Source organism: Oryza glaberrima, chromosome 4 (genome assembly GCF_000147395.1).
Source record: "Oryza glaberrima chromosome 4, OglaRS2, whole genome shotgun sequence".
NCBI lineage: Eukaryota > Viridiplantae > Streptophyta > Magnoliopsida > Poales > Poaceae > Oryza > Oryza glaberrima.
In genome coordinates this window covers 22,845,991-22,906,938 of record NC_068329.1, presented here as the reverse complement: position 1 = coordinate 22,906,938, position 60,948 = coordinate 22,845,991, and the positions used below count along the sequence as shown (strand labels likewise).

The 60,948-nt window shown below is 41.1% G+C and overlaps 4 protein-coding genes across 5 annotated transcripts; 2 read left to right on the top strand and 2 right to left on the bottom strand.

Moving 5' to 3' along the window:
• Positions 1-4,428: 4,428 nt before the first annotated feature.
• Positions 4,429-9,112, top strand: LOC127772245 (exosome complex component RRP4 homolog). The gene is made up of 7 exons (XM_052298255.1): positions 4,429-4,750; positions 4,889-4,990; positions 5,680-5,725; positions 6,054-6,143; positions 6,890-6,955; positions 7,729-7,797; positions 8,290-9,112. The coding sequence occupies exons 1-7, from the start codon at positions 4,608-4,610 to the stop codon at positions 8,719-8,721; spliced, it is 948 nt and encodes a 315-aa protein (XP_052154215.1). The 5' UTR covers positions 4,429-4,607; the 3' UTR covers positions 8,722-9,112.
• A 1,217-nt stretch (positions 9,113-10,329) lies between these two features.
• Positions 10,330-21,857, top strand: LOC127770478 (uncharacterized). 2 transcript variants are annotated; one of them, XM_052296212.1, is made up of 15 exons: positions 10,330-10,614; positions 11,317-11,513; positions 12,041-12,380; positions 13,698-13,936; positions 14,639-14,795; positions 15,788-15,865; positions 16,194-16,265; positions 16,698-16,817; positions 18,021-18,185; positions 18,371-18,896; positions 18,975-19,131; positions 19,297-19,406; positions 19,611-19,723; positions 20,482-20,845; positions 21,230-21,857. In XM_052296212.1, exons 2-15 carry the CDS (start codon positions 11,455-11,457, stop codon positions 21,547-21,549), a joined length of 2,820 nt encoding a protein of 939 aa, XP_052152172.1. In that variant the 5' UTR covers positions 10,330-10,614; positions 11,317-11,454; the 3' UTR covers positions 21,550-21,857. The 2 variants fall into 2 exon arrangements, with proteins under 2 accessions (XP_052152172.1, XP_052152173.1); XM_052296213.1 differs by lacking the exon at positions 11,317-11,513 and having other exon boundaries at positions 10,331-10,614.
• Positions 21,858-29,852: 7,995 nt separating this feature from the next.
• On the bottom strand, positions 29,853-32,530 carry LOC127772191 (auxin response factor 10). Its single transcript, XM_052298195.1, has 3 exons — positions 31,385-32,530; positions 30,358-31,298; positions 29,853-30,252 (listed from the first exon to the last, which is right to left on the bottom strand). Exons 1-3 carry the CDS (start codon positions 32,474-32,476, stop codon positions 30,183-30,185), a joined length of 2,103 nt encoding a protein of 700 aa, XP_052154155.1. The 5' UTR covers positions 32,477-32,530; the 3' UTR covers positions 29,853-30,182.
• A 15,922-nt stretch (positions 32,531-48,452) lies between these two features.
• Positions 48,453-53,054, bottom strand: LOC127769473 (probable cytokinin riboside 5'-monophosphate phosphoribohydrolase LOGL6). The gene is given in 8 exon segments (XM_052295059.1): positions 48,453-48,785; positions 48,917-49,060; positions 49,201-49,271; positions 50,061-50,160; positions 50,940-50,970; positions 51,163-51,260; positions 52,229-52,281; positions 52,284-53,054. Coding segments are annotated over 8 exon segments (750 nt in total). The 5' UTR covers positions 52,393-53,054; the 3' UTR covers positions 48,453-48,641.
• Between the last annotated feature and the right edge of the window lie 7,894 nt (positions 53,055-60,948).

The window sequence follows — 60,948 nt, the reverse complement described above, 5'->3', positions numbered from 1 at the left end:
CAACTTCTACAAGTTGGAACAAAAATAACAAAATTGACTGTGAATATACGTATACTAGTTAGAGTTTAATTTGTTGTTTTTGTTACAACTTGTAGAAGTCGAATTTGAAATTACATGTTTGTAAAATGATATATTACATTGAAGTATCTTATAATTTTTTTAAAATTTTTTCATAATCATTTAGGTGGCATGCAAGAAACTGGTGGACGTCCAACATAGCACCAGTACTGAACCTAGCAGCTCGCTCGCCACGCTGTAGCAAAAACGCATGGGGGAACGTTGCGCTGCATCAGCAAGTGTACAGGGCATAAGCGGTGGTCATGCAGCGGTGGCAATACATTGCTTCTGGCCAGTGCTAGTGTGCTACTGGTCGCGTATTGCCTAGCAGCCCTAGACAGGAGCGGTACACTGGGAGAGTGGAAGTAACTGACATGCATCAAGTATCCAAGTGGTTTGTCAAGGTGAGAATCCAGGCCAGTGGCCAGTGGCCAGACGTGGCGGTTGCGACTCGCGGGTGGCGAGTGGCGACAGGCTACTCGTCCTAGTACGTGCGTGCGTGTCCGCTCAGCCGCGCGAGGCGACGCCGCATGGCGCGCTCCGCTCCACGGCGCGTGCTCGCGCGGTGGTTTGGCTTTCCGCGCGCGCACTGTGGGCGTCTTGGCGAACCCGGCCGCCGCTGGTTTTTTAGGTGGTTTGCTCCGCGAGAGGAGGTTTTGCGGCTGGCTCGCTGCTGGCCCGGGCACCGCAGACCGACCGACGACGCGCGGGGATGACGATATTTTTTCTAGAGACTTCTTGGATGTCGTAAACTGGCAGGGCGTCGGTTGCCGAGTCCCCAGAGCGGCAACAATTTCCTGACGTTGACACGGTGGGAAACCAACGCCGGTGTTCGGATTCGCTTAGGACGGACTCAACAAACAACGTACTTACGGTATGCACAGGATGTACTGTAAAAATGTGTTTAGTTTAGTGGTCTCCGGAGCCACTTGACAGTGCAAACAAAATTGTCACTGCAACCGTGGCCAAAATGATTGACCCGGTTGCAGTAGTATGAGGTGCATGCAGAACGACAGCTTTGCAACGATCCAATAATGCGGCTGTTATATAATGTCCCTTCTGTGTTAACCCAAGCAGTTCTTCTTCTTCTTCTTTTCTGAAAGATAGTTAACCACAACAGGGATGAAATATTAATAACCTCTCTTTCTGACTATCGAGATTTTTTTTCCGCTGCTTTTATGCAACCTCTGTCAAAATCAGGAATCCTACTCTGCCCCCCAAGCCGTTTCAATCATCAAATTGGTAATATATCTACTTCCTCTGTTTTATATTATAAGACTTTTTAGCATTATCCACATTCATATATATGTTAATAAATAAATAAATATATATATATATATATATATATATATATGTATGTCTAGATTCATTAACATCTATACGAATATATGCAATGTTAAAAAGTCTTATAACTTGAAACAGTAGAAGTACTTAGGCATGTACAATGGTTGTCAATAGTGGTCTCTTAGCGTTGCTAATTAGGAATACTTGTTGATATGAAAGAAATAGAAAGAGGGAGAGACAAACATCGTTGTTATGCATAACAGTGTCTAACAACGACTCTTAATCACTATAATATAAAAATATGGTTGCATGAGGATAAAAAAATAGAAAGAATATTAACAAAAGGAATATTTCTTGGGTTAATGATTAGAGCCTTTTTCGTTTCTACTATTGTAAAAACACGATCTCTAAATAATCTTATATTGTTTAAGAGACCATACTCGTCTCTATCATTGAACATAACATATTCTTATGTAGTTGCGGTTGTTTAGTTTGAACCCGCAAGGTGTTCCCTTGACGTGGAGTGCTTTGCTACAAAGGACATTGCAATCATCGATTGATCATACTACTCCCTCCATCTACGTTTGATAGTCATATTTTTATCTTGATACACAGACCAAGGATAAGTGATTCTACTTATCATCTATTTAAACATACTACTATTAATTCCTCGTAAACAAGCGATTCATTAATTTTTACATTTTTCGATGTCCATGCAACCAATCTTCTTGTGTGGAAGAATGGAGAGTCATGTATTAAATCCAAGAAAGTCATTAAGATGATAGGTTGTTGGATTGAAATATGCCTATCAAAAATAGATTTTTCAGATTTGAAAATATGACTGTCAAAAGTAGATGGAGGGAGTACATTGTACAGTCCTTTGTTTTCTTAACATTTTCACTTTTTTTTTACGGAAATGTCAATAGAAAACGGTCGCTACTCCCTACAGGCTGCAAAGTGCTTACTACATTTTCCTTCAAGTTGCGCGCCCAAATGCAGAAAATGTCATCTTGATGCCATCACATTTCACGGTCACTCTCGATCTTCTCCAAAGGCAAACATCCATCAATCTTTCGTCTGGTGACGAAGCACCAGCGAGGCAGCGACCGGTTAAAGTTTAACCACGGGATGAGGTGAGGTCTATCCTTTTGACGAAAGATGCATGATGCATCAAGACAGCAAATCGATTCGTTGATTCTTCAGAGTTAAGGGCAAATGACGAGTGGTTACTGCCCATGTAGAGATGATTTGCTTTATGACTTCCGTATCAAGCCTCCGAGTCCATGTCTTATGTCTAGTCCTTCGCTATCTAAGTACTTTCCAGTCACCCCATTAGGCAAGCAATCAAGCATCTTCCAGAACACAAACCATATCTACTGACATTACTTTTTTTCTTTTACTCGAGTAGCATAATTGCACTAGCATATACTGGGACATGTACCATTTGCTCCGAGGAGGCACAGGCAGCTGGTACTGCTGCTGCATCGGGTACTGATTCCTCACTGATTACCGGCATTACCGGCCGACAGTTCTTTTCAGATCTGACGACCATAAGAAAAATAAGAAGAAAAAAAAAAAGCACGCTTGATCGATCGGTCGTACACATCCAATGTGATACTCCTACTAGCTCAGAATTAGCGCAAAAGACGTCTACAAGACCACCCAAATTTGCACAAATCAGTTCGCAACAGGTCGACTAATATTGGTCCCAGCTCCCAACCGACAGCAACACTGTCCTTCAGAACAAAGCCAGCTTTGAATCCTGTTGTTTTGGAGGTAAACAGGTGTCTTCGTCTCTCGGTGCTGGGGCCTTGCGTTTATGGACAAACGGGGTCACTCATGCTGTCCAGGTCCCGGGTTGGCACGAAAAGAAGATTGATGCAACCGTGCACACAGTTCTACCCACTGATTGGAACGGTGAGCCTTCTAATGATGTACCAGTACAATATTTCACCACATCTTTTGTCTGATTCATTCAAGAGCTGAGAGCCACGACGAACACGGCACAGGGGATTCATCCAATCACTACTACTGATCCCTGTGGACGACTTATTGAGTATCACATTCAGAGGTCGCGAAGTGATGCAATGTATACAGGGGATCTAGCAGAAGCGGCCACAGTTCACTAAAGTTAAAGCAGGTTAAGTGGTATTTGGATCCAGGGACAATTTAGTCCCTATCATATCGGATCAATTTGGAGTATTAATCATATACTACTTATAAAACTAATTACATAAATGAGAAATAATTCGCGTGACAAATTTTTTAAGACTAATTAATCCATAATTAGCACATGTTTACTGTAGCATCACATATGCTAATCATAGATTAATTAGGCTTAATAGATTTGTCTCGTAAATTAGTCTAGAGTTATAAAATGGATTTTATTAATAGTCTACGTTTAATATTTATAATTAGTATCCAAACATCCGATATAATAGGCACTAAAAGTTTTAAGTTTTAAGTCCTATCTAAATAAGGTCTTAACTTTGACAGGTTGAGGTACGTATACTGTTTTGGAAAAGGTCACCTTGCCAGCTACAAGACACAAACCATGCTCGTCCACAAATAAGCTCTTCCTAAGGAATTTTCGGATGAACTTATGGACGGGAATGCTTCGCCTGTTACTCTCGGAGAAAAGAGACGTCCATTTCATTTCCATATGAAACGGAGACAACTTGATAAGGGTTGAAAAACACAGCCCAAGCAGAGCATACAAATTCTCTTAGCTATATCTGCAGCTAAAAAGAAAAAGAATAAAAACAGAACGAAAATATCTTGCGCATCCCATATTCCAAAGTAAAACATGCATACCGTGTTAAGAAATGGTTACTAACAGCGTGTGTAAGATATGATAATAATAATTTGGTTAATTTGTATACTTAAGTGTCTGTTAATGTGATTTCTCTTTTCTGAATCTGAATAGAAGTTCCGAGTTCGTTCATAAAACCATCCAGTGAGTGAAAAGGCCCATGATGTCAAGCACTGTTAAACATCGGCCCAAAAAGCCCATGTCAACCAACATCGCGAGCATCGCGATCCTTTTCTGGGCTTCCGGCCCATTGTAGGCTGTAGGCTTGCATTGCCGTGGCGGCGGCTGCGCTGCGCCTCCGTGTTCCTCGAGACCGGCCGAACCCGCGCCGGATTTGGGCAGGTTTTACTAGGGTTTTTGCCGATCCGCTTCCCTTCCGCCGCGCCACCCTCTACTCTACCCTACTCCTCCCGCTTCCTCCGCGCCTACCTGCGTGCTCGCGAGGCCGCCCGCCATGAGGGACCTCCAGCTCTCGCTGAACCAGACCCAGAGGGTGCGCCTCGAGGCCGCGCTCCACGAGCTCCAGACCGTCGCCCCCGCCGCCGCCGTCACCGTCGCGGACACCATCCCCGTCAACGACGAGGACAACATTCTCAAGTGAGAGCTAGGCACTTCCCCCCTTGTCTCTCCCCCCCCCCCCCCCCTCCCAATCTCGTATTAGCTTTCGAGTGTGGCGGCAGTACGGCTGGACTGATGGGGGGTTTCTCGTTTTCCTCTCTCTCTCTCTGCGCGCAGGGGGCATGGGACGTCGGATCAGGACGGGGAGGTGGTGGCGACGTTGTGCGGCGTGGTGGAGCGGGTCAACAAGCTGGTGTACGTGCGGACGCTTAGGGCGAGGTACTCAAGCTCTAACCTTCCTCGGATTCACTGACGTATCATAGAATCAATTTTCCAGCGGTTTTACCCGTTTCTTATGAACCTTGAAAAGCGGTTCATTTGCGTGCTCCTTTATTGGATAACTCTGGCAGAACAATGGTATTTTCCCTGGGCGTTTTGTTATAGGACTAGCTTCCGAGATGAGAGCGGGGTTTATGTTATTGTACCGAGTCCAGTAGTAGATTTTGTGGGGTGGATGTTGATGGACTGATGGAGTATATGTAGAATGGGGATTATGGATTCAATTTCGAAGCACTCAGGCAGTGGTAACAACTTGTGATATACTGTGCTGCAGCTGGATTTGTTCTGAGCCTGTAATTTGCACCAAATCAAACCATAGATTTGATATATTTTGGCTGTGGAAATGATTGGTACAGACCATTACAACTTCTTTATGAATTCATTAAAAGTTTGCTACCATGGAAGAGACATACTTTGAATTACTTTACAAGTTCGTAATGAGTTCTGCTACCAAAATACAATGTCCTAGCTACTTTTATTTAAAACTATTTGGTTTCTGGTTTTGAATGTCTGGACAATCTGAATGTAAGAATTGCTCGTGTGATTTCTGTTGGTGGAGAGGAAGCGAGGGGAGCTTCATCTGAATGAGCGTGTCAATTCTTAGTCCATTTTCTCTCTGACCTTTTTAGGTATAAGCCGGAGGTTGGTGATATCATAGTTGGCCGTGTTATTGAGGTACTGACAATTATGCTTTATGGCACCCTTTGGACATTCTTCTTACTGATTTTGGTCCATGAATATCATTTTAGGGATAAAAACTTCATTTTGCTGGATATGATTATTTAGTTAAAAGTTGCTAGAATTTCTTAGTATTTTGACAGTCCTGATAATATATGCATAAATTGGAGTAAGGTAGTTTTGGTAAATCTGGTTTAATATTATAGTCACATCTGCACAAAATCAGCTACTGCTATCTTTATTATTATGTCAGTTCAACATCCATGTTATGCAAATCTATTAAAAAAAGATAAATAACCTACTGTCGTGATTTTTGTTTCTCAAGATTGCACCTAAACGCTGGAGGTTGGAGATAAATTTTAGCCAAGATGCTGTTTTGATGCTTTCTTCTATGAATTTACCCGATGGAATTCAGGTACAGTTTTCTCTTTTTTTTGTACCTTAAGGCTTATAATATCCAAAGTTTGTGGGATGTCAGATGGCTGAACACAGCTACATCTTCCTGTTATACCAGTCTGGAAAATAAATAATATGGAGTACTACAACAAAGGATATTTCAAGCATTCAGCATTCGTTGAAGCACCTTTTCTAGTCTCCTTAGTTATCTTAAAACACTGAATTCATTGAAAGCCATTCTGTTTCACTTAGAAGTTTAGCTTTTGCATTGTTGAAAGATGAAAGATGACTATTCCATTTAAAATTTTGAATTATACTTTAATGAAAACTATTCTATTTCACTTGGAGATATAAAGCATAGAAGCACTGCTCAAGATCAGCATTGTGTTTGAATAAAAACACCAACTGAACCAATTTTCATGTAAATGACCAAAGAAAATACAAGTTTGAAGAAACATGGTGGCATGTTACGTGCTAGTGCGTCAGGGTCAATGCTGTCTATCCACTAGCGTCACTCTAGCTGGGTGTCCATTGAATAGATGGCACCATATAAACACTATGGCCACATAGAAATGATTCATTTTACTGTTTTGGAAAATTATACACTATGATGACATCGTTGAAATGTTGCTTGACAGTTTACATATTTTGTCATGTTCAAAGAAACAAATGATGGACACTGTTATTTTATTACAAATTTCATTATTTATTTTCTCGTTTTTCTCTAGTATTCTAGTTAATGCATTTTCCCTGTCCCATTGTTAGAGAAGGAGAACTGCTGTCGATGAACTTAATATGCGGACAATTTTTGAAGAAAATGATGTTATCTGTGTAAGTATTGTACTTATCCTTTCTCTCTGAAGGTAGAAGGACTAACTTGTTTGGTGCTGGAATGGGTTTTAATTTTGATAGGGGTTTTGACTTAGGCCACGCAATAGATGTGCACTTGAGTATCTGCCATTCCGTAGAAGGTATGATAATATGCCTCTCAATAGACACACATAATGATGATCCGCGTTCTACCCCTTCTAGATCGGCCTGGAGGGAAGCATGCAAACCAAATGGTGATAGTGGCAAATCATCAAGTGTGCGTGTGCATTGACTATTGGGTAGCAGATTATCAGTTACTTTCTGTTGAGTGGTAAATCCACACCTATTGAGTGGCAAACAGTCTCAACCTGCTCATTTAATGCACTTAATTCATCATCTATCAAAACCATTTTTTACCAACTGTTTATGCTAGTCGCCTATGTATCTATATTTTGATTAGCACCAAACATCCATGAATAATGCAGCAGTTCAACTTGGCACATTTTTCTGAACATTTTTTTTTTCTGTGAATGCATTAGTTAGTTCTGGAGAAATTTCTTCCACTCTTAAGGCATTTTGCTTGCAGCATTTTGTATTTTGTTTACTATTTTTTGTTTGTGAGGTCAAATTTCAATGTCCCATACTTCTTTATCTATTATTCTAGCCTAGGGACTAGGTCATATTTGAAATCGAATTTCCCATTTATATTTCTACATTTTGTCATAGATACTAATTTCCATTTTGGAGCACCGTTTAAATGGTATGCTGCTTCTTTGCATGGAATTAATTACCAGGCTGAAGTTCGTGGTTTCCAACATGATGGATCTCTGCATCTACAAGCACGGAGTCAAAAGTATGGAAAGGTAGATTCCAGATCAACCACTCTGTCAGCTATCATTGCCCATACCATAATAATCAAGATTATGTTCTTATGTGACCTGTGTGGTTCGGTAATCCGCATGTTGTCTTAATTATGAATATGCTCTATTTAAATGTCCACAGTGTTGCTGTGTGTGCAAAAAAAAATGTTCCATATTTATCTTCCAGAGCAATAATGCAAAGGAGGTTTATAAATAGTTCAGGGACATGCAATGATGCAAAGGAGATTTATAACTAGTTCAAGGAGACAAGGACATTTAATAATGAATAATGCTAAGGTTCACAGCTAGTTCATGATGTGTGTTAAGTCTTGACACCTAGTTTTCCTTAATTTTGATAATGACGTTTGTTGTTCAGTATTTCGTATGTGACTGCTTTAGTTACACAGTTGTATTTTCAATTCAAAAGATGTTACATTTCTACCTAATTCAACATTAGATTGTTACTGTTTCTCGTCTGATGTTCTTATTTTGCAGCTTGAGAGGGGTCAACTGCTTGTAGTACCTGCATACTTGGTAAAACGACGGAAGCAGCATTTCCACCACCTCGAGCAATATGATGTTGACTTGATTCTTGGTTGCAATGGATTCATCTGGGTAGGTGAGCATGTTGTGGTAGGTGAAAACGCTAATATGATGGAAAATAAGCTGAATTTGAGTGCTGAAGTGGAGAATTTCACTCCACTAGTAACAAGGAAACATATTTGCCGGCTTGCCAATGCTGTACGTGTGCTTTCAGCTCTGGGTTTCACTTTGACAGTTGAACTGATAATTGAGACTGCTGAAGCAAGTGTATCATCAAATATCGAGATAAACAACATGCTTGGGGCTGAATTTTATGTCCAGACAGCAGAGAGAGAGGTAAAACGTCGAGCTGATCTGTTGCGAAAGAAAAGTGGAGCAAGATAAAATCTGCTGATCCTATGTAAAGATGCCTAAACGTGTACAAGAAGAAAGCATGATAAGTGCCATCGTACTCTGCCATAGAGATCCAACTGTTTTCAGATCTACGGTGCTTGCATTTGATGATAGTGCTAGAAATGGCAAAATGCTGGGCTTGCAGGGCTGGAGGGGCCTCATCTATGTTAAATCACATAACTATTGATGTACGTTTGACGCTTTTTTTTTTGAATTGTATTACTGCATACTCCCTTTCTTGAAAATTCTAGTAATCTATATCCTGAGATTTTGATGGTGTCAAAATGATGTTGCGGATTTTTATTTATCTTTTCAGCACCCTACCCTTCCAAGCTGGAGTATGAACTTGTAAAGTTCCTGCCTTTTCAAGATATGATGCGTGAGTGCTGACCTGTGTTCTCTCGCCACTCCAGAGTCCAGGACACATCTGGAGTTCTGGAGTGCCGCTGAGCAGTGAGCGCTAAAACTACTCTCGTGTAACAGATCTCAGTATGCAATCCTGAGCATTAATTTTGACAATTTGATTCTTTATAAAAACTAATTATACAAATGGACTGTCCCCAAAACTTATTTTAAAAATGACTCTTTTGTTCAGCGCCAAATCGTGTGGCGCTGAATTTAGACACCTCAGCGCCACGTCAACTGTTTATACCCAGAAATTAGAATCCTATATCAGTTCAGGAGGAGGAACTAATTTGATCTAAACAACCACCCTAAATTATCCTACAACTATAGAGAAATCGTGCTATTTCTTCTTTTTGTCTCATATAATCAAGGAGAAATCGTGCCATTTCTTCTTTTTGTCTCATATAATCAAGGAATGGTATATATATTTAAATCCAATCTAATTTCACCTATAAAAGAAAGATTATTATTCCTTGGTAATCTACTATAGGAAAGGATCATCTTTTTCGTTTTTAGTTTGGAATTTCCTATTAAAAATACAATCAATCTTGGACAATAATAATATTTGATCATATACGAATTCCACTAAGGAAGGAGGATTTTCAATGCGAGATATAAAAACATATATTTCTCTAGCACCCATTCTAGGTACTCTATGGTTTAAGGATTTAGCAAGTTTAATTCGGAATTTGGTTTAGGGATTTAGCAGGTTTAATTCGGAATTTCGCCTAAACAAAAGAAATACAAACGATTTTTGGCAGTATATATGATCATATACATATTCTAATAAGGGTTGGAGGATATAGAAAACATATCTCTACAAAGCACCAGTGCTAGTTACTCTATGGTTTAGGACTTTATTAGGTTTATTGATACTTTCTCTGTTTCAGCATTGTCTAAATTCATTAACATCTATATGAATATGGACAATGCTAGAAAATTTTATAACCGTTGTATCACAACATGAAACGGAGGTAGTATAAATTAATCGTCTATTTACTGATGCTTTGTCATTCTTTTTTTTTTTTTTTTTACATTCAGTTGCTGCAACAGCCGAAGCTAAAAATATGCAGATGAAACTGGAGTGGATCACGTGATGGCGTGTCGACTGTATACCGTAACAAACAAAACAGTACTCTACTCCCCACGGATCCCACCGCCTTGCACGGGCCACAGCCCGGCATCCCAATCAAGGATTCGGCGGCGCCCCATCCCGTCCCTCGTAAACTCTCTCACAGGCCAGTCTCCCGGTCTTCCCTCCAGGCCGCCTCGTCCGGGGACCAGAGCCGCGCCCCATACTCTCACTCCGTCCCACCGCCAGCACCCACCCACCACCACGTCGTCCAGCGGCACGGGCGGCACCACCCCTTCCTCCTCATATCCTCCATCTCCGCGCCTTGGGCAGCGGAGTCGTCGTCGTCGTCGTCGTCGCCTCCTCCCTTCCTCTGGGTCTCCGCCTCTCGAGCAGCGAAAACCCAAGTAAATTCTCTCTCCGATTCCTCCGCCTCGTCTCCGCTCTCCTCTCCCCCATCCGATCTCCGCGTGCTCTCCTCGTTGATCTCGGATGCCCCCCTGCTTCTTCCACTGGGTTTCGTGGGAATTTCGCGACGTTGACTTGTGTGCTCTGCTTGTGTGGGTGGGTGCGTTGATGCCGTGTTCTGCCTGCTTTTGTATAGTTTCGTGCGAGATAGTAGATACTAGCATTGCGTGCTTTGATGTGATACGCGGATGCGCTGGGACGCTGGGCAGATCTGAGTTTCTAGCTGCTGGGGTTTTTTTCGGGGAAATTAGATGGGTTTTGCTGGGGCAAAGCGAGTTTTTACTACTCCTAGATAAGATGGTATCGCTAGGTGGAGATGCCTGGCTGGCTGCGCTGTACGTATGTACTAAATGCATCCAAACTGAGATCATCAGATCAGCATTAGTTGCTTTAGTGTTTATTTGTTTGTTTTGTACACATGATGCTGAAATCAGATCACGGTAATTGCTGGTTACCTGGTACTTTTATTAAGCCCGTGCTGGGTGGATATACCTGCGCGGCCGCGCCGTACGTATGTACTTGATGGCTTCCCAGCTGTGAGCAGCGTTAGTTGCCTTAGTACGAATACTTATTTGTTTTATACGTATGGTGTTGAAACCAGATCACGGTAATTGCTGTGGCTAACTGGAACTTTTATTAAGCGTTTGCTGGCAGGGGCCACATCGTTTTCATGATGGCAAGTGCATGGAACTAAGTTGGGGCCCTTAGGCTTTGTGGTGAAAAGTTTCACCCAAAAATGCTAGTACTGGGGCTGCACATTCTGTGCAACAGCCTGACATATGAATGATTATATGCTCTGCCCTGACCCAAACTGGTTCCTTAAAAATCTGCAGACTGGGTATGCAGCAAGTGTGAGCTCAAACACACTCTCTCTCTTTCTCTTTTTTGCATTTCTGTATTCTTGAAAACCAGATGAAAACTCATATTGTTTTGCTGCTTGAACAGACAAGTTCTGAAATCCTAAACCTTGGAAAGGTTAGAACCTGCTAGAAATTTAACATGAGTTGTTATAATGCACAGAGGATTGTATCTGATTTGACTATGCATGTATTTCTTCTACTTGAAAGATGGAATTGAACCTTCGTTGGCAGCTGCAATGATTCAAAATACTGAATAAAACAATGAATACTGGTTCATGTTATGCTACCCTGGATTGAAGGGAAACTTTTAGTTGAAAAAAGTGGAACTCAAACAGTACCATGCTGCAAAGAAGCTTTCCACTCTAACGTGTCCTTTTTCCTTATAAAGATAGCACTAAGTTGTTTTGCCTGTTCTTCTAGAAAAATGTGAGAAGAGTGATTAGCAAATCATATTTTATTTTCTTTCATTAGTAGAACTAATTGTCAAAAGAGTTTTTTTTTTCAGGTGTTTTGTCCTTCACATCTATACATGCAGAATGCCTCGAGGGCGAGGCTCTTCTGTCACAACCCATGAGAAACCCAAAGTTGATGAAGCAGTCAGTACAAATGAAGATTATGGCAGGCGCAGGAGGACACCTTTTTTATTGCTGGGATTGTTGATGGTCTTCCTTCATGGATCCTGGTCTGTTTATCGTTTTCAGTTTGCAAATCTTCCTTTGCCCCTTGATGCTGAACAGGCTGGCAAGCGTGGGTTCTCAGAGGCATCTGCTCTGGAGCATGTTAAGTACCTTGCAGCCTTGGGTCCTCATCCAGTTGGTTCAGATTCCATCGATCTTGCTGTTCAGGTTGTCCTATACTCCTATAAGTTTCAAGCCACTTGCTTTTATATTATTAGCTATCAGACCTACAATTTCATTGTTTTTACTAAGTATTTCAGTATCCTTCATGGTTACCCATTGATGTATAGACACTTAACTTTCCTATGGAGCTGGAACCAGGTGTTGGCTATAGAGTTAATACTAGTTGTGTTATTATTTGCAAAAAAGTAGAAGAAATAAAATTGTGTTATACTGTTTGTTGGTAGAGGCATAGAGTTCTATAATAGGGGATAGGCTTCTTCAATCTGCAAATTTTCTCTTGTCGATACTATATTTAAGTTGCAATAATTCAATTATCTAGCTTGGTGAAATAATTTACCTTTTTACACTCTTTGGGATTATTTCATTATAGATTAGTAAATACATTGAAAGTGAGAAACCTTGTGTGCAATAAGTATTTTAAAGTTATTAGTTTTACTAGCAAATTATCAATCTAATTGTATCAAAGACTTCTCCTAAGATTAACTTTTTCTGAAGCTCCACGAAATGGACACTTCCATATATTTAACTAGATGAAACCTCACGCTCTGCTGTGGGAAAGTTATGATAATATGTAAACATTAAGTACAAAATAAAATTTGTATCTAGACAATTTGACTTCACATTGCTTTACACAATAACATCTAAATAGAACCTCCAATTGTAGAAATATAAATGATGTAGCTTCATAAGAGAAAATAGTTAATAGATCAATAATCCAAATGATAAAAATAAATTGAGGTGATCCTCCAATGTTAGAAATATAGATGATGTAGCTTCATAAGAGAAAATAGAAAATAGATCAGATCCAAATGCTAAAAATATTTTGAGGTGATTGTGGTAGAAAAAAAAGATAGAAACAAATTGACGTATGTGTATGTGCATGGCTTCATGAGAGAAGATGGGCAATTTGCACCATAGATAAATGATCCAAAAGCTAAAGACAATTAAGTTGCTGTTGCTTCATGGGAGAAGAGAGAATTAGCATTAACTACACTTAGTGAGGAGCAACTTTATAAGTATATAGGATACATGGTGCTGCCATACAACCGCGAATGCTATGCAGTAGTCCCAAGACATAATTATAAGAAATGATAATCAATTTGCAAGTTTCTGGTAAAACACCAAGTTAATAGTGAGGACCCATAAAACTGTTTTCTCCTCCTGTGATTTAATGTTTCATTTATTATTATTCTTCCTCTCATCAGTATGTTGTTATTCACTTATATACTATTGCTAGAATGTTAGCATTCTAGATCATTTTCTTTTAGATGTACCATCAATTCTGACATGTCCATGCTATAGTATGTATATGCAGTAGCAGATAAAATAAAGAAGACAGCTCATTGGGATGTTGATGTCCAACTGGAGCTGTTCCACACAGATATTGGTGCAAATCGTATGGCTGGTGGCCTTTTCAATGGAAAAACTATGCTGTATTCAAACCTTAAGCATGTGATACTGAGAGTTGTTCCCAAGTATTTACCAGAAGCCGAGGACAATTTGATTCTTGTTTCTTCTCATATCGATACAGTTTCCACGACGTAAGGCTCTGTCTCAGTTTTGCTTCTGCTTTGTGTGATACAATGAAATCACTGTACTGATGCAGTTTAAGTTTGTTGAGTAGGAGTTTTTACATGACTTTACACTTCTAGCCAAATTAGTGCATTAAATTCTTTATTACTGTGGACCATTGTACCCTTCTGCAACAATCCAACATGAGTGCCACATTAGTGATCAATTGGAAAGGGTCAGGCAGAGGGTTTGCTGGAAGAAATTCAATAAGGAAAACATGGGATTAGATGGGTATTTGACCTGAGAGTCCTCTTCTCTTTTAACATAGACAGGAGAGATGTGTAGATACAAAAGTTGCCATACATAACATGATTAGGAATTTTTAGCAAAACTTAGTTCAAGATGCATCATTGACTGAAGACAGGATAGGATATAGCACATAACTTTAGAAGCTTTAGCTAAAATGTAAGCTCTGGACATGTAGGAACCATACAAAGAGATTGCCTAATTGACAGGCCATGTTCCTTGTTCCTTGTTACTTTGTTCAGGTTGCTTTTCAAGGTAATTTTGACAGATATGATTGTTTATCTAATACTACTAATAACGGTATAATTTATTGGCACATTGAGGATTCTGTTGCAATTCACAGTGCTGTGGCAGATTTGTTGAAATAGCTTATGCATTTTTTTTTGTCCATGTCATTGTTGAGAAAACATACTTTGCTTTTTCAGCGAAGGTGCTGGAGATTGTAGTTCATGTGTGGGAGTCATGTTAGAGCTTGCACGAGGAGTGGCTCAGTGGGCTCATGGGTTTAAGAGTGGTGTCCTGTTTCTATTCAACACAGGGGAAGAAGAAGGTCTTGATGGTGCCCATAGTTTTATAACTCAGGTCACTATCTTTATCCCAGTATCTTCATACTTTAATTCCAATCTCAATGCAAAGATACACAAACTTTTGTATATTCCCTAAAAAACATTCATGCTTAATTCCAATCTTAATGCAAAGATATTCAAACTTTTGTGTATTTCCTAAAAAGTATCATCATACTCCCTCCGTTTCACAATGTAAGTCATTCTAGCATTTCTCACATTCATATTGATGTTAATGAATCTAGACATATATATCTATCTAGATTCATTAACATCAATATGAATGTGAGAAATGCTAGAATGACTTACATTGCGAAACGGAGGAAGTACTTAATAAAGAACCAGCACCTGAGCTTGCATTTTGCAATCACATCAACTAATTGGTTGCAGGTTCTGATAGTCTCATATCTGGTTAGATTTGTCGTGGACATGCATCATTTTCATTTTGTGTAGGAATGGGGGTGGGTGGTTTACATTAGTACCAGTTTTGAGTATCCTCTGTTGCACGGCAATGGGGGTTTAGTGGTTTTCACAGTTCAGCACAGGGTGTGGCATTAGTGCATTAGGAACATAATACTAGAAGTCAAGAAGTATTATATGCTAATTAAGGCACAAGGTTTGGGATTCCTTTTTAATTTATGTTATGGCTGTACATTTGGTCTGAACTGAGTGTTAAAATAGTGCAAAATTCCCCTGTAATCGTCTATTGCGTTGGAGTCTGCAACTCTGCATGACTCACATCACGTAGAAAGGAGTAGAGGTAGGTGATGATGAAACCTCATGTGTAAATGTAAAATAGTAAACTCTTATCTATTCTCTCACTTACCACTGAAGATGTTTTTTCCCTTCTGCAAAATGTTAAAATATCAAGTCTTGCACATCAAACTATGAGTTAAAATTTAACCTTGAGTTTGTTGTTTTTAAGCATTCCGTTATGAAGATTCCACTGATTCACAGGTTACCACTCACTCAATATAGACCATATAATGTGATTTAATATTTTTTGTGCAGCACCGCTGGAGAAATTCAGTACGTTTTGCAATCGATTTGGAAGCTATGGGTATCAGCGGGAAATCTACTCTCTTCCAGGTAAGGTTCTAGATTTTTGTTAGTCCATCTGGCAAAATAACTCTTGTTCAGCACTTTATTTTGCAAAATTATTATTTCCTTGTTTTGTAATTACTTTATTGCTGACACTAGTAAATAGGGTTTCTGACAATCAAGTAAATCGAGTTAAGGTCCACTTATTTGCATACGGCAGGAAAAAAGAACTCCTGGGAGATTAACAATTTGGCACCGAATTCCTTTTTGCAATTGCTTCAAATATTTTGGATTGCCATGTCGCTTTGTTCAATGTGTAATTGAAATATTTATTTTGAATACTAACTTAACTTGTTAAATTCCCCCCATGTAACAGGGTACAGATCATTGGGCTCTGGAAAGCTTTGCTTCTGTAGCCAAATATCCATCTGCTCAGATAGCTTCACAGGTAGCATATCATTTTTTTAGTGGACCGGTAGCATATCATCTCTTTTCAATTGTAGGGTTTTGTAGTCTCAAATATTCTTTTACCTAGAGAGGTTTATTTCCCTTGGTTTGTGCAGTAGATATTTATAAATAGCTCTGCTCCAGAAGTTTGAGTTATTTTCACATGCCAGGTTTTTGTTGGGCTAGCAGATGCTAAACAAAGTAATATCTTGTTTATCATCAGTTTTAGAAACACTTCAACTATTTTTGCCATTAAAAAACATGGATGTGACTTGCTTGGTGCTAAAATTGCATTTGAAAAATTCAGGTTTGGCTCTATCACTAGATTGATAGAAGAAGTTCCACTTTTACATGTAATTTTAGCATAGGCCAATCCCTGAGTTGTATTAATTATACATTGCAAATATGACATAGCTCGAATCTGTATTTGCAGGACGTTTTTCAGTCTGGAGCAATAAAATCTGCTACTGATTTTCAAATATATCAGGAAGTTGGTGGTCTTCCTGGTCTTGATTTTGCTTATACAGATAGGACATCAGTCTATCACACGAAGGTTTGCTTTGATGCTTTCTTAAATACATTTTTGTATCCCTGGTAGTCAGTAATGCCAAATTTAGCTCATGGTTTTTCCTTTGTCTGAACAAATTGGCATGGCTATTTATATCCGTAGACAAACTCCCAAACAAAAAGTTATAGAACCCAATCAATTAATAATTCTTTGTCTGTACTAGTTTGAGCAAGATAATTGATACAGCTAATGCCATAAATTTCATACTAAGTCAATGAGCCAACTGCTCTTGCTTACCTTGCTTGTTGGAAGAACTAAAGGTTATGGATCTTGAAATTAAGGCAATGCAACTCTTCATATTGGCCGTTTCCACCGAAAGAAAAACAGTAATACATCTAAAGGAGATGAAGTCCACGGGCGGTCTCTAAACTTGTGCGAGTGTGTCATTTAGGTCCCTTAACTTTCAAAATATATTTCCGGGTTCCCAAACTTGTCTTGGGTGTCATATAGGTCCAAACAGGCTCCAACTCGCTCCATGCGCTAACGTGGCATGCCACCGTGGCACCTACGTGTTAGTTGGACCCACATGTCAATCACGTAGAAAAAAATAAAATTAAAGAAAACATATTTTCTCCTCGCTACCTTAGATTTTTTTAAATATAATTTTATCTTCTTTCCTCTCTAACTAAGAGGAGAAAATTTGATTTTTCACTTTTATTTATATATAGGATTGACATGTAGGTCTCACTAACACGTAGGCGCCACCGTGGCAAACCACGTCAGCACATGGAGCGGGTTAGAATCCGTTTGGACATATATGACACTCAAGACAAGTTCGGGGATCCAAAAAATGCATTTTGGGAGTTCAGGGACCTAGATGACACACACGCACAAGTTTCTGGACTGCCCATGTATTTCATTCTTCTTGTGGATCTAACTGATTCATTCATATACATTAAAAGATGATATACGGCCATTTGATCCTGGATATTTGATTACTATGATGACGTGAGGTGATATATATGTGCCAACATTTGAAGCTCACCTTATATAGAAGTTAATGCCGAGTTAACGGCTCAGATCGCCTCTTACCCTGAAAGAAAACTAGGTCAAATGGCAATATAGATAATGTTAGGAAATGTATTTTAAGATTGAAATATTTGATGAAAACTTTAATACATTTTCTCCAAATCATAAATATTTTTATACTCATGGAGTCATGGTAGTCCTTTTGTTTTCTTTGTGCAGAATGACAAAATGAAGCATCTGAAACCAGGATCCCTTCAGCATATTGGAGAAAATATGCTTGCTTTCCTACTTCATGCTGCCGCATCACCAAAATTTATGAAAGATGCAATACAAGCAAAGCAAGAGGGTGCAGAGAAGACCAAAGCTGTTTTTTTCGACATTCTGGTATAACAATAAATTCTCTTCATTTGGTGTCATCATAGATTATTTTTAGGCCATGCAATGCCCTATATGTTTGCTCTCTGGAAAACATCACGCATAAATAATATACATTATCTATGTTGCCATCTGGTAAAAATATAACTGAATTTTCTTTTGCTTAAGCTCACATGTATTTTACAATTTTGCAGGGCAAGTACATGGTAGTATATCCACAGCGACTTGCAACCATGTTTCACAACTCAATAATATTTCAGTCCCTTCTTATCTGGGGAACTTCATTGCTTATGGGTGGACGGGCTGGCCTTGTGTCCTTTGGAATATCATGTTTGGGCATTGTTCTTATGTTAATTTCTTCTGTTACCTTATCAGTTGTGGTTGCAATTGCTCTGCCACATATTTGTTCCTTTCCTGTGACATTTGTTGCGCACCCATGGTTAGTAGTTGGGTTATTTGGTTCACCTGCACTACTTGGGGCATTCATCGGTCAACATATTGGATTCATTATTTTGAAAAGGCATCTTAAACATGTATATTCTATAACAAAGCCAGGACTAGCTCATAACATGCTGGAACACATTGTTAACCTGGAAGCTGAGAGGTGGATTTTTAAATCTGGTTTTGTACAATGGCTAATAGTTCTGATACTGGGAACATACTTGAAGGTTGGATCATCTTACATAGCACTCATCTGGCTTGTTTCGCCTGCTTTTGCATGTAAGTTACTGTTACTGTCTGATGAAGGTGATGGATTAATATTTACCTCGAGTATTCACAGCTGTTATTTCTTTGCAGACGGTCTTATGGAAGCAACACTATCTCCTGCTCGGTCACCTAAACAGCTCAAGGTTATTACATTGGTTCTGGCATTGGCTGCACCAGTTGTCTCATCTGCTGGTTTAGTTATTCGCATGGTTGATGTTATAATTGGGAGTATTGTACGCATTGATAGGTACATATATTGAGCTTGGAACCTCCAAGAGGGTTCTCTGTTTTAAGATATGCTGTTTTTGGATACGACTGTAAATACTTTGTAACTTAACTGCTAATAGATTTTATAAGGCACCATATCAGTTAATTTAAATCAACCAAACTAATGTGTACCTTAAATTTGCAGGAACCCTGGTGGCCTACCAGATTGGCTTGGCAATGTAGTAGTCTCTGTTGCCATTGCTATTGTCATATGTTTTACCTTTGTGTATCTTCTTTCTTACGTTCATATATCAGGTAAACCATGACATGCTAGATATATTGTCATGCTTTGCTTCCCTTTGCAGTTACATTGTTCTGTAATCATGTTTATTCAAAATCTCAAAAGTAGGTTTTGCATCAAACTGTTACACCTGTCCACATTGCTTAACTGCATATAGTCTTCCCTTTGTTCAAAACATCGCAAAGAGGTTGATATCCCCAAATATTGTTTTCCTTTAGGTGCTAAAAGGACTCTTGGTTTTCTGTTATGTATATTCTTTGGTCTTGCACTTGCACTGGTGTCAAGTGGCATTCTCCCTGCATTCACGGAGGATATTGCTCGGTCTGTAAATGTAAGCACTTCTAAATACCAATTACTGTACAATTCAGTTAAACCATTGGATTTATCTGAAAAATCTTGTCATCATTTTTTTGAGTAAATGAACCATAACTTTTTGGTTTTGCAGTGATATTTTCATATTATTTCTATTATTTTTCATTCTTTGTCCAATCCATAACCTGGTGATGACATTTTTGGTTCTTTTAATCATATATTCATATGTTTTAACAACCTTTTGTGGTCATCTTTGATGTGTATGACAAATGCAAGTCTGCTTTTAAACGAAATGGAAGTTTACATGTATCCTCTTTTTTCAAACTTCTAAGTTTCTTTTACTGTTACTATTTTCTGCATAAGAGTTGAGCATATGGAATGGCCTTCATGCCATTCATCATTGTCAAACAGGCTACTGTTTCTCTCTTAAATATATAGTTAATTCTTTGTCATATTCCCACCACCATCCGAATATTAATTTGCAATACTTGACAACGAAGATTGTTCGGCAAGGGGTAACAGCAAGAAAAGAGTAAATGTACCTTAAGTTGTACAATTACTTGTACATAGAGAAGAGTTCATATTGACAACAATACAATACTGATTTTGTGTGATATATAAATATTTCTGTCCTAAAATGCTTGGAAATCTGTTCTCTTGTTAGAATCCTGCTTGCATGTACTTTTTTTAATCATGTCCCTTTCACACTGCATCAACCAATACAAGATTAATTATCATACTTATTGGATAGCTATTTAACGATTTGTTTCTGCTCAGGTTGTGCATGTTGTTGACACTACAACGGTGAATAGTGGTAATACAGAACCATCATCATATGTTACTCTGTTCTCCAATACACCTGGAAAGTTGACAAAGGAATTAGTAGACCTTAGAGATGAAGAATTTTCTTGTGGGAGGAATAGGGCTATTGATTTTGTTACATTTACCATGAAATATGGCTGTTTGAGTTATGAAGGGACCAATACTGGATGGAGCAAATCAGAAGTGCCAGTGCTCAGTTTGAAAAGTGATTCTGTTACCAATGATGCTCGACAAACAATAATATCAGTAGATACTAAGTCATCTACTCGTTGGTCACTGGCAATCAATAAACAAGAAATTGATGACTTCACAGTTCATGGTAAGTTGAACTATCAAATAAACAGAGTGTTGAACGTTATAATCACCAGTAGAGAGTAAATTACTTTAGTTTGACAGCTGCTATGATAATGTATTATAGTCACCAGTAGAGAGTAAATTACTTTATTAGCCAAGTACCAATAGGCAGTGAGCGGAATGGTTACCATAACAAGGTGCCATTGCACTCTTATTTACTTAGATGATTAAAATCCACTCTATTATGTTTGTTGATTACAAGAAACCAAGACAAATAGTGACAAGTTCATGGTGATTTTTGCAATGCATTTTACATGAACCACTAACCTTTCCCAAACAAATACTTTTTTATAATTCTAGATAACTGTTGTTTTCATGTTATTTGACCTTTACATGCTATTTTATTCAGTGGATTCGGAGAACTTGGTTCCACTGGGTAATAAGAGCGAGATCGATGGGTGGCATACAATCCAGTTTGCTGGTGGTAAGGACTCACCAACAAAATTTCAGCTAACCCTTTTCTGGGCAAGTAATTCCAAGGATGCATTCCCAAAGCAAGTCGAATCAGAAGATCATTCTTTCTTACTAAAACTAAGAACGGATGTGAATAGAGTTACACCGAAGGTTGGCAGGGTTCTCGAGAAGCTTCCAGGATGGTGTGCACCCTTTGGCAAGTCTACTTCTCCTTATACATTGGCTTTCTTGACCGCTCTTCCTGTCAATATTTAGCCATACTTATTCTTTACCAGACTTAGGGTATTCGTAGTGTTTACTTTTTCTAATTTAGATATGCATAACCGATCACACCACCACATAGTTTACACTTATAGCCAACAAATGTACACGAAAATTGCCAGCAACTTCCGTTTAACAGAATCATGTGATAGGGGCCTCAAACATACAGGATAGCCACGGGTTCAAATATGTTTCTTACGAACGAGCAGTTTCATAGTTTCATGTGAAAATGCTGAGATGTAATAATGGCTGTAATAAAGACTGATGCTTTGATTCCTCAAAAAAGGATTGGTGGTTTTGTATGTACTCGTGGTCATGGAGAAATCGAAGGCATTACCAGATTTTAGACATTCTTCATTGTCAATTTCTGACTGGTACATTTATTCTATTTACATGCAAAAATGATTAATTTTGCAAGCCCCTGATCAACACGATGGTATTTCTCTGAAGCCTTGCCAATTTATGAGTTGATGCTGGAGCTTCTTGATCCTCACTTGTTGACCGGTGGTTAATCAGAATATCCATAACAGTCTATGTAAAAATGTCTTCAATCCTCAGCTTTATGATATGCCTGACCTTTGTTAGTCTAATCCTCAGAATCAAAGCATCAGTCTTTATGCATAGAGGGACATAAATTGCATTACGGTTTTATGAAAAAAAAAGGGGGCTGAAATATTGTGCTGTGAAGAGTCACCATCTTCTAGTTTATGCGGAGTAATAACATGGTCACATCTTGGAAATCAATAGTACGTCTTTGTTGCCCAGCATGGATTTGGTTTAGATCGTGTCTACTAGGAAAGAAATGCACGTCACATTAGTGGTTTAGTCACAACCTAAGAAAAACCCACTCCATTCCGTTCTTAAAGTTTCCCAGCACGCATTCACGTCTTAATCTATGCATAGAGGCCAGAGAGGGACATACAGTATATCACAATATAATATCACGCAGGACAGTCACAATATCATGGAGGACAGTAGTGCGCTCTTCCCCTGCCTCGCAAAATTTGTGGTGTAGCTGCGGGAGATTAGCAATTGTTTAAGTTTACTACCCATGTCTTGTGTCTTCAAATAACGAAGTTGATGAGAAGAGGCAATCAAATAACGAAGTTGATACGAAGAGGCAATCGCTCAACCGCTCAGAGAGAGCCCACATTGGAGAACTGAAGATGCTCTCTGCAGGGGCGGAGCTAGAGCGAAATGGAGAGTGGTGCCACTTACTTAATTTACTCTACTTTAGATCGAGTTTAAGCTGATGCGGGTGTCTAAGTTTGTATTGAGAGGGTGCATACATGGTGAAAATAGGTGAGGTATAGCTAAAAAATTTTCTTGACTAAGACATGGTGAAAATGGAATTAGTGGAGGGTGAGAATGACTAAAATGCCCTTAATTATTGAAAAAAGTAGTAAGAGTGATAGGTAGGTAAAGTGTATTGAACCTTTGTCCCAAAAAAAAATCCATTCATAACATCCCAAAGTGGAATTAGTGGAGGGTGAGAATGACTAAAATGCCCTTAATTATTGAAAAAAGTAGTAAGAGTGATAGGTAGGTAAAGTGTATTGAAGGGATAAAACTTTTCGTTTTACGTGCTGAGGGTAGGTAGGATGGTATTAGTTGTTTTTTTTTTTTTGACAAAATTCAAATTCTAAAAGTTGAGTTTTTTTGGGACGGATAGAGTACTGTACTACTAGTAAGAGCATCTCCAACAGCATCTCTAAATTAGACTCTCCGAACACCTATATAGCCAACTCTCCATCTCATTTGGCTAGTCAAACTAGATAATCATTCCAACAAACTCTATTACTCCTCTCCAAAATAATAGCGGCCTAATCTTCCCCCTCATCCTCTTCTCTTTCCTCACGCGCGCGTGTCCGAGCGGAGGGGAGCGAGGCGCGGCAAGGGGCTTGGGCGCGGGACGGCGGCCGGTGCAGCGGCGGCGAGGCTGGCGGGTGTGAGGAGGCCATGACCGGCATCGGCGCCTTGGCGGCGGCGCTCGTCCTTGCGCGCTGGCAGTGGAAAGTGGGGGAGGAGCGGCGACCCGGGAGGATGTCACCGCAGGGCCGGCGATGGACGGTGCGACGCGGGATGGCAACCAGCGCAGCGATGCGGGGAGGCGGAAGAAACCGAGTGACGGCGGCGGCAGTACCCGAGCAGCGTCGGCGGACGACGATGGCAGATCCGTGCATGCGCGAGACGGCCCCGTCCTCTTCGACAGGTGTGGGCAGGCAGCGGCCTCGACCTCGCGGCGGCGTCGTAGGCGCAGGCGGCGGCCTCGGCGGAGTCACCACCCTTTCTCCCGCCCCTGCCCCCGCCGCCATCGCCGCCGCTGACGACAAGAGAAGCCCTCCTCTCTCTCTCTCTCTCAATCTCTCTCTCTCTCACTCTTCCTCTCCCTTTGGCTCGTCTCGTCTCGTACGGCGCGATGGCGGATGGGGCGGCGCCAGCGGAGGGGTGGCGTGGAGGCGGCGCCGGCGGAGAGAAGGCATCGTCGCCTCGTCGGAGGGGCGGCGGGGGGGAGTGGGGAAACATGGGGCCCATGATTAGCTAGCCGATTTTGGCTCGCCAAATTTAGCCAGCACGCGGAGGAGTTTGGCTACTGGTTAGCCAGTCTGTTGGAGGGCAATTTTACTCCCAAATCTTCAAAATTTAACTTGGAGAGGGGAACAAGGAGGTTGTTGGAGATGCTCTAATAGCTGATAGGTGCTTGTAAATTATCTGATCACCGCATGCACACGGGCAGGGGTACCCGAGAACGCTAATACGCGATCAGTCGCGCGCGAGGAGGCGCGCGACTGGACACGTGTCGCGCGCGGAGAGGGGCGCGGGCGGCGGCGCGGTTTTCTTTTTTTTTTCGGTTTCCTTTTTTTCCGCACGTTCCTTTTTTTCTGTTTTTTTTCCGCGGTTTTTTTTCCGAACGGTTTCTTTTCTTTTTCGTTTCCTTTTTTCCCGCACGTTCCTTTTTTTTGTTTGTTCTGTTTTTTTCCGCGGTTTTTTTTCCACCGTTTTTTTCTATCCGTATTTTTTTTTTCAGTTTTTTTGGTTTTTTCATATGTACGTATATAAAGTTTGTATACACGTATGCAAAGTTTATATACACGCATAAAAAAAAGATACGGATAGAAAGTTTGTATATGTACATATACAAAGTTTGTATACACGTATACAAACATTGTATACGTGTATACAAACTTTGTATTTGTATACATCGTATACAAATTTTATATTTGTGTATATATTTTTTTATACATATACACAAAAAAATATAAATATACTATATATATGTATATATATATATATGTATATGTATACTTTATATACATACGTATAAACTTTGTATACATGCTCCCTCCGTTTTAAAATGTTTGACACCGTTGACTTTTTAGTACGTGTTTGACCATTCGTCTTATTCAAAAAATTTAAGTAATTATTTATTCTTTTCATATCATTTGATTCATTGTTAAATATTGTTAAATATACTTTCATGTACACATATAGTTTTACATATTTCATAAATTTTTTTAATAAGACGAACGGTTAAACATGTGCTAAAAAGTCAACGGTGTTAAACATTTTGAAATGAAGGGAGTATATATATATATATATATATATATATATATATATATGTATGTATGTATGTATGTATGTAGATGAGAGAGACTAGAAGGCCATAACTGACCGCGCGCTGCGCGCGACTGATCGCCGATCAGCCATCCCCCAGGGGTACCACCAATTCCCGTTTCCCAAGGCCGCTCGTGCACACGCAGATTGGCACAGGGACAGATCTTTCTATTCCAACTGCTCGCGTCGCGCTCAGCACGCAGCTTCGATGACGACGCCGAAGAGCGGGGCGATATCAAACAAAGCCATCAACACGCGCGTCCCTCCCCGGGAACACCGTGCCGCTGTCTGAGGCCGGGCACCGGAGGAAGTCACGCCGGTTTTCCCTGGCCGAAGCTCGCCGGTCAAATCGACCAACGACAAAGCAGCTACACTATCAACAACATTAATACTAGTACTACTTGGGACTAATCAGAGCTGCAGGCATCGGGATCATCAGCTAGCGATCGTGCAGCCCCTTTTTTTTTTTGTCCCTCTGTGGCTGATTGTTTGTTGCTGCAATGCGAGCACTGAAAGCAAGGAGGCCCACACCACTAGGTGACTTTTCTACTGGCTATGCACGTAGGAATATACTTAGTGCATTCCTAACCCAATGGATATGATGGTGTCCATAGTATTAAATAAGTTGCCACCTAGGATAAAAAAAATAATGTGGCAAGTAAATAAATGAGGAAAGAGAAGAAAACCATGTCTTGCATGAGACATGGTTTCTACATAACATCCAAGACATCATGTGAGATAAGTAGCATTTAATTAAAATATAAAATAATGATGTTTGTATTGAAAGAGTAGTGTCTAGTATTGATGATGCAGAGTTTATGGAAACCATGTCTAGTGTTATAGGTTGTGACTGCCCTTATAGTACAGTACTACGCTCTCTCAATGTAGAATGGGGAAGTGCTAATAGTAATAGTACTAAGATCAAAATTAGCAGCACAGCCCACGTTATATGTTGCATCCGTAGGTTGCACGGTTAGGGTCACTAGGCAGGCAAGGCAAGGGATGGTTGGTGCCGGTCGCTGTCTTGGTTACCATGCACGCGCACGTGAGCCGCGGAGACAAAGTTGCATAATAATAGCGCATTGATTTTGTTTTTCTTACTATCAAAAGAGCCAACCTTGCACTAGCTAGCTCTGCAGTCTACACTACAAGTACTCGTATTATTGCTTTAGTAAAGTCTATATGTCAAGTTGTCAACAGATCACACATACGAGTACAAAGTGTCTGTGTCTCCCTCCTTTTTTGAATCTGACTCAGAGCATTAGCGTTTTGCTGTTCAATTTTGAGCTGGTTCCGGTCTAATCTGCTGGTTAAATCCGATTGACCAACTCTGGCTTTGCTGTGAAATTAGACCGGCTTGGCAACTGGCAAGTAGCGGTTGGAAAAAGGCGGCAATCGGCAGGGAGGCAGGCGGTGCCCACCAAACGGCGAAACATTCGCCCCGGCGCTAAGATGTCGTCACCGGCGCATCACCCACACGAGCGCTTGGCCATTTCTCCCCCGATCAATCTCTCTCTCGTTGATCTCCTCTAAACGCGAGTACTCCAATAAACAAAGTAATCAACCAACGGGCTGGATAGTTGATTAATTAGTATGTTAATGAGCTAAGAGCAAGTTCAATAGTATAGCCCACTACTAGCTCTAATTCATCTATAGCTAATCTAATAGCTAATACATACAATAGTTGCTTACTATACTGTCCCACCTGTCACACACACTGCGTCTTGGAGTCTGTGCTGCAGCTGGCTACAGATCTGTAGCCCGTTACTCTTCTCTCTCATCTTTTATCTTATTAAAATATATTTATAGCTGGCTAATAGTCTGCTATAGTACCTGCTCTAATTAATCAACCAGTGAGACATCCAGGCCGACATGGTGCAGTGTGCCACGGCGCCCCCACCGTGGCCTCGCTGACTTTTTGACCATCCGGTTGACATTTCCTGCTCCACCACTGACGACCTCTCGTCTCGTCTGCGTTGCCTGGTGTCCATTCATGGCTTGCCTCACTGTCTCCTGCAGCTGGCTCACACACGCTACTGACCTCTCTCACCTGCACCTCATGTCGTTAAGTCGTTTCAAATCTCTCTCCCTTTGCCCAAAGGTAGAAATTAGTTATTAATCTCTCCGTCCCATAATATAGCAACCTACTCCCTCCGTACAAAAAAAAAAAGACAAAACTTGGATTTCCGTGTCCAATGTTTAACCATTCGTCTTATTTAAAAAAATATGAAAGAAATTAAAAAGACAAGTCACGCATAAAATATTAATCATGTTTTATCATCTAACAACAATGAAAATACTAATTATAAAAAAAATTTCATATAAAACGGACAGTCAAATGTTAGACACGGAAATCCAGGGTTTGCCTTTTCTGGGACGAAGGGAGTAGTACTGAATGAGACATTTCATAGTACAACGAATTTGATCAGGAGGATGTCTAGATTTATTGTTATATGAAATGTCACATCCAGTATTAGGTTTCTATATTATAGGACGGAGGTAGTAGTACGTTATCTAATGATGCGTTAACACTCTGGCGAGAAGTGTACTGTTTGGTGTATATGGTTACTCCAGTTTATCCTGTAATACTACCATATTACCATGCCGTATGAATTAATTTAGGGAGCTGTCAGATACTGTACCAAACGTAGACCAACCGTATGCCTTTTCTTTTTAGGTATATTAAATCCGATGCTAACGATTTCAAATCGATTTAATTATGTCCCATTCCCTTCTTTGAAGGGAAAGCAAGAGCTAGCTGACAGCAATTGCTACACGCACCGACAAGCCACACATATAGTATACTGGAGTGTTAGCATCGAGCCATCGACAGGCTAAGACCAACCAAAACACTACCAGCAAACTAACAAAAACCCCGGTTAGGTCAAGCGAAGGCGACCTCCCAACCGTACGCTGCATGATAATATACTCTAACACCATGCTTTGCTTTGCAGTTTGCAGCGTTTGCAGTAGCATGGACGCATCACTCACCAGCAGTATACTGAAAGCTGATGATTTACCAGACTAATGGACAGCCCTACTCTTTTATATATCATGATTATACTCGGAATTTATTTTTTTTGAAAAAAAAGATATTTTGAATTTACAAGTTAAAGAACATGATTCAGAGCAGAATATGATGGTGATGGCAAGAGGCCACAAGTTCACTGTTGACACATTGTGTATCAAAAGTGCTAACCATGTAGGAGAGGGAGTACTACCATTTTACAGTTCTAGTAGTAATTTGCTAGTACTACTCATGATTTGCCACTAGGTTGTCCTCTCACGCTCTCACTGTGATACAATATATATGGCACATCGAGTTTATTAATCAGAAAGCCCTGATCACCGTACAATTCCTAGATTAGTTTCGCAATCCCGACAAACCAAACCTTTAAGGCCGGATTAATTAGCAAGCCCAACACTTGCGCCACAAAGCATGGCAACTTGCCTCCAAAGTCATGAGTCTGCATGCCTATAGTACACAAAAAAAAAACCCCTTCCCCTTGACCTGCCATTATTATTGATTTATTTCCCTTGGCACCTTGGCAAGCTCTTGTCAGAGACTCCCCCTGACTAATTAAACAATCAACGGCCTGTGTTGTGTTTAGGTGAACAGCTTACGTTCGTGCTCTGAAATCCAGCACTACCGAGAGAGTCTCAGTCTCAGACCCATCGGTGTCGATGTGTGAAACGCAGCCAGGACAGACAGCAACCTTCCCAGGCCAGCAAAAAGGGAGGCCTGTCTGATCACACGCCCCCATCAATCCTGGGTGTGACATTCTTTCAGTTTCAGGGCGACTTGGCATCTTTCGCCGGTTACTTGCCCCCTAACCTTACCTTCTCTCCCACCTGTTGATCTCATGACAGAGATGCGAGACCCCCAAGAACACCTAACGACACAAGCAAACCCCCGAACCAAACCAGCAATGGATCACCCTTTGTATTCTGGTGAACACGATCCCCAGGTCTAATTGTGTGGTGGTGCGATTTGACTACATTTGCTGTTGGTTGGTCTCAACTACTATGTCGCATGAGAAGTATAATAAGAATCCAAAGAAGATTAACCAAGCCATATTGTACCATTTTCAAGCCTGGTTCTCAGCAGAACTGCAGTTATGACGACCGATGCTTCTTCATTGTCTTCCATGCTTCCTTTGGAACGCGGAAATATTTTATGAGCACTAATTGATTCATGTGGAATCATGTTAAATTTATGCGTTCTCAACGAAGCCCTCATGGCCTCATGGGTGGAACAACCAATCAAAGAAAATGAGCAAAACAGTGATGGGGTGGAGCAATAATGGAATGGGCACTGCTGCTGCAGACACTATTGTTTTGGTTTTGTTAGATGAGATGTCTGTTTCTTGCAACAATATTTTCGGCTAAATGACCGGGCAACACAATAATTTTCATCTGCAGCTAAAAGACGGGGGCATTAATGCCCGAAAGGCATCAGGATACGCAACATAAATGTAGAGTACCAGCTCAGGCAAAGAAGGGGACAAATGAAATGCCTGGAGCTGAGAGCCTCTATACAGAATTCAGAATCAGCAGTGCCAGCGCCGAGTAAATATTCCGGCAGATAGTAATTACTGCATACAGGTAAGCCTGCACCTGCACTAATCTAATCCTGTCACCTTGGTCTGGTGCGGCAGAAGCATTCAATTTCGTGAAACAAATTAAGGCTCAATATCCGCCGAATGAGAATAAAAGAAGTACCAGTACATTTGATTTGATGACCAAGGTGCAAAGACTACATTCTGTCTGCACTTTGCGCTAGTAGTTGTTACCTGAAACCCCTAGCGAGAAAGCTGTAAAAAGGACTAAAAAAACACCTAATTAACTGAAGACTGCATCAGCTTTACCCTGAATAAAAATCTCTAGACTGGACTGGAGCAAGGAGAAACCGCAGCTCATGCAGCTGTACGTGCATGCAGCTCTCGGCTTATTTTTGCTTCCAAAAGACTAGGAGTAGCGCCCTAAGTTATTCGGCTGATTTATTACTTCTTCTAATCTCCCAGGTTGTCACTGCCAGCATCTGTCAGTATCCTAAGCTTACGCGCCGATTTCACGAACGCGCTGCAAATGACAGAAAAATCGCTAAGTTTCAGATCAAGAATTGATAACCGAGTGGTAAATACAACTAGTATTGACGAGGAACGGGCGAACGGCTAGTGTGCTCACCAGAATGGCTCGTCGCCGGCGTGCTTGACTTCGCCGGCGGGGCTGCGGTACACCAGATGGCTCCTCAGTTCATCGCTGCCAATGCTGAACATATCAGACAGGCAGGCGTACAGCTCCTCGAACGAGCTCAGCGCCGAGAGATCGAGGCTCCGGCCGACGGTTTCCGACTCGACGAACACCTTGCACTGCCCGGGATTCAGCTCGTACTCGGATCCGCGGCTGATGTTGTTGCCTCCAAAATACGGTAGGCTCCACGACGGCGTGGTGTTCTCGGTGGGGCTGCCCTGGGTGACGCCGGAGTCGGAGCCTTCCGAGGTGTTAGGCGCCTTCTCGGCGTCCCAGTTCGGCGAGGCCGGACGACCATCGGAGTTGCCGTTCTTGATCTGCTCCTCGGTTAGAATTGCCTGTCCAAAGAGGAGAAACCCCCGCGGCTTGGTGTCGTCGATCTTCTTGCCGCCGGATGAGGGAGAGCACGCGGCGTCGTCGGGTTTACCCGGGCTGCCAATCGTCAGGTCGGTGCTGATGATGATTCTCGGCGGGCGAGGAGCGGGGGCGGCGCGATCGGCGGGCGGGAGGCGGATGCCGGCGTAGAGCATCAGATTCGGCTGCAGGTTGCCGATGTGGAACTCCGGGAACGGTGAAGCGAACTGCGCATGCCTGGCTCCCTGTATGCCTGCAGGTTGAGCACTACTGTCCGGGAAGGGGAGGAAAGGGAAACCATGGTGGTGGTGGTGGTCGTGCGCCATTGGATTGGGCGGGAACACCGGGCCGGTGAAGATCTGGCCCTCGAGGGGGAGCTCCGCGTAAGGCGGGTTGCGCGGCTTCTTGCGCGGCGGCGAGAAGGATGGCAGGTGGAGGTTGGGCATGCTCGACACGAGCTCCACCAGCCACGGGCACACGCGCTTTACGTTCTGTAGGAGCTCCGGCTCGTCCCAGGTCACCTGCGAGGAGGCCAATTGATCAAGAACTCTACGACTCTATCGTGATCGAGTTGGGGTTGTCTCATGTTGGTGCCGTGTATGTGTACCTGAAGGAGACGCCATGGCGACTGCGGCCAACGGACGGGGTCGGAGGCCTGGACGCCGGCGACGGTGCCCATGAACCAGCTGATCCGCGACGAGTCCTCTGTCTCGAACGCCATCTTGAACCGCATGCCGGGGCACCACTGCACGGCCATGGCCGTCCTGACCGCGGCCGCCCTCACGCAGAACTCGGGCGTGCTCGCCCGCGGGTAGTACAGCACCTCGAACGGCTGCCCGGTGGTGGCCCTCGTCGCCGCCGTGAGCACGTTCTCCGGCGGGACCTTCCCCTTGGGCGGGGTTCTCCCACCGGTCGCGGTCGCGGTCGCATTGCGCCGCATCAAGCCCCTGTACTGGTCCCACCCGGGCATCGAGGAGAGGCTCTCGTCGTCGCCGCCGATGCTGCAGAACCCGCGTTTAGCGCGGCGGAGCCCGACGTGGATGTTCCCGCCCTCGTCACGCATGAACACGATGGAGTCGCCGGCCGTGAGCTGCTTCTTGTTGACGAAGGGACTCCACCCCGTGGTGAGCAGGTGCCGGCGCGGGGTGCCCCGGTAGATGTGCCGGAACGTCCACTCCACACCGTGCACGTCCTTGGCGCAGACGGACTGCACGGGCGGCTCGCTGCTGTAGTCCAGCTCCGGGAAGATGGTCTCGGCGCAGAACCGCGGCACGGAGAACCCCCCGCCGTTGTTCGCGTCGGACTGCGTCAGCGTCTTGGCGAACGACGTCGGCCTCGGCCTACTACTATTCTCCTCCTCCCGCCGCGCCTCGGCCGCGGCCGCCTCGCCCACGTCCACCACCGCGTCGCCGGGGCGTAGCGGGACGAGGCGTATCTTGGCGAAGACCTCGTCGCTCTCCGCGTCGGCCATGAACCGCACGGCGACAACCCGGCACGGCACGAGCGGCGGGACGCGCGCGGACGACAGGTCCACGGCCGCGCTCGCCTGCTCCGCGTGGCCCTGCGGGAAGTAGTACACCGCCGCGCCCACGGGCGGCACCGACGACATGCTCCCCGCGCACGCCGCCCACAGCTGGGAGTCCACGGACCCGCCGCCGTCGCCTTCCGTCGGCCCCGCGAGCTCCATGAAGGGGAGCATCTCTCAACCCAACTCGATGGGATGACTAATGAGGTGGTTTCCAATGAGACTAGGCGGGCGGTATGGGACTATATGATGGACTGCGAGTGAGAGTGCGGGGGGGAGGGAGAGTTCCGGTCGCACGGGAACGACGGGCGATTCGGACTAAACTTCGGGAGGGGTTTGTGGACTAGTGGAAATGGGGGCGTGTGTTTAGCGGGACGGTAACTTCCCACGGAGTAACAAACCTCCACGAGTCAAAGATTCGTGCGCTTAAGTGCAGTTGCATCAGTGTGTGGTGTGGACTTGGGGGAGTGGAGACACCAAGGCAGCCAGCAAATGCGGTGCTGTACGCAGAACACGGGTTATGCGGGTTCTGGATCATAGTTAGGGTGATGGAACTGGTCCTCCAGTCGAATTGCCCGTTCTTTTCATCATGATGCGGCTCAACCAGCTGATTCTACATTAACATTTGGCCTGGTTGCCCGAGTTGACGGCCGGGTTATAACCCGAATCATTGTGATCAAAGCGATAAAAACTGATTTTAGGATATCATTTGTTTGCAGGGCTTTCACAACATTGCCGACATGGAGTTTGATTTCCGCAGAACACAGGCATGTTGACGGTGACAAGGGTGATCTCTCGGCTGCTAAGATTTTACTTTTATCAGAACAAGGATTTGACTTTTATTAAACCACATGGCATATCATCCATGTCACATTAAAGCTCAGTTGCTTCCTAAACTTATTTTTAGGAGAGTTGCTTCTTAAACTAATGCAGATTATTGACAAATGAAGAAGTCCTTCGAGCTGTAAAAAAAAAACCAATATACTTCCTCTATTCTAGAATATAAGAGATTTTGGATGAATGGAACATTTTACAGTACTATGAATGTTCAGAATCATTATATTATAAAGTGTTCCATCCATCGAAAATTTCTTATATTTTTAGGACGACAGAGAGGATAGTACAACATACATAACATCCATGTTTCGTCGGTGCAATAGCACGGATTAAGCACATGAGGTTGTTGCTGGCAAAGGAACTTCTTATTTTAAAAATCAGGTTTTGTTTATTTTCACACCGAGACATGGAATGTGACACTTAAGCTTAATTAACTAAAACAAAATAAGCATTCATGTTTGCTTACATAGGAAATATGTCACATGTTGTTTCAAGACAAGTCGTATTAGTTAGCTAGTTAATTATTAGAGTAAATTGCGCTCACGGTATATAAACTTGCGTAGTGGGTGCAAATAAGTACAACAATTTGCAAATTGCTCATTTCGATACACCAACTTGCTAAGTCCGTGCGAACCTAGGCCAAAACGATCTCTGCAAGCAAAATTGATCTAATATGGTACATATTGACGAGTAATTTTTATTACACATCAAAATTTGGATTGATAAAATGTGTAATCACTGTTCACTTGATATTTTCAATATTTAGATTGACGAAAGTGAAACAATTATCAATGTCCAACCATGGAAATAAACTTTTAAAATAAGTTTTCGGTGAAATGGAGTGTCTGAGAATGAAAAATAAAATAAATTTTCTATGAGGCTAATGCATGGACGACATTTTCCTGGTCCCGACATTATACGAGTTATACAGAGGACAACTTTTTTCAAGACATGAAATAAATTCTTTTCTATGCATCAAAAATGAAATTTTACACATATAATTTCTCTTTTTCTTTGGATTCTAAATAGGATATCCAAAATATGGTCATACATGTAAGCTGTCATGCCATCTATTTGTGATGTTTTACAACGATTTGGTTTGCATTGATAATTTTGGCCCAATTCGCACGGACTAGTCAAGTTACTACATTAGGATGAGCAATTTGTAAGTTGTTGTACCTAGTTGCACCCACCACACAAGTTCATGTACCACGAGCGCAATTTACTCTAATTATTCATTCCAGTATCAATAGATTTATGGTTCTATCGTCGCGTATTGTAGTTAAAGAAGTTTAATTGATCCATCCATTATTAAATTGCACGGTTAGAAATACGTTATTAGTAAAAAAAGGCTGAAATAGAATGAGTACCACTGAGACTGTTGTGAAATTTGAACTGTGCCATTGTTTGGCCTGGTTTAGTTCCTAACTATTTCTTCAAACTTTCAACTTTGTCATCACATCAAAACTTTCCTACACACATAAACTTCTAACTTTTTTCTTCAAACTTTCAATTTTAGTCAAACTTTCAATTTTGGCGTGGAACTAAACACACCCTTTATGTCTCGTATGTCTTTGACCAGTTTTTGTGTACAGTTGCTTTGTACGGGCTCATATTGCCCCTGCCATCTCTACCATGGCTTCCCCTAGCACCCGAACTAGTTGAGACGGAGCTATAATGAAATAGAAAGAAGTACCACTCGCTTATCTTTTGACTGAGTATAAGTTGATACGGGTGCCAGAGTTTGAATTTAAAGCCTTAAGTTTCCCAAATCTAATCATTGATGAATGAGAACCACCAATGAACAGATGTGGCCTGAAAGCTTTGCTCCAATTAGAGCCTAAAATTACAATTAACATGTTACAGGTCTAGCTGCAACCTTCCATGGCTAAATTCTCTGTGTTGAATGCATAGTTTTTTTTAAAAAAAAACTCAAAAAGTATAGGAAAAAAACATGAATCTAACCTTATGTAGCAAATTGCACCAAATATTTCGAGTTTACACACTCCAATATGTTAATTATTTTGGAGAGAGAAACCTCATGCTTGAGAAGAAGCAGCTGATTGGAAGGAATATATATACTTGGAAAGAGAGTAACCGCGCGCACCGGCCATCTATGAAAACATCTCTATTTCTTAGACGTCAAGCTTAACCACGATGTCTGTGATGAGCTTAATTATCTATAGGGGTCTCTAAGTTAGTCACCTGCGAAAATAGAGGTGTTTTGTAGGTGGCTGTCTTAGGGAGCTGTTTGTGATAATTCATTTACATGGGTTGCTTGTGTCTTCCCTGGACCAAAATTGTCGCAGGTAGGGTTTCTCATGGTCTACCTGTGATAAGGGGTAATCTGCAAAAAAAAGAAAAGTAGTAAAGAAGCACAAAAAGTGATGGTGAAAAATAATATGCTATGGTTAAAAACTGATACGTATATGTAGCGGTGATGGATAGTATTATGAGGATAGACACTCATAAATTAGGCATAATTAGTTGAGCCCGTACTTTGCAGTATTTTTTCATGTTATTTCATTCGTCGAAACTATTGTATATTCACACTTATAAATTATACATATATTAAATGCACTACTACAGAAAATCCAGCCGGTCAACAATGAAAACACCCAATAGAAACCTTTATGATTTCAAGAATGAAAACAAGTCTGCTCAATGCATCGACTCAAATGTAGCTCAGCTTCCCCACAACTAGATTCCATCACCATATCACTCGTTCGATCTAACATCCAAGAACATAATCATAATCAATATTTTAACATCTCCATATCAACATCCAACAATACATAGAAGAAGTTAAGTAAGCCGCAACTTCATTACAGAATCAAACATCCTATAACAAATTAATCTAACATAGAAGGAGTTGAGTAAGCCGCAAGTTAATTACAGAATCAAACATCCCATAGCAACTACACTATAACAAAAGAACATGTGTCGTCTCTCACAATTGTCGATGTCGAGGGAAGGAGCTTCTCCAAATCAGGTAGCCCTTAAGCTTGCCCGTTAGATCTGGCGCCGCTCTGCTGGGAATGAGCTTCTCCAAATCAGATAGCCCTTAAGCTTGTCCGTCGGATCTGGCGCCGCTCTGCTCGTGAGAGAGGAAGAATATATTGTTGCTGCTCTTGCTCACGGTATCTGCTCGCGGGTGAATAAGGAAAAGATAATTTCAAATTGATTGCCACCTATAATTAATTTTATTTAAGGTGCTGGTTAAAAAAAATACACATATAGTATTTGTGCTATTTTTTTTTTCTAAAACCGACACCTATAGTTTATTAAAGGTACTGGTTATACATCTTTTTAATTCGTGGAGGTGAGAAAAGTTTTAATAGGTATCGATTTTAGAATTGTTGGTATTTATAGTGTTGTTCATTCGTGATGTCCTGCAGTAGTGATGGTACTAGATTGTACCATCTGGTCCTAGATTGTTATATGATGGAATGAAGAGAATATATTCTTGTGACGGATCCTGAGCTACTCTTAATTTCTTAACTAAACGATTATACACATAATTTGTTGTACTATGAAATGTATCATCCAATTTTATATTGCTATATTATAGGACAAAGGGAGTATATTCTTGACTAAACTAATACGAGTACTATTTGCTAGAACAATGCTATACGTACGACGTGTTTGTCCGACCAACGTACGATCAAACGGTAAAACAACTCCATACATGGCTGAGTAAGGTGACAACATGGCTTAGTCCTACAGAGATTAACGTCACGAACTCAGGACATTAAGTTCGTTCCAAAGTCGAACAAGTTTAGTCGTATATATAGCATTTTCCTACATACTATTGTTCCACCCTTATTTAGAGCCTTGAAGAACATATTCAATCCAATGGTGAGTTAGTTGCCACAGTTATCATCCAATGGTTTGTTTTAATCTAATGACGTGGCATGCCTAATCTCTTTTTAGCAAAATATACAACGGTGAGTAGACTAGAAAATCGGCGTGCCAAGGCATGCCTGTTATTGTATAACTTGCAGCTTATGTTGTTTAGTAATGCTTATTCCGTTTAATGACTTCTATAATTTTGTGTTTGCATAAGGTTGGTGAAAAAAAAAGTTGGTAAAGCTTTATGTTTTGATGCGGATTGTTTAATATCAGAATGAAGGTGCTTGATATTACCAGTCAAAAAGGCAATTACCATACTATATTCCCTCAGTAACCGTGTTACCTATTTATGCTACTCCTTATTTAATATATGGGCGTGTGTTCATGAAAAAAAAGGTGTGCGTTTGTTTACTTGCACTAGTGCAGAATTGATCTTTTACCGTGATACCCAAAAACACAAATATCTTGGTTAGATTTAGAACTGGTACTGAAAATATTTTTAATTCCGGTTCTAAAAGTCCAAGTCCCAAAAACATCTTTAGTTTCGGTTAGTGTTACTAACCAGTACTAAAAATGTATCTTTAGCATCGGTTGGTGACACCAACCGTGTAAGCGTCAGGAGGTGAGCCCATGGCCTGACGCGTACACGTGTCAAGAAAATTACGGAGCATAGGTGGACCAATCAAACTCTAGCACAACGGCTAGCTTGAGAAGGTTAGATTCCGCTCCATGATAGACAAATGAGCTAGTTCACATGTGTTAAACTTGGAATGAGGGTGCTGAGTGGTGGCCTATTTTAATTAGGAAAAAGTCCAAATAACCCCCTAAACTTTGGGTGGAAGTCCGTCTAGCACCCTGAACTTTGAAACCGGACATTCAACCCCCTAAACTTTACAATACCGTTTATATAACCCTCTAAGTTGATTTTGCATAGTGGTTTTTACTAATTTGTATATAAGTTGGATGAGTTTGATCACATGTCATACACTTTGGACATATATATATTAAAGTTTTGACTTAAATATTTCTTTTTGCTCCTTATTAGCTCTCACTCACAAATAAGTACCAACGTAATAATAGCATGTTATCATTGTATAAGAATAGATTGATGATTTATAACTAATCATATGCAAATATATTATATTAGTTATTCAAAATTATTCGTTTAAACTTCCAAAATATGCAAAACCATCTTTTAAAACCACCTTAGGGGGTAACATGGATGGTATGGTAAAGTTCATGGGGTTGGATGTCCGGTTTTAAAGTTCAGGGCACTAGACGGACTTCCATCTAAAGTTTAGGGAGGTATTTGGACTTTTTCCTTTTAATTACTTGGATCCTGCGACTCTCCTGCAAACTTACAAAGAGATATATAAGGGGGAAATTTCATAGGACATAAAAGAACACTAAAATTCAACATCAAAGGAATTGAAAAAAAATAAATTTATTGACAGAACTAAAAGATGACAAAATTTAATGACAAACCATAGGAGAAAGATATACCCAAAACAACAAGTGTTACTCCCTTACTAACATCAACTGAGCTCACGGAGCTGAGCACAACATCGCCCTAACATGAGTACGCGATAGTTGAGCTCAGTTGCCCGCAAATGGCCCTTGCTTTATGCTAGGCGTGCCCATGGGTGTACCTATGGGCCATAGCACGGTGGCACGAACCGCTGACGAACAAGCTGGAGTTGAGTGGTCCGCCGTATCCTAGGTGTTTGTCTGTTTGAGCCTTTGATATGTAAACTATACGAACTATAACGCAGTTGTAATAACACTAGTGAGTTCTGTATAATGGTTGATTATCTTTAAGTCAGTTCGAGGCGTATATTTTTTTTATGAGAATAGCTTTATTATCATCTAAAAAATAGCAAAATCATGTTTTTTTTACACGTTTTAGTTATTTGAGAGGATATGGCCCAAATCGCACCAGCCAAAGTGCAACCCACACTGGGCGTATGACCCAGTGGAGCACCCATCTAGGAGTGGGTGTTCGGTTTCCTTGGGTGTTTCGGTTTGGTTTCTTCAGTGTTCTACTAGATCGATTTGCAACAAATCCAAACCAAAGTGTTCACCAAAAGAAAAAAAAAACCGCGCCAAGACAGCCGAACTTCTTTGGTTCTGTTGGTCGGTTTTCCGATCAAGCCGAGGAAACTCATCTGGCATGTTGTGACTCTGTAGCCTGCGAGCAACGTGCCAGTAGTTAAATGGGCTGGATAGGTTACAGGCGATAGGAATTGGTGAGAGGTGATGGAATTAATGGGCTTTTCCACTAGCGAAAGGGCATGGACTTTGAGGTTTTCACGGAGGAGATGGGATCGTACATAATTGATTAGTTATGCGGGTTCCTCGGTTTCCAGAGATGAGAAACCAAGGGGAAAACCAAAGACCGAACATAGGGAGAAATAAAACCAAAGAAAAAAGGGAATACCAAAAAAAGACACTTCGGCTTGGTTTGGTGTGGTCGGTTCGGCTTTTGATTTTCGGTGATTTTATGCCCACCCCTACGTGCACCGGACATGCGCATGTACACGTCAGGAGGTGAGGCCACAGCTAGAGAGCGACACGTGTCAAGAAAATGCGGGCACAGGTGGACCAATCAAAGTTCTAGCACAACTGCCAGCTTGAGAAGGTTAGATGCGTCCGTCTCTGACCTGATGTAGCCCGAAGCAGGGTTAGGACGGGGCTATGTTTGGTCCCAATTGTTGGTTTAGCGGCAAGGGCGGAGGGAGAATGTGAAGTCAGGTGCGGGGCGCGCGTTTCGGCCAATAGGGCAAGAGCTGACCCGTTGCCAACGACGATCGAGAACCGAACGTATAGGATTACACATGCGTGGGGGACTGGGGGCCGTCCTTCGCGCGCAGACAGCTACGGGACACGACCGCGTCACGGCGCGCGCATGGACAGGACAAGTCGACGTCGCTGGCGTGGTTGTGATGCAACGTGAGAGAGCCGAGCCGCGCGCCGAGGCGTGGGTGGGGTGGAGGTGTGGGCGGTGTCGTGTTCGTGTTCGTGTTCGTGTCGTGTGTGCGCGCCTTGTCGCGAGCGTTCGTGGGAAAACCGGAAGAGGAGCGCTCGTGGGCAGAGGCGAAACTTTGCCGCGCGCCACGTTTGCTTCGACTGCGGATGCCCGCTGTACGGCTGCAGCCGCCGGGCCCCTACGCCGCTAGTGGCCTGTGTCAGGGTCATTGTCATTCTCGTCATCAAGCCTTTACATTTATTTCTACACTTTTACTCATCGCTGTACTTCCAGTAATGTTGAACCCAGTAGTTGTCTTTTTAAGAGTTTAAGTCTGCATTGGTTTAGGGCCTACCGAACAACATTGGTTTAGTGGGGTTAATTTCGGTAAACGAAAGCTTTGTAACCGCCTTACCGGCCAAAGGATTCATGTAGTAGTAAGATTTTATCGAAACGAACCCTGCATCTTCACGAACCTTAATGACACCTGATGGCCACCCCTACGGTCTCTCGGCCCATGCACAAGACACGAATCGTGTAAGGTGACCGATCGACCCCTCTTATTTATAGCAATTGTCATCTCGCTCCTGTTCGTCAGCGTGTGTAGCCACTAGAAACGAATATACGATAGACAGTGGCCTTCAACAGTGCAAACGTCCAGGCTGCTCACAGCACCCATCAGAAATGTGCTGCTAGATCTGCCAGCAGGTTTTGTTTGGTTCCGGGCAACACCCTGGGCCACCATCTACAGTTACGTTCCCGACATTAGGGTCTACTACTACTACCTTCATTTTGTACCTACAGTGACCTTTCTCTCTAAGCTAGGCCTGGATTGTCGTGCCTCCCTACACCCATGATGCATACGACTGTATACACCTAAAGCAACAGTACTAGGCTCCATGCACGTTAGAAAACGGATCACTGCTGAAACATGTGCGTAAAATATTCTAGTATATATATATATATATATATATATATATATATATATATATATATATATATATAAAGCTACTCCCTCCGTTTATAATATAAATATTTTTAGGTTTAATGAGAGAGAATAATTGTTTTTTTCCATGTCACTTCATCGATCAAATTTTGAATTATTTGGATTTTCCTTCATATATACTTGATTGGCTGGAAATGTTTGAATTCTCGTGCATTAAAATCAGTGTTCTAGAAATTAACATTTATACTATGTAACAATTTGAATCATAAAAGTTATTAATATTTTAAAACAGAGAGAAATTGAGGTTCTAATGTTGAACTAGAAGGAATAAGTGTGCATGCTACCCTGAGAGAGAGAGAAAAAAAAAGAATAAGTGTGCTAGTACTATACCGCAATACGTACTAGGATTTTCTAATTACTTTTAAACTTTTTAATTTTTTTAAATATCAACTTTTTGACATGACATTTTGCCATGCCATGAGACAAGTGGCACATTGGCATAGCAGTATTGTCATGTTATGGCAAGGATTTTAACCATGCCAGTTACTATGACACCCACACTCATAGCGTGGTAGTGTTATAATGTCACGTTATGTGTGGTGGATGGAAGGTATGGCTTTAAAGTTGAGATTAACTAAGTTTTTAGAGTCTTTATTTTAAAATTTTTTAAAAAGCTTAAAATAATAAATTAAAATTCTATGTACTACCACCACTTTTTAGCTAACTAGTAATCGTGCACGTGCAATACACGTTATGCAATATATATGATAGAAAATGTATAATACATCAAAAATCTGAAAACATATGTAGGGTAAATTTGTAACATATACATATTGAAGCTGTTAGTCTATTTGAGACAATAAAAAAAATGTAGACATCATCCATTACATGGCACGCTACAGGTGTACAGCATCAACCTAGCTTGCTCAATGAGGTGCCATGTCACTTTCTCGGGTCTCTTCTGACCTCCTGCCCTTCGTCCTCCTCACATAATCACATAGAGCTATCAGCTTGTCACCAACTGATATACCAAATTATTATTATAGTCATATGATAGCTTTAGCTTTTTCAGAGTTTCTATCCTTGACAAGCAACCAAAGATAATTGTTAAGTTAAATATGTGTACAGTGGAGTATGTGTAATTCATATAAATTTTGCTTTAAAAAAAGAACGATGTAGTTTAAACCTTTCCATCGATGAAACTCAAAATGCGAAGACCCAGAAATCAACCCTTTGAGGATGCCATAGAGCAGTTTGTTAGCATTTCACTTGCATTGCATCAATTAGGTGTTGGTTGTTTAGATATCACTTGCTTTGTATTGAATCTGCAAGCAGAACACATACTTGAGCTTGTTGCTTGGAGGACATACATGTCGTCGGTTTCACAGAGCAAGGAAAAAAAATCTGTTACCATGTGAGTGTCTAGTTACCTGAACCATAAAATGGACAGTCCATATATAGCTTCATGAGCGATGTCCCAGAAGGTGGCAATGTCACAACATCATCTCTGTACAATAGATATAATCATCACATATCAGTGATTGCAGCTGTTGCCCCCCAAATCCATAATTAATTTTGAACATAAACGGGGCCTGATAGAGTGATAGGTAGGCTAAGTGGGCAAAGAAAAAGATAAATTAGCCATCATATCAACTTATGATAAATTGGCAGCAAGCAACAGAAGGTCAGGCAGAATGTCCAATTTAATTTATTTGAAAAGGCAAAGTATTTCCTTCTGTTTGGCTCCCATTAATTGTATTTGAGTCATTTTGTGCATGTGGAACCCATGTCCATGTGACTGGACATAATATTGAGATTAACTTTCAAGCTTCAGCTAAATTTACAAATCACTGGAATATTTGTTAAGTGAAAAATCCACTCATCATGGATACGATCACACGCTGCTTTATACATACAACACCTAGTTTCTTGTAAAAACTGTGGTGGAGTTCATTGAGCATTTATAATATATGAAAAATGAATAGAAAAGCAAAACACTTACAAAATATCTTGTTCCTGCAATTTCTGAACTTTCTTGCTGAATCCATGATTTTTTTCATCAACAATAAACCTACAGACACAAACATATCAAGAGAAAATGATAAATCTAAGAATATAAGTAGCTCACTTAATGGTAGCTTTCTTTCTTTTAAATAAAATTTTCTTGCAGTGGTGTAACAAAAGATTGTTAGCATGTAATCCTGATATCAATTTTGACAGAAAGAGATAACCAAACCTACAAAGTAAGCGGTGCTCTGTCATATGCATTTTTCTTTCAAAAATAGATTACTATTGTCCTGAAGAAGAACAAAAGTACAGCACACATTCTTTTAATCAGTTCATTGTCTAGTTTTTGATTCATGCACGATAATATCAGATATTCATGCTAATCCTCCCAAAACACAAACAAAATTGTATTCATGCCATACAACTTCCTTATCAAGTCATTGATTGTTATTTGCAGATTTAAAATAAATTAACAAATGAATGTGTGATTCTTGTCCTACGAATTATTGGATTGGAAGCATGCATGAAGAAACCATAGTTCAATTATATAACCAAGTTAAACATTGTAGGCAGCTACAAGATATTTCAGACAGTAATGCTTCTCAATCTGAGAGCTTCGAGTACACCTTATGAGAGTATCAACTATAAAGCATGATGTTTACAGAACTAACCTCGATGACTGGCCTCCACACCATGCGGCATGCTACATTGATTCAACATCAATATAATCGTGTTCACCCTGGTCCTACCACTTGTTGGCACCATCTATTGAGAGCTTAATCACAGGACTTCAACTTGACCTATATATGCACCAATAATGTAGTCGAGGAATAAACCTCATCGATGTACATGCATCAAGATATGGCATGGGATTAGTTAACCATCATTCAATAAGCATGAAGAAAATTCTCCCCTGTGCAACAATATAGATCATCAGATGACAATTCAGTAAATCCAAGTCCTTCATTTTTTTAACTAAAATCTAGGTCATTCATTTTTCAATGAAAATAAGATGCACTTAATCCCTCAAAATAAAAACAAAGAGTGCTTATATCAGTGTAAAAGAGTGTAAAAGAAAGTACAGTGGAATCTGTCAATAACATGATCTGGCAGATATCAATGTTAGTTTTATGTAATTTAGAATGTAGAAGAAAATACAATGACTTCAACTACACTAAATATTCAAGGTAAAAGTTAGTAATTAGTGCATGAAGAAAGCTAAAAGACGAATCACTGTATGCGTGTTTACCACCATGATGATTTAAGCACCATAACGATTCCCTATAAACCAAATTCAAATTCTAATTAGCGATTGAATTGAAAAAAATAGGATGATTTATTTACAGGAGATTAATGTTTAAAAAAACAAGATTATCCCTATAAACCAAATCTAAATTCTAATTAGCAATTTAATTAAAAAGAAATAGGAATGATTTATTTATTGGAGATTAATGTTTAAAAAAGAAGATTATAAGATCTGCAATATTTGATAGCCATCCTAAGCTCTTACCATCCCATCCCGAGCCACTGATTCAAATGGGATTGATAGGGTGAACTTACATGAAAAATATAATGCTCCTCCCGAGCCGCTGATTCAAATGGTATTGATAAGGTGAACTTACATGAAAAATATAATATTCATCTGTTCCCACTATTTTCTAATTATCTACTGCTTTTTAATTATTTAATAAAAAAGATAACCATTAGGAGTAACATTTACAATGAGTATAAAAAAGATCTGAAATTCCACTCAATGTATTTGGTCAGTACTTACACATTAGAGAACTATTCAAAATAGAAAAAAAAAACTATTTATGATTAGATATTCCAAACAAGATTGAATACAAAATACAGAAATTTATCACATGGGAATTTAATGGAGCAGAGGAGGAAATTGTGGTGGAGGTGATAAGATGAGAGATGATGATTTCACCTGTAGGATTGCTAGGCACAACTCTTCCTTTTTTATATTAGTATAGACTAACCGTGAGTAAACTCCGGGATCTAATATGTGGCCGAAATATCGGTGCTGACTAGATGATAGAGTACCAAGCCGCTAACGTATGTATACCAGCCACTGATTTATCCTATGAGGATGAACATGAGTCGCATACTCGCATCGCATGCATCTCATGCACATATGTAAAATAGGTTAATAGCAAGGAGCGTATAGTCATCCGTTCACCCAGAAACCACGGGAGATGTATGGACCACATCTCGAGATATCACAAACACGCATCCATATAACAACCCAGTCCCATAAAAAACCAAACAATGTAACACATTCTATTACTATGGGATCTATCTTTATCCAAATTCGTTATAGTAATATGAATTTGGACATATCTCTGTACATATTCGTTGTATTAAAATATGTCACATCCAGTTTTAGATTCGTTTTTTAACAAAGCTAAGGGAGTACAAACGAACAATTAAAACACACATTAATTGATTATTGACGTGTTCTCACAAACACAAATGTTCTAAAAAAAAGACAATTGACCTATTCACTCCGAACATCGAGTTGGACTCGCGAGCATCAAGGTGCAGGGACCAGAGCAACACTGCAAGTCTGCAACAACCATCTCCCTAAAATATATCTACTTTGACTTTTACCGGCAAACAATTAGGATCGATGGTGTAATATCCGGCTCCGTACTTCCGTCGGACGGCGAATGAACCGAAGAAAAAAACTACCATGAACGGAAGAAAAACTACCACTAGCATGCATATGCATATGCATGCAGACGGTACGGTGTCCCGCATGACAGGCACGCCGCGCGCTCCGCTCTCCCATGCATGCGGACCGGACCGACCGAGATCAGGCGCTAGCTGATGATTTTGTCAACGGGACGAGAGAGCCTGGAAGCGCGCGCGGCCCCGATCTGGCGAATCATGCATGGTAGTAAGATCGATCCGCGCGCGGTGCGCGTCTCTGACCTTGGTGTGGACGACGTGTGCAGCGTGCGGTACAGACCTGAGAGTACAGTGGAGAAGGACCGGGGGCGACAGGGGCGCGTGTACGTGGACACGACGGCGTCGTCGAATGCATCGCACGGTTGCTCTTCTTACTGGACAGACCGTCGTCGGCACAGTCGTGCAGTCTGCGGAAACTCAGCTGGGCTGTACACGCTGGGCTGGCTGTACTGTACTCAATGCTGGCCGAGTTAGATCGATTAAATTGAGGACGACTCTAAATTGACACAGTACAATATAAGACTGGAATCTATAGATCAGGAGATGAGCACAGATTAATTACGGCAGGCACGGTAGTATAGTAGTACTGTAGAACTTAGGAGTACAGTAGTGAGATGTGTTGCCGGTGGAATAAGTCCACATTGACTCTCTTAAAAGTCACCCGAATCTAATATGTAACCCTCAACTTCAAAACCGGATAGAACAACTTCCCGAACTATTGAAACCAGTGCAATTTAACTCACTCAGCGGTTTTACTGATGTGGCGCTGACGTGACGATGTTGACCTATTCTTCGTCTCACATGACGCTTATGTGGCATTCGAATTAAAAATATATATGTGGGACTCATCTGTCATTTACACACAAAAATATAATATGGGACCCACTGACATGTGGGCCCATACGTCATCCTCTCTCTCTTTCTCTTCCCTTCACCGGTCTGTAGGGGCGGCAGTGGGCAACCGACGATAGGGTGTGGCAGTCGAGGAAGTAGTCGGTGGCGGGCCAATGTGACAATGGTCGTTGGTCAGCTGTGGCCGAGGAGGCCTTCGCCCCCTTGACGTCTCTCTATCATCACCGGTTGCCAGGTTCTCCATGGTGCTGCACCGTGAGGTGGAGCACGTGCGTGAATGGCACGATGCCGAAGAACTTGGTGAGGAAGCGGCCGTCGTTGATGCTGACGACGCCGAAGAGCTTGGCGAGGAGGCAGTAGTCGTTGATGCCGACGCCGTCGTCGCGCTTGTGGAGCGCAAGGGAGCAGTGGGTGTCGACGAACTCGGCGGCGCCAGTCACCAGCACCAATGTCCCCAAGTCGGCCGACGACCCAGGAGGCCTCCTTGGCACGGTGGACGCATGGATTTGGCCACCATGACCCACGCTCTGTGTCCCCTCTCACCACCGAAAAGTCCACCCCTCGGCGCGAGCGCAGAGTTCGTACCGGGAGGAGGATGAGGAGGAGGTGGCGAGAGCGAGGGCGATGGCGAGAGGGAAGTAGCCTGGCGGGGCCACATCACCTTCCCCCTCTCCCGCTGCTCTGGCCTACAGGTCCGCAACTGCAGTGCCCGCCCTCCCCGCCACTCCGGCCATCATCTGCCGCCGTCACCGCCCCTGCCCGCCGATTGCGCCACGAGAGAGAAGGTGAAGAGAAAGGGGAGATAAAGAGAGAAGGGAGAGAGAGGGATGAGGAAGAAGATAGAGAGAGGATGATATGTGGGGCCCACATGGTCAGTGGGGCCCACAATATTTTTTATGTGTGAATTACAGATGGGTCGTATAGATATTTTTTTTAATTCTAATGCTACGTAAGCGTCACATGGGGCTAAGACTAGGTCAACATCGCCACATTAGCAAAAACTGTCCTTCAAAACCGCTGAGGGAGTCAAATTGCACGGGTTTCAATAGTTCGGGGAGTCGTCCTATCCGGTTTTGCGGTTGAGGGTCACTTTGAAGGGAGTCAAAGTGAACTTATTCCATTGCCGGTTGGTAGGATGAACAATACTGAGCTGAGGTGTTTGTGAGTTTTTGTTTAGGCCCAATTTAAATGGGCCTACCTAAGCAAAACCGCACAGATGTCAACTAGGCAAGTTGAGCTGATTAACTTGGGATTACTATCTGCAAGACTGCAGCCCACGCTCCCACAGATCCAAAGCTCCAAACACAAAGCAAACGAAGCCAGTTATAGTCCTCCACCCTACGAAATTGATGCACACAGAAGTGAGAAATTGAGGCACATACATCGATGCATGCACCTCTGAAATTGATGATCAACCAGACTGCGTAAAACTCAATGCTCTGCAAGCTTAGACTGAGAAACGCACGATAACGATGTACGGCTAGTCTTCAGAATTTCAGATCGCAATAAAACAGTGGTGCAGGTCGTAGTACGTTGGGTCACAAATCTTGGAGCAGTACGTACTGTAGCACTTCGGTTAAGTAGAGACTGGGGTCTGGTTTAGTTCCCAACTTTTTCTTTAAACTTTTAACTTTTTCATCACATCATAATTTTTCTTCACACACAAACTTTCAACTTTTTCGTCACATCATTCTAATTTCAATTAAACTTCCAATTTTAACGTGAACTAAACACACCCTCGATTTGATGCATGCATGGGAGGCATGGTGCAGACGGCAGAGGGATTGTATTTTCCGTAGCTGGGGTACACATTCATCTGGTACGTAGTACATGCATACGAATAGTTCATGCTCTTCTCTTTGTTCACACGAACTGTCGAACTGTGGTATGTTTTGCTGAACCTGGCCCAATGTTAAATCCGGCCCAGCCCACGGAGGAGATCGATCTAGCCCACATATCGTTTTATGTCAGTCTGCTGCTCTGGAGCTCTGTGATTTACAAATCTTACTGATGATTTCATTCTTAGGGCTACGTACACGACTAATTGCATGATCAGTGATCAATTGCCTTCTAATGAACCGAGTTACATGAATTAAAAGTTGCAGTTCATGTGCACCAAGAAGTTCTGAATCTTCTTGCTGCACGCATTGCTAAGCTATAGCTAGCTAGTGCTACAGTAAATTTCAGAGCATGCTTCCTCGCTGTGCTTGGATGGTCGCCTTGTTGCCTTCTTTCAGGCCAGGGATCTCGCAGCTCTTGCAGTAGCTCATCTTCTCCATCTCCCACTGCATCTTCGGCACGACCTTGTCATGCCGAGGGGAGTACGCCTGCATGCGAGCAAGAGGAAAGTTCAGCTCGATCTCTCATTCACCGATGAAACCGGCGTTTTCTTCTGTCCTTTGCAGTGTGCCATGAAGCATCAGAAAAATCGATAGATTATATATATAAGTATATATACCTCTAGCTTCTCGAGAAGTTCTTTTGGTGTTGGAGCTAACACGATGATATGGCGCGCAGAGGGGCTGATGAACTCTTCCTCCACAGCTTTATCGATGAACGACAGCAGAGAGTTGTAGTAGCCGTCCACATTTAGCAGGCCAACCTGTACGTAGCATCGATCGTCCACATTAAGCCAAGGTAAAAAAAAGTTTTGGCTCTCCGTGTATATACGTGCATTGTTCATCAGTGCGTGTACATATGTTGCATGTGCAAAAGCTGATCATGAACTATTTCAGTATGTACCGGCTTGTCGTGAATGCCGAGCTGAGCCCAGGCAATTACTTCCAGGAGCTCTTCAAGTGTTCCATACCCACCTGCAGTAAACAAATTTAAGTAATGAACAGTGCTCGCTCTGGATCTCTCTCTCCTCCAGAAATACGAGTATTGATTGAGGGAATCTGCGGATACAGCATCTGCCTGGGTATAATTGTCGGATGTTTGCATTATCTTCAGAATATTTCTAGGCTGAGTTTGAACCTCATAAATCCATAGTAGTATGAAGTTGTGTCAGGTTTGATTTGAGAAGGCAGAAAAAATACTAGCCCATTTCACTAGGATGGTCCTGAATCTAGTTAAAATTCCCAGCCCATCCTCGGGAATGGGCCAAATTTGGTCCTTGCTAACAAGGCATATCACAATTTTTTTTTAAGACTGATGGGCGAATCACAAATTCAGTTGGCTGATGATTAGGAAAAAGAATCAAATAATTGAAAAAGATAAGCTACGAACGATACTGAAAATATCAGCACGAAGTGGCTCAACAGGTCCTCTCTTATCCGAGTATCTGACAATCTGATCGACCAGCTCATGCGTATAAAGAAGGATTCTGCACCGACTGGGCGGCAGCAGCATGCATGCAAGCCAATTTAGCAGGTCAAAGTCAAACTCATGCACCCTGCTTGTGCTTGCTTTTACGCAACTTTCCACTCACACTTCCACTAGCCACGTATCATAACATGATAAAGGAAAAATATGACAAGGCAATTGACAACAAAAGTAAAGCAAATTAGTACATGTCGACTCAACACAAGTTGATGAAGCTATATATTCAGGTGGTTTCATTATCTTAAAAAAAATATATCCAGGTGGTGAGAGAGACTAACCAGGCAGTGCTATGAACGCATCAGATTGCCTGGCCATCTCAGCCTTCCTCTGATGCATATCTGCCACTGCTTTCACCTCCCCTACTGTCTCACCCGTAATCTGCACACACAAGCAAACACGCATGCGTATGTGACAAAGCCTCTCGCACAGACACAGGAGCACCCTGCAGCTTTCTGCTCCACAAAAAGTAAGAGGGCATGCAAAAACTAGCCAACGAGCAAGGGGATGAGCACTGTTTAACAGGAGTGGTAGCATGTATAGTTTAATCAGAGCAACGCAGCAAAGGTTCAGGAGAGGCAATCATGTTGCTGTTGTTGGGGGACAAAAAGAAAATGTGAGGGACATTTCTTTCTGATTAATAAAGTCAGCATCTGCTTAAAGGATCAAGGTCTTAAGAACAAAGGGGCAGCCACTAGAAGCGGCAGTCAAGATCAGCAGGATTTCATCTACGAGGGAAAGGAAAAACAAGATTTTCTTTGAACGTTCCATGCGATCTTTTGTAAGCAGATAAGATCGCATTCTTCTTTCCACTATCAAGATTCAAGAAAGATAATGAACAAGCATAATTTTCCAGTAGTAGTATGTATCCACATACCATATATATATGTTTTTCTAATACCTATAAGTGATATAATTTTAGATCAGTGCTACTGACTTTTTTTTAAAAAGCAATCTCATCTAGTGATACTATCATGCTTACAAAATACTTAACATGCTTGATCAATAAGTATTAACTAGATTTTTTTTCAAGTGACATTTCCAATGAAAATGATGAGATTTTAACCGGTGATCAGCAACAATGATGTCAAGCTCATGGGAATCGTTGCATGTGAATAAACTATGTCAGGACTTGTTGGAAGGGAGATGAGCGTGCTTACCTCTCTAGGCATAAGAGTCTTGGGAATCACCCTGCGTGTATATAGGGACAACAAAATGGCAAATTATATATTAGTACTAGCATGTAGCACCTGAGGAAAGGAACCATAATCCAAGTCTATTGTCATGACAAGATGACATCTTACAAAGTGTACTATATACGGAGTTATTCTTTCCATGTATCAGTGCTGAAGAATGATCAACAATTATTACGTTTTTACATACCCAATAACATGCCTCCCTCCATTGTAGACAGCTTGAGAGACCAGGCCCATGAGCCCCACACTTCCTCCACCATACACTAGATCAATGTTCCTTGCTACCTGTGGTGAAACCATAATAATGGAGAGTGGGGATGCATTTCCACATTCTAGAATCTAGTCTTCTATAATATATATCATCAAGTGATCTAGAATATGTAGTCTAGCTACTACATACAGTACACACTATATATAGTTTCCTTTAAGACTGATCCATGCGACTTATAGTCTATTTCATTTTTGCATTTATACCGTGCCTCGAAATGGATAGAGAAAAATGCGCTGAGCACCGAAAATCCCGGCGAAAAGTCACCATACAAATGCAAATGCGCGTAGTAACTTGCTGGATAGTACTCCCTCCGTTTCAAAATATAGCAGCCTTATACAAGATCATAACCTAATCCAGTACTAGGTTCCTGGGGAGTAAGTCATTTTCTATGGAACTATGCAAGCTGCATAAATATAAAATTCCATGTTCACCGACAGACATATTGTCTTTCATGTGAAGTAATTAATAAGCTCATGTGCAAGCCCTCATGACATTCTCCTTTGTAATACAAGTGGGTTTTACTGCATGATACAGAAATTCAATTCAGACCTACACATGCTGTGCTCAGCTCATGCATATGCTCTCATCTTCTACTAAGAACAAGCTGCATGCACTGCAAGAGTACGTCTACAGCTAGCAGTAATGTCGCATATATTGTCACTTAAATATATAGAGAGATAAATTTTAGCCCTTGTTCAGCAAGTGTACGTCTACACAGCTTGATAATTATATTACTCCAAGATTACGACGTTGAAAAGAAACCCAAAACCTTGTCAGGTACTCTCTATATACCTACATATCACCAGGCGCGTTGTGCTGAATATCAGTAAAAAGCTCCATGGCCATGGTGTTTTTTATTAACGAGAGAAAATTAAAGAAGCAAGATCTCAGAAAGGATGTCATGATCAAGGTTGAAAAATGAAGCAGCTGCTTTGTCAAGACGATTACATATATGAGAATTGAGAAATATAGTAGAACGTACCAGCTCCTTGCCAAGCTCAACGGCTGCGTCCTGGTAGCTCTTCTTCTTGCCTGGCTGCTCCCGCAGGAGACGCATATCCTCCTGAACCGAGACTGGAGTAGAGCCATGGCTTCCACTACTGCCTCTCCCTCCTTAATTATCTCAGTGTGATCTGTATCCATCATCTACTTCTCCTCCCACTTCCTACGTTGATATTTTTCTAGCTATAGCTCTCGCAGCTATAGCAGTGGCGGCACTGCAGGAATGGATGGAGAGAGATCCCACTACAGCATGGCTTTGCTCACACTTGAGTGCACTACCGCTTTGCTGTTATATATATGTATCTTGTAGGCCCCATCTGATCATCTGATTATTTTGTGTTGGTATAATATATATCCTGGTAGCTGCATGTTGTGTGATTCGACCTAACTGGGTGTATAGAAAGCTGAAAGCTGAATGTGATGTGCTAATTACGCAGGACATGCATCAAGAAGGGCTAAATTAATATGATTGATCCGGAGAACACTTGGAATCACTTAAACTAATAATGCCGTCTCTGTTAGTTGATCTCTTCCGGTGTTTGTTTAGCAGAAGTGAAGACCGTTCGTGCTAGCTACTTCAGATTTCTTATCTCAAAAGGTTAGTTCAGATTTTATATGAGACCATGCCGGCTCGTTCTTACTGCGGCCTGCAGGCCCGCATGTCCAAAAAAGCTTTATGCATGTCGGCGACACAACCCTGCTTGCTTGTTATACACTAGCTAGGGTTCATCAAGATGACATAGACAGACTTCCGAGCAAAGGAAGAAGAGAAGAAACATGCACATGCAACCCGTTCAGGGAATCCTGACTAGCTGAATGTAGTCTGATGCATTTAGGCAGAGCGAAAACGCATATGGGGGGGCGGCCACTTTACTTACTTCCCTATATGCTCATTATGTATCAACAGGTCCAGTGTAATATATAGGGGGTCCAATGATCCATCATCTCGATTGAAATTCTTTTGGACATTTATGCTTCAAGTCTAAGCACTGTCATCGCAACGAGCTAGCTGTAAATTGCAACTACTGTTGCAAAATTAAGTTGCAGCAGACTTTTGCAACTCCATTGAAAAGTTATTGCGCGCAGCGCGGGAGTTTATTTTCTGGACCATCCCATCAGTAAATATTGGGAGTAGAATTGAAGGGCTAACTGTTCAGAGTGGATAATGGCTTCACGGTCCAGACTCTGATGAAGAACACAGGCTCCTCTTTACAGCGAGGTTACAGGCTTACAGCTAGAGGAGGAAGGACGAGGAAAACACAGGCAGTCTCCCGGCCGATCGACCAGGCAAAGCAGGGAGCCTGGGAGCTTTTTTTTTTTTTCTTTTTTGAATGACTCGCCAGATACGATGCGAAGTTCGATTGATAAGCAGAAAAAAAAATACAAAATTACAACCCTGAAAGATTATAACCAGGAAAAAAGAAAAAATATACCACCACCCAAAATTTCTTTTGCACTAAAAGGAAAAAAGATACACCGCGAAGCAAAACACGCAACAACATGACAGTCTAAGAAAATGTGTTAAATGATCTCTTGTGCATTAAAAAACACATTTGCTTGCCCCCTTCCCTCTTTTCTCTTTACCATGTTTTTTTAGGATTACTTTTTTATATATATAAAAGATCCATGTAAAGACTTCTATTTTTAATGATACTTTTAACTCCTAAAATTCTCTTGCGGATTTTTACATTGAAATTCATTATTGCCCTGTAAATGGATTTGACCGAAAATTAGCTTTTTCTAGCAACCAAATAATTAAAGCAGTCATTTTTATCTGAGAGGGTCATCTTAGCTAGTTGGTAAAACAAATCATCCCACTCAACCGACTAACTTAGGTCATGTAATATAATTGACCATTGAGAAGATATATTCAACACTGCCATACTCATAACCTTTATCAAAGAAGAATGCTTCTTAATTTTGAGAGGCACACTGTAAAGAAAAGGGTACCGGGTAGTTGAAGTAAGCAATGAAATATGAGTGGATTTGTCAGAATACCCAAGTACTGGGTAGTTGAACCTGTTGAAATTATAAGCACGTAATGATTTAATTTATTTTATGAATAAATCATGACATTGCAGATATAAACTAGCATGAACGTATCTTTAGATCTACACATGTAAACTAAGCAGTAAAATATGAACAGATCAAATATGCGCAACATGTCGAACACATACCGAGGTGGCGGAAAGACCGGTTGCTCGGCAGGAACTACTCGCGGTTGCGGGCGTCGACGAAGGCGCGCAGCACGCGAGCGGAGAGAAAGGCGAGCCGTCGTGGACGAACATGGAGCAGTCGCGCGAAACGCTTCCCAAAAACTTTATTGCCGCCTTCTCCCGGTGCAGGACGTCGAAGATAGAGGTTCCGGAGACCTGCTCTCCCGATCGCCGGTGCACGCCGGCGAGCGGGATGGAGTAGTCTACAAGCGACGGCGCAATACAGAGTAGGAGGCAAACCCTAGATTGATTTCGCTTGTGTTGCGTGAAGGCGGCGGCTCGGTTTATATAGAGATAGGTCGCTTGATCAGGCCGCCCACATGATCTCCACTCCGCGTAACCAGACCGGGTAAGTCGCGCGTAACTTATCCGGACTCCACGCCGTTTTCACGCACGGGATTTTTCAGAATGTTTCCAAAACAAAACAAATCCAAATTTCCTGCAGCAAAACAAAACTGCAAAAGGAGGCTGCATTTGCACAAGGGTGAGGAGCCAATTTTGCGGATCATTCGACACGTACGTCATGCACGCGCGCCACCTGCCAGGCCAGGCGAGCAAGCGCGTGTGTTCCCCCTCTTCTTTCCACCACACATGCTTCAAGTGGCTAGGAGGGCATCCTCCCTTTTAAGGAGGTCCCCCTCTCCTACAATAAGCAAGGTGGTACTAAACTCCACATGCATGCCATCCCATGAGGTGGGCTTCTGTGATTTTCCAAAGAATTAATCTTCGAGTGGGCTAAGGCTCATCCATTAATTCCAACAAATTGAATTCCCATGCGTGTTACAATTATGCCAAAAAAAAATCCTCTCCTATGTGATGCCGAACGTTGGGTCGATCGACGTTCCATTAATCCGGCGCGTCCAGGCATATTAATTGATGGCAGCTGGAGAAGTCCTCTACTGATCGATCGACAGAACCCCGGCAAATTCACAGCCTCTCTTTCTGCTGATCGATCGAGATGGTAGCATTGGTCGGCCGAGATGGTAGCATTGGTCATGACAGACTGATCAGATGTACCAAGATCACACCAATGCCTGATAAATTATTTTGTTAATTGCAGAAAAAAATTAATTGTGCTAACTTTATATCTACTGTGCAAATGTGTTCTACGAACACATATGTACATTGTTCATTATTATTGTAAATTTAATAGGGGGTAATATACTTGCACAAACACATGACTTTATATAAAATTCCTTCAAACTTTCTACAAATGCTTCTAAACCATCACGTGACATTCTACATACGCTTCTAAGACATCACATGATACTTTAATAGTTTTAGCAAATCATATAAATTATGATAAAAAGCAAAAATATAGCATCCTTGATTTTCACTTAAATTGATGAAACCGGATTTATATTATCGAAAGAGAACAACCAGGGCCTCCACCGTTAGGTTAGAAAGATCTAACTAATCAGAGCCTCAAGCGGTCAAGCCCACGTCACCTACCAAGTGCATGCGATGCACGGTGTAAACAAATTCTACGACATCTCCAACGATTGCAGGAGATCGCTGTCACGGTGTCAAGTTTGTTTGATGAGCTACACTTTATATTGTATACAACACAACTTTAACTTTATGAAGATGGATATGTCCCGATTCATATTGTATTGTGCTAAATTGTTCGTTGGCTAGAACAAACTAACGATTGATATATATACTTAAGCATACTCATAAACACAGGCCATAGATATATATAATGCCATACATAAGCAACAAACAACTTGGAGTGAATTTGTTTTCTGGTTAGTTCAAGCAAACGATTTTACATATGCACCGTCGGGACCGAGGGCGGCGCGATGCATATAAACGAATGTTTAATTAATTATAAGGTAAAATATGTAGTATAAACCACATATATTGCAAACCTAAAAACTATCATCACGAGTAAAACTTTTACTTCCAATGTACCTGTGCCATCTTATAGCAATAGACATAATAAACTACCATGATTGTTTAAATGCCTAATTGTTTCAAACAAAGAAGATAAAATAGGGTAGGTATTGCAGGCTTCGCATTGAAGATTATGCACAGGCTACGTGAACACATGGTGTAAACCAACTAACACACACACATACACACACATATCTCACTAAAAATTGTACAAAAATTATTGTTCGTACTTTTAGATCGTCAAAATTTATACATTTATACTCCTTATACTGTCAAAATTTTTATCCCTTTTATTATACGGCTATGAATTTAAGGTAATACTTTACACATAAGTGTAATACTAAATGCCTAATGCATGTTAGCTAAAAGAAAGTTACAAAGAGTGATTGTTTCGAGTATATAAATTCCTTGAATTATAAATTTTAGAGTAAAAATTTTTAAATCATGACGGCAATCATAAAAAGTCCACATTACAATAATAATTATGCTTGCAGAGTTATTTTTATCTATGAAATTATATTCGTAGTCTATTTGAAGTCCCACGCACTCTGCATGAAACAATGAGTTGTTTCCCACAATCCAAAATCAATTTGGACTCGACTAGACTTTTTTTATTTGGAATATTTATTGTGTCACATGCACCAAGGAATGCATTAATCAACAATGAGAAAATGCAGCATATAGAGAAATATTAGCAGGTACATCAGCTACACGATACAATAGTAAGTTCTAAAATATCTAGCCAATTATATCACATAACAAAAAGAACTATCAAGTTCTATCAAGTTCTATCGGTTGTTGGCAAACAATAATATGGGCACAAGTACCATTATTTTCACTTTTCCAACCTTTTAATTGTATAAATAAGTATTTTCATCCCACTACTACACAAATGGTTCTTGTGAGCATTCTTTTCACATGTGACTCAAATGTGCAGCCTCCTATGTGCCAAGCCTCTTGCCTCAAACTCAAGGTTCATCTTTGAAAATATCTTTTGCAATCCTTTTACACATAACTATTTTATGGGGTGCTTAACCAGCAATGTAGCATTGAAGCTTTTACACATAAAACTATTTTAGTGGAGCATTTAACCCGTAAGATAGTATTGAATCAAACTACTCCTTTCGTTATAGTAAAACATAGCTCATTTTACAACGTAATGATATTTTATTCTTTCAATTTTTTTATATTTGTCTTCATACAAGTCATATTAAGCAATCCAAGAGATGAAGGTCAATAATAAATCAACAAAATTCAGTAAATTCCTATCCTTCAAAGTAGCTCCATGGGTTTCTCCACAACCTTCATGTATAAGCCTCTAAGGCGGCAAAAATCAGTAGCTTTTCTTATAATCTATACTTTTTTCTAATAAATTATTACTTTAAGATTCATATTGACTAGGTCTTTTCTTTAAAATACCATAGAGTCTCACATATTACAGAGAAGCCTTAAATAAGATATGTATATTTGATCAATTAAAAAGAAAGCTAAGCACGTTGGTAAAAAAATTACTAGCAATAAAAGTTTCTCGAGACTTTTTATAGAAAAAATAAACAAGGAGAATTGAATTAAAAAGAAAAATTCCTTACTTTAATTTCAACTTATTTTGTTTGAACTATTTCCGAAACAAAATAATATGTAAGCCTGCGCGAATGCGCGGCTACCTTCCTAGTTTTTATAACAAGTGTTTATCTGTATATTTTACTGTAGCTTCCAGATTTACCCTACATATAAAATTTACGCTACATGTTTTTTTTTCGTCATTCGTATGTTGAATCAAGGGCATATCACGTGCATCTAGCAGTAGCGCACTTACGCGCGTGTGACTGTGCGTGTACACGCGCTCGATCAGCTCGCCGAATTACTGCAACAGCAAACGGCTGCGCCTAGCTAGCCAAGCTAATGGTCGGGCACTATAGGAGTACTGGAGAACGCTTTTGTTGGCAAGACCATGAATGATCGATCGAGCGAGCGAGCGTCTGGCTGTGGCCTTCACGTGGCTTGGCAGGCACGCAGGCAGGCAGGTAGGCACATGTACGTGCAATTCTCGCCGTTTGCATGTTAAGCTGTACACTTCTTTGGAGTACTACTACTGCTCTACTGTACTGATCGATCTTTAATGTAGGTACATAGTACGTACTCGCCTCGTCGTAGAATATGATACGCAACTTATAGCTATATGAAAATTTGGATAAATATATATCCAGTTTAGTAGCTAAGTTATATATTTGTATTTGAGAGTTTTTATGGTACAATATATTACTACAAGTATACGTGATCAAACGGTATGGATTAATTCGATCTTCCACTTAATTAAATTGTACTATAAAATTTAAAAGGGTAACTTTGTCTTTTTCTTTTTGTTATTCTATCATCAAATCATACTGATCTTGTGCGTCATCATCAAACGGTACTCAGGATGCTTCTCTCTCCCCTAGGTAGGGCACGATGAGATCAAGGATCGGGTACTCCCAATTAGATTAAATCTGAACCACAAATTATTTAAATGTTTTAAAGTTTTCTATCAAATTCCTAACATGTTATTCTATATATTGTTGTATTTTTTTGCGGGGAATATACTGTTGTATTTTGAGATGTTGTATTTTGAGATAGAGGTAGTACAAATAATGATCCACAGACCACAGTGCCACTGGTTCCAAATTAAGCATGCACGTCCTTCGTCCCTCCCGTGTGGTAGCAGCGGCCCCGTTTTAAAAACCGGGAACGCATTCATTAATAGTTAGTAAGGACAAAACTGCAAAATTCTAGTGGCAAGCTGATCCATGTCAGCCCAGAGCATAGCCAGTCGGGGAGGCAGAACTACAGCGAATATATACTTGAGGGGACCAATAATAAATTGTTTGAATCAACCAATTATGAGGCTGATCGGTTCAGAACTTTAATTAGTTAGCGCAGTCCTACGTACGATGTAATTGTCGTGAGTTGGACCCCGACAATTGCATCGTACTAGAAGCAATTGTTTGGTGTCCAAACTTACCGTGCCAAAATTAAAAAATGACATTATCAACAAAGTTAGATGGAATTTAAATTGCCACCCAAAAAATTGGCACGGCTGAAGTTTTGCCAAGAAAAACGAACAAGAGCCTTGCTCTTAAAAAAAAATTGATCCAAACCAAACAATCACGTACGCCTCTTATCAAAATTTTGACAATACCAAATCTTAGTGTTACCAAAATATTGGTAAGGTTTGAAATGATAATGAGCCAGACAAGTGCTTAATCTTTTACTTAGCACTGCTCCTGAACAAAGTCTTTCAATTAAGTTTAGTATTGGAGAAAAATTCAAGAAATGTCATTGACAAGAGCTAAATTTCAAGAAATACCAGAAATGTCATCATACAAATTGTTCCAGAAATGCCATTACTGTTAAGGTTTCTGTCCATCCCGCGTCGTTAAATATATTATTCATCATGTAGCACTTAACAGAGAGTTGCTAACGGAACCCTAACGGCGATGATTTTTGGAACATAATCGTTTGTACGATGGCATTTCATGTAACACATATTTATAAATGATATTTTTTAGAATTGAACGCTTGTTAATAGTATTTCTTGGATTTTCTCTTAGTATTTTCTATCGATTGGATAGTGTGATAACTAAAGCAGATTATTTGACTAGTGCTGGAAGTAAGGTGGAATAGAAAAGCTCGAAGCTCGTATCGAGTATTCGAGTTCGGTATGGATCAGCTTAAATCTGTAGTCATAATTAATAAGCCGAGTTAGTATTTTAATTAACTTGTTAACTTAAACAAACCAGCTCATGAACTACTCGCTTAGGGCAATCTCAACCCTCCACCTAGGATGGTGTCTATAGCATTAACTACATTTTCATATAGGACTTTTAACTTATGTGGCACTATATTAATTAAGAGAGAGAGTGAAGAGAGGAAGAAACTGGGTCTCATGCAAGACACAACTTCAACACGAGAACCTATGCACTAGACACTATCAAGTTTTGCATTGGGAAAGAATAGTGTCTTCGTAATAGATAAAGAATAAATATGATTGGTAGAGAAGAGAGATAATGTATTTATTAATGGCCCACTTTAAGAAACCATGGGTTGTAGAGTGTAGTTTCTATTGTGATGTCTTATTAACATGGCACCATAGACACTGCTTATAGACACTATGGGTTGGGATTGCCTTTAGTCCACTACTAGCGAAGGGTGCCTTTTTAGTTCTAGTATTATTACTAACCGAGCTGTATTTTTTTTCTCGGTCTGTGGATCAGGATGATAGATGAGTAATGTATCAATGTTGTCAAGTTTTTAGATTTTTTTAAATAACTATTTGAATTGGTATTTGAGACATACAAAACAAATAAGAGGCGATGTTTGGCCTCACATACTGATTTAGCTGGGTGGACCAAACAAATGATATTAGCTGTGAATACTATCTTGAGAATAAAATTTTATTGGTTTGAATAGTTGGGGTGTAAAATATCATATGTTGTGATTGAGGGTACAAATCATATTGCGTAGGGGGTGGGGGTGAGGGGTGGGGGGGGGGGGGTTTCAAAGTGGACTTATTCCCCGTGACGAAGGCGAACTATATTTTTAACAGGATCCT

What these genes read in the sequence shown, in the direction of transcription:
- LOC127772245 (XM_052298255.1), top strand. Translation starts at nt 4,608, where the DNA reads ATGAGGGACCTCCAGCTCTCGCTGAACCAGACCCAGAGGGTGCGCCTC. An exon ending in GACGAGGACAACATTCTCAA is followed by an intron (nt 4,751 to 4,888) that starts GTGAGAGCTAGG and finishes CTCTGCGCGCAG; the next exon opens with GGGGCATGGGACGTCGGATC. An exon ending in ATTTACCCGATGGAATTCAG is followed by an intron (nt 6,144 to 6,889) that starts GTACAGTTTTCT and finishes TCCCATTGTTAG; the next exon opens with AGAAGGAGAACTGCTGTCGA.
- LOC127770478 (XM_052296212.1), top strand. Translation starts at nt 11,455, where the DNA reads ATGAATGATTATATGCTCTGCCCTGACCCAAACTGGTTCCTTAAAAAT. An exon ending in CCATCGATCTTGCTGTTCAG is followed by an intron (nt 12,381 to 13,697) that starts GTTGTCCTATAC and finishes TCCATGCTATAG; the next exon opens with TATGTATATGCAGTAGCAGA. An exon ending in ATATTGCTCGGTCTGTAAAT is followed by an intron (nt 19,724 to 20,481) that starts GTAAGCACTTCT and finishes GTTTCTGCTCAG; the next exon opens with GTTGTGCATGTTGTTGACAC.
- LOC127772191 (XM_052298195.1), bottom strand. Translation starts at nt 32,476, where the DNA reads ATGCTCCCCTTCATGGAGCTCGCGGGGCCGACGGAAGGCGACGGCGGC. An exon ending in CGCCATGGCGTCTCCTTCAG is followed by an intron (nt 31,299 to 31,384) that starts GTACACATACAC and finishes GCCTCCTCGCAG; the next exon opens with GTGACCTGGGACGAGCCGGA. An exon ending in GCCGGCGACGAGCCATTCTG is followed by an intron (nt 30,253 to 30,357) that starts GTGAGCACACTA and finishes TGTCATTTGCAG; the next exon opens with CGCGTTCGTGAAATCGGCGC.